The following is a 69019-nucleotide window of genomic DNA, read 5'->3' as shown; positions in this document are numbered from 1 at the left end:
GGTGTGGGTTCTCACCTTTGTGTGTACATTTTCTTGAATTTTCTATATATTTAATATTTTAGTTAAGCTTTTTTTTTGTTCCAACATATTGAAATATGCCAATGGATTATTTTATTCACATTCAAACACACGCACTCCATCCACCCTTTCACTTCCATATATGAGTCCACCCATTACGCCCTCAAGCTGAGTGCTGCTCATATAGAGAACAGAATAACAAGAAAGAGACTAAAAATTTGGTTTAATTAATGCTGATGGAATGTCAAACAAAGCAGACGAATTCAAAGAAAGGAGAAGAATTCGAGAATATAAATTCATAGATTCTACGGAATTGGAAGCCTAGAGAACAAAGAGACAGATGGCAGAGAGAGAGAAAAAAATCATGGGAAAAATGCATAGCACAGAATAGCAGTGAACAACAAATTTAAGAGAGGAAGGAATACTGGACATAGTAATTAGGAAATCAGTGAAGAAGTTATATGATAACGCCATAGCAAGGTCAAGGCCTAGCTTTGACTACTACACGGTCACGCTTGGAGAAAGATGTCGGTGAAGTAACAAGTGATCTGGCTACACACTAAAAAAAAACAGGAATTAGTGAGCAAACAAAGAATTAGTGAGCAAAGTACTCAAAAGCTTCCACAAAGTTTTAAAGCTTTAATTAGAGGTGCTTATAGAGCTATTATTTCTAAGGTAGAAAATCCTACCAGAAATATAAGTGGTTCCAAAAGAAGAAAGGAAACTGCAGAAGCTTGAGGCGACAAAATCCACAGCCCCCAGACAAGATGTCATTGTGGATACTAAAAGAGACAGCTGAAGCACTGTGTTGGAACCTTTCTGCCATATTTCAAATCGTTAGAAAGGAGGAACCGAAAGAGATTTAGAAAACGGATTTTATAGTTTTTTTTCCTAAAGGCTGAGATAGTGCATTAGCATAAAACCAGCTCTCCAGCGCCTTTCGTTAAAGCTCATTTCTCCTAATTATCATCCTCAAACCTTTTTTACATCTATACTAAGACACAGGTCACAGGTTATTTAGTGCTCATTAATGTATTGCCTTCGAATTTTCAGAATAACTTCAGCCACAAAATTAAAGATGACGTGGATACTAGGATAAATCTTTCCTAAGAATCTCCTATAGCAATAGAATCATAAACTGTCTTCCTGTTGACGACTTGTCATCTCTGGTTTACACGAAGCTTTACGTAATCGACTCAAGACGACTTCGAAGACGACCATGATCCAGTGACTACCATCACAGGGTCGAGGCGTCTCCCTCTGTAGTGAACAGTGTTATGGTCTGACTAGTGTTTTGTTCTATTAGTGTAATGTAATGATTCTACATATAACCCTGCTTAATAAAGATGCAATTAATACATACTATTCATTTTTTGGGTTAGTCTTCCTTAAGAATACACAAAATAGAATAATGAAAATAAATACACATACGATCAGGATACATTTTCTGTCAAGTAAACATGTCATGGGACCCACAAGAGCGAGAGGTGGAATGACACACCAGCAAAACTTGACCTGATGTTCACTCTGAACGCGTCGGACATAAGGCAAGTCAAACGAGGATGAGAAATCATTATTTATTGACTTTTAAGTATCTGGTGAAAGTAGCAGACCAAATCTATGCAGACCAAATTTCTAATAAGAATTCCATTGTAAATACAACTCGGAGGAGTTGCAAAAGGAGAACAATTAAACGCAACAGAGGAACCCATTTAATTAAAGGATATAAGGAAGCAAAGCAATTCAGTACAAGGACAAGGGGATAACTGAAGAAATTACACCACCAGATAGCAGAGGGAGATGCTAGAGGGTCAGGAATGAATATCTTAGAATGAAAAGTGGCGAGAGAGTTTAAAAACAACAAAGCAAATAACGCAAAACTTTGCTTTGCAAAGATTGTTTGCTATGTGAGTATAAAATTATTCACTGCATAGGCTACTGTACGATCAATAACCCTACTCTACGACCTACTCTACGACCTACCGAAATAGGTCAGTTAAAGTATGCATCTTAACGCAACAGGCAAGACTTTGCATAGGTCTTATGGTCGGAGCCGCAGACAGGTCCGTAGTGGTTGACGCAGAGAGCAGAGCACATGATGTCTCCACTGCTTTTGATGATGGGACGCAATGAGACTAACAAGAATATAGTATAGCAAACATGTAGTAAAAAATACAGCAATTAGATACATCAATGGGGAAAAAATTAGACACAAACTCTTACGTTTAGCAGACACTAGAGGGCCACAAGCCACCAGCAGCAGGAGGAGGGCGGAGGTGAAGGTCAGGGAACCCATCGTTGTCACAAGTCTTCACAAGGTGGCAGAACACAACCTTGGGAGAGAAAAGTAAGACATTGTGGTCATTGTTGACCCCCGCTGTTGCTGCCACGACCTGAGACCCTTACCCATGTTTGGTGGAGTCTACCACAACCACCATTACTGCTACCACGACCTGAGATCCTTACCCATGTTTGGTGGAGTGTCTACCACAACCACCATTACTGCTGCCACGACCTGAGACCCTTACCCATGTTTGGTGGAGTGTCTACCACAACCACCATTACTGCTACCATGACCTGAGACTCTTACCCATGTTTGGTGAAGTGTCTACCACAACCACCATTACTGCTACCACGACCTGAGACTCTTACCCATGTTTGGTGGAGTGTCTACCACAACCACCATTACTGTTACCATGACCTGAGACTCTTACCCATGTTTGGTGGAGTGTCTACCACAACCACCATTACTGCTACCACGACCTGAGACCCTTACCCATGTTTGGTGGAGTGTCTACCACAACCACCATTACTGCTACCACGACCTGAGACTCTTACCCATGTTTGGTGGAGTGTCTACCACAACCACCATTACTGCTACCACGACCTGAGACTCTTACCCATGTTTGGTGGAGTGTCTACCACAACCACCATTACTGCTGTTGCTACCACCACCACTGCATAAACATAGTGACAAATACGTCTTTCCTCACATGTGAACTTTGAACACCTAGTTCATCCGCACCTGTGCCTTTACACTCCCCCCCTCCCCCCCCTCTCCCCCCTCGAGGCAACGAGTCTGCCATTCAGTGGTCGACGCAATATTCAGTTGCCAAACATCACATAAATAACATTATTCTCACATGATCCTGAAATGTTTAGATAAATATTTCTAAATTCTTTCCCGCTCTGGTATTACTTATTCCTGTTACGTGCTTCGACTGAGTTACGTCGACCTGTTGCGAGGACTTGTTGCGAGTTACGTGCATTGACTGAGTTACGTGCTTCAACTGAGAACTGTGAAGGATATGCCTGTTCATGCTTTCGTTTTTAGGAGTTTTAAAGAAGTATAAGAAAATGACCACAGCGATTTACTGGGTTGTGGCGGCAAAGGGTTCATAGCGACGTCGCTTTCCCCATGCTTCTAAGTCGGCTCTTCCTCTCACTGAGAAGCAGAACTCACCAAGATTGTTTACCCACCAATAGGGAACTTGAGCTGGATATGGAACGTCTTGAGACAGCCCAACCACTTGGACTGGACGGTATAGAGCGACGGTCTCACTTCTTGCAGGTCGGCGTTCAATCCCCGACCGTCCAAAGGGTTGGGCACCATTTCTTTCCCCCTGTCCTATCCCAAATCCTTATCCTGATCCCTTACAAGTGCTATATAATCGTAATGGCTTGGCGCTTTCTCCCATGATAATTCCGTCCACGCTCAGCACACAATATATCCCTTCACGATCACAGATCACAATCACTCAACAAAATCTATACCACTTACGGGCTATTCATGCCCGTGCCTCCTCATGAGTGACTTAAATCGTCATCAAACAATCGATGATTTCCTGTTGTCGGGGACAGGAAGCCTGTTAGGCTTATCGAGGTATCTATTTACTGCTCTGTGAACCAAGGCATCGTCCTATGTGGGAAGCGAACCTGGGACAACCTTCGGTTGTGAGCTTAAGATGCTATAACCACTACGCCACCATCGTTATCATGATTTAATTAGTACTATATCAGATAAAATACTATTTGATTGCAAAAAATCTTGAGAGAATGCCTTAAGTAGGAGGCCAGACGCTACGGGTTAGCCTCACACAACTTTCGAGGATGACACACATGAGAAGGAGGGGGGGGGATGATATGTGTATTATAAGCCAGTCAGGGTCAGCCCCAGTGCCCACCTTTTAAATAAATACCGACATGTAGCGACCCCCCCCCCTCCCTACTATTTTAATGAAGTTTTAAATCGAGAATATGTTTTCAGTGAAGTTTTAGCAGTTTTTTTTAGTTTGTTGATAATAGATGTTTATAAAGATATTTAGAAGAGATGGGAATAGCTGATGGAGAAGGAAGGAGAGAACGAAGGAGAGAAGGAAGGAGAGAAGGAGAAAAGTGGAGAGGGTAGAGGGGGGTAAATAGGGAAGGAAGGAGAAGCTATGGGATGGAGAAGGTAGGAGAGAGAGGGAGGAGAGGAGGGAGATCGTGTGAGAGGGGAGGGGGGGGGGGGAATAGAGACCCGGGCACCGCCGAAAACTCCATCTAATGGAAAATAAGTGAAGCTCTTCGAGCCCCTGGAAGGCTGGGCAGGGACCCCGTGCTAAGCCTTCGGAGCCTCCATAATGTGGTTCTGGAACTAGCTCTATCTATAAATCCATCAACTTTTGTATCTTACCTTGTATGTTTGTACTTTACCTGAATACATATTTGTATTTGTTTGTATTTGTATTTTGTTGTTTGTTGGAACAGGCAGTTGGCAGCTCTTATTGTGTATTTGTGTGAATCATTGTCTCATATGTGTGTATGTTGTGTGTGTGTATGTGTGTTATGAGTGAGTATTTACACGTTTACAAGTGTATGTGAATACATCTACATAATTATATTTGTCGATATTGTTTGGGGGAAAATTGTATACACACAATAACACTTATATGTTATTTGCAACTTTATTATGAAGGGTTATGTGAAGAATTATTACATTTTATTATAGGAATAAAATACTACTCAGATGATAACACTGTTCACCACAAAGAGAGACGCCATGACCCCAGTCTTGAGTCTTGAGTCTTGAGTCTTGAGTCGACGGCGTGAAGCTTCGTGTAAGCCAGAGATGACAAATCATCAACAGGAAGACAACTGATTAATTTATTTCGAAACAGGAGATGCTTAGTGATGACTTCTTCTTATTCTTCTTCACTTCTTCTTTAATAGAAAGTCCGCGGCAAAGCTAGTGGATGAACCCAAGGTCGAGTCACAGGTGTCACTGAAAGTTCGAAAGGAATAGATTAATGATAATTGAATCCCTCTATGCCAACGTGATTCTGTGTTTTAGTATTAACAAATGTAAGGAGGGTGTCACAACTTATTAAACTTGCCTTAGACACGCTGGCTCAAAAGACCCCTGTAACCATCTGCTCTACATACAATATTCGGCACAGTAACCCTCTTCACTAAATATGAAGTTTATCGCGATTTCACCTTCACTACACTGTAACTACAAAACCTGGCAAGGAGGTGGGCTTTAAGGAGGACTGTAATTCTCTGCAACCATCGGCTCATGAAGAGATGTCAAAATTTCAAGGGGGTCAAGTCCCATGGCTCTTCATGGAGGGAGAGGACAAGCGAGGACATAGCCTCTAGTAAGGCTTGAAGAACAACAGTCTGTATCGGGTCCTGGTTGGTTGGTTGATACCTGGTTGATGGGGTTCTGGGAGTTCTTCTACTCCCCAAGCCCGGCCCAAGGCCAGGCTCGACTTGTGAGAGTTTGGTCCACCAGGTTGTTGCTTGGAGCGGCCCGCAGGCCCACATACCCACCAGAGCCCGGTTGGTCCGGCACTCCTTGGAGGAATAAATCTAGTTTCCTCTTGAAAATGTCCACGGTTGTTCCGGCAATATTTCTTATGCTTGCTTAGGTCCATTTGAGAGGACGGACGGCGCCGCGAACTCGCATACCTTGTACGTGTAGTGAATGTTGCTTGTTGTAGGTGCTTCATGGTATCTAAGCAGGCCAAGGTATTTTGCATGATGTCTCCTTGTCAGACGTTGACCATGGAAGACGACTCCGCGGCCACCGCTTGACTATAGGCCATTATACTTAACACCGACTGGGTGGAAATCCGGACCTGGTAAAGCATGGCGCAACTGTTCTGCGGGTTGACGAACTCCTCCCTTGTCACCCGGGGCGAGATGACGGCCACTGTCCCTTCGACGTTCATGTCACCAAGTATAATGCAATAACTGGAATACCAGGGCAGACGGGTATTTCTGTGAGGAGAATGTTGAATAACAGCGGGTTGAGGATTGCACCCTTCGGGATCCTGTATGTGATCGAGCCAGACTTGAAGACCTGGTATCGCGTAGCTACCGGAAAGAGCGGGGCACCAAATAGTTCTGAATATAACAGATTGTTGTCGCTTAAAGCCCAACTGGGGCTAGACCCCTGGAGGACATGTCCAGAGCTCTTTATAAATCCAACTTCGCGGCAAGGAGAACCCTCCTCTGGTGGTAGATATCCTTCACATGATGTTCGAAGAAGTTGATATTCCGTCGTGTTCCTCCCAAGACGAAACTGTCAGAAACCTTCTGACTGGAGGCCCAAGGTTTTTCCCTTGATAATTACCTTACCAGTCATAAGATGTGAGTTTGAGACACATTATAAATGACGCAAATTATCATACAAAAACTCACCCTAAAAACAAGGGCCATCGTACAGCACCGTCAGACCTGGGCTGTAAAAAGCTGCATTTAACAGGTAGCAGAAGTTGTAGTAGGTGAAGAAGTCAGAACCACAGACTGGCTGGTAGATCGGTGGGCACCAGTAAGGCCACCGGTCAACTTGGGCCATACTTGCTGTAATGTTAGGGTGGACATTGTTACTTTAAGACATTCATGAGGACATAATAGATAATATTGATACACAATTTCTAGTTCAATACGTTTCAAAATACATAATCCACTTTGCATCAATATAATTTAGCCGAACAACAGAAGCTTGTATTGTGATTTTGTTTAATTTTAATACCAAACAAACGTACCAGAATATAGGTCAATGTGTAGCAATAATACGATTATTAAAGACCACGATGATTACATTAGAATGACCATGACTGACAATAACAAGCACATTGATCAAACAACTACCACTCGAACACCATACACATCACTAATGAGACAAAAACATGCAATAATATCAGATTAATTTAACTAATAACCCACAAACTTCAGAGACAAAGCAAGCCAACGACACTAAGCCAGAATGGCTACAATCACTGACGATACAACCAACACTTAATAACTTACAAGCCACAACCACGAGCAGGACCGTGGTCCAGGTCAGTAAACGCACCATCACCACAAGTCTTCACAAGTTCGCAGAACACAACCTTGGGGGAAGAAACGGTACATTATAACGCATACTGCTGCTGACCTGTGACCCGCTGCTGACCTGTGACCCGCTGCTGACCTGTGACCCGCTGCTGACCTGTGACCCGCTACTGACCTGTGACCCGCTGCTGACCTGTGACCCGCTGCTGACCTGTGACCCGCTACTGACTCGCGATCACCAGCTGACCCGTGACTCTAGACCCGTTGCTAATCCTTCACCTGCTAATGACCCTTGAACCCACTGCTGACCAGCTGCTGACCTGTGACTCGCTGCTGATCTTTAATCTGAGACCCTCTAAGACCCAACACAGGGGACTCAAGCCCGTCTGTTGTACGGCATTCTTGGCCTTAATAAAGAATTTGTTTAATGACTTCTACTCATTAAATTTGAATATATATTGCAGTCCACCGTCGTGTCTCCCGTCGTTGGTGTCACGTCACGCCCCAGGACACCCCTGTTGTATGTCCAGGTCCCCCAACTCTGCCATCCCCCACGTGACTCCTCTAACCATTATAATTTGATTGACTGAAATCTGGTATTGTGACGGAACTTTCTCTCACAAAACCTTACCATTTGTTCTGTACAGTATAATACATTTATTATGTATCTTATCATCTTTGTCTCCCAAACCCGCACCTTTTTGGTCGAGGCCATATTGTGATGTGTCTCCATCTTGGTCTGAACTGTCTGACATATGTTTTCCTCTTTAAGTTCTATAATACATTGTTTAAGAAAGCGATTGTCTACCACTTTTAAAATCTGTGCTGAGTTTCCAATCCCCCATTTTATTGCATTATACATTTGTTATTCATCCATTGTCAGACCCTGATACCTCTTCTCATATAGACACACCTTCCCTTTATTGTGTTAAGGTTCGGCAGCCTATATATAGTTCACATTATCAGGAAATTATAAATATTCTGTTAAGTCGACCCTTCCTCAGATAAGAGTGTTTTCCTTACACACAGAAATCACACTACCGTGATGCATCACATGAACAAATCCACAAGGGCCGTGACGAGGGTTCAAACTTACGTCCGGGAGGATCCAAGATGTTACCTTAATCGGCTGAGCTACGACATGGTTAATAGAATTGCAACCGGGAAATCATCCTCACCTACCACGGGTCCTGCAGTCTCTCCGAGACACAAACCAGGTTTATATGTTGGAGTCGATTAAGGCAGCTTCTGGGATCCTCTCTGACGTAGTTTCGAACCCTCGTCATGGCCCTTGTGGATTTGTTCATTTGATGCATCACGCTATTGTGATTTCTGTGTGTAGGGAAGTATGTAGAACAGCCTATTGGCAGAGCTCGGGTGCATGGGGGAAATTGTGTGAAACCCTGGTTTGTGTCTCGGAGAGGCTGCAGGATCCGTGTGAGGGCAGTAGCACACCCGGTTGCAATTCTTTTAGTCATGTCGTAGCTCAGTCGATTAAGGCAACATCTGGGATCCCCCCGGACGTAGGTACGAACTCTCGTCACGGCCCTTGTAGACTTGTTCAGTGTTTTCCTTCCTCAGTGTGTCAGACACAGACACACAAGCCGGTCTCTATCATCAGCCCAGTCTTCCTCAGTGATACTGGCAGCTCCAACTGTTTAATTTGCACATATCACATACAGTGTGTATCATAGCAAACTGCAGCCAAAACTCTCGTTCATAGTTTTAATCCATACTGCGCTGGGACCTTCACGTAGTCCAGGATAGTGAGGGAAATGTCGTACTCACGGCTCTCCTCCTGCGACGGCGAGTTCTGTGCTCTGCTGAGGGTTGTAACACGACTGACAGCACACGATAGGCTCTCAAACCTTTTATAGCTCAAAAGCCTTTTATAACAGCTGCTGCTCAGTTGCAAAACTGATGAGTTTCAAACCCAAATACATTTGTGTTTTATCAACATTACATTTTACGTGACATTTATCACTCATTTTCCCCTCGGAGTAAGTTTTTTTTGTCTTTTTGACGAGAACGATCAGCGTCACTGCTTGCAGCACAGACGTCCTGAACACGTCTTAAACGTCACGGATCGTCGACTGGCTTCACGATAGATTGGATAGATAGACAGGAGAGAAGGAGGGGCTGGGGGGGGGGGGGGTGGAGGTAAGCGGTACCCGCCAAGTATGTGTCAGTAGAATTCTCCGGTGTGGCCTAGTTATTATTATGTAAGGGAGCCGACGGCTGAGCGGACAGAACACTGGACGCGTGATCCTGTGGTCCCGGGTTCGATCCCGGGCGCCGGAGAGAAACAATATGCAGAGTTTCTTTCACCCTATGTCCCCCTGTTACCTAGCAATAAATAGGTACCTGGGAGTTAGTCAGCTGTCACGGGCTGCTTCCTGGGGGGTGGAGGCCTGGTCGAGGACCGGGCCGCGGGGACACTAAAGCCCCGAAATCATCTCAAGATAACCTCAAGATGTTATTGAAGAGTTGAACCAAGGTAGTGATGAAGTTGCTGTTATGACAGTGGGTTCAGTTGTCGTCACGTAGAGTGTTGTCTAGTGAGAGCTGTTTGGGCTTCTTGCCCTAGGCGTGATTGTGATCACGTCTCACTCTGTCAATCTTAAGATTTTCAGTCTTGTGTTAAAGACAAAAATGATTTTAACGAGCAGACAAGAAGAGTTCCTCAAGGATAAAAATCACTTACTAGTAATTCCCTGGAAACACAAACCGAAACTGTCTCTATTTTCCGCTTGTTACAACTTGTAATAAAGTTGTTACATCTTTGGCTTAACGTATTTATGACGTATTAGAACGTTGTTACAACTTGCTATATTGGTTGTTATAACTGGTTAGGAGGTGTTTTAACTTGTTCGAACGTTGTACCAACGTCGTAGTTTCGTTGTGTGTTTTGGCGGGAAAACTCGAAAAGAAGAGAAAAGTTATCACCAAAAAAACGAAGATTACAAGAAAGAAAATTAATTGTTGATGGATAATAGTCGAACCAAAACCTATTTGCTGCTCTACAAAACGAATTCAACACGAATGAAATTACCAGAGGACCAGATCACGACGAAAGCCATTGGGTAATGATCCCAATATCCCGACTATATACCTTACATGGTATACAAGTCAAGGACACTGGCCTGTAGTTCAGTGCCTCATGCCTGTCGCCCTTTTTGTATATTGGGACCACATTCGCCGTCTTCCATATTTCTGGTAGGTCTCCCGTCTCTAGTGACTTACTATACACTATGGAGAGTGGCAAGCAAAGTGCCTCTGCACAATTTTTCAGTACCCATGGTGAGATCCCATCTGGACCAACAGCCTTTCTAAAATCCAGATCCAGCAGGTGTCTCTTGACCTCCTCTCTCGTAATTTCGAACCCTTCCAAGGCCGCCTGGTTTACTTCCCTTTCTCCTAGCACAGTGACCTCACCTTGTTCTATTGTGAAGACCTCCTGGAACCTCTTGTTGTGTATGTGTGTGTGTGTTTGTTTTGTCTTTGTTAATGTCTATAAGAATCTTATATGTCGTGATTATGTCTGCTCCTACCCTTCTCTCTTCCAACGGAATGAGGTCTAATTCCCTCAGACTTCTCTCGTAGCTCAACCATGTAGAAAATCTCAGGAAATTATCATTAATGATTGTTTTATGTGCGTAATATGTGCTCGTATGTGTCTGTTTGTTAGACTAAATAGACAGGAAAATAACTACAAAGAAAGCTGCATAATTTTAAACTTTAATTTGTTTTCAAGTTCTATTCAGTATATTTATATCGCGAATCCTTAGGTTACAAAATACAGTGACCAAAACCCCCACACTGCGCAGCACGACTGCCGTCAGAAATGGGGTTTGAACAATGGGTGAGTGAGACGTCATTGCCAAGTTGTGTTAGAGTCTTTGAGATAAGATGAATCCCTCCTGAGTCTGTCCAAGACGTTGCTTCGTGCCTCACGTGTCTGAGTTGCAAGCTGGAATCTACTCTGGAAAATTCAAGGGCAACAGCTGTAAGTCATCTTATTAACCTTTCACAATATTCACAACAATATCTATCCACAGATAAACATTGTTTACTAAACAACATGAATAAGAACTCTCGAAGCAACACACACAAAAATAGAATTAAACAATTACAATCACGTCCTCGACGTGTTCACACAAAACCAGCTATCACCATTTTGTTTTTATATAAAAAAAACAAATTAAAAAAAATCCCATTAGCGAAGAATCACCGATTGTTTTAAATCGGACAAAATACAGTGTAGGAAGTGTAGGAAATTGTAGGAAAAAATGACAATAAAAGAACTCACCACAGCGACCAGCTCTCAGCTTCGTTATAAGACGGTTGAAGCAGGCCGCCTGCTTCAGCCTGCACTCGTTGTCGTAGGTGAAGTGGTTGGAGCCACACACAGGGTAGTAGTGGAGGGGGCAGGCCAGGGGGCAATAGTACCCGCGGCTCATTGCTGTAAGGACAATATCAGGTGACAAAGTCGTGATAGCGGGGATTCGAACCTATGTGTTGGGTATTCCCAGATGCACACACACACACACACACACACACACACACACACACACACACACACACACACACACACACACACACACACACACAAGCGCTCCGGAGAACAACTAGGTCGTGTTGTTGTCTGGCTGTCTGTGTGTATCTTAGGGGGGGGAATACTCAGGTTCATGGGTTCGAATCCCCCCATCACGGTTCTTACGGATTTTCTCATTGATACATCTCGTTACTGTGATTTATGTGTGTGTGTGTGTGTGTGTGTGTGTGTGTGTGTGTGTGTGTGTGTGTGTGTGTGTGTGTGTGTGTGTGTGTGTGTGTGTGTGTTACGTGATTGGTGCCTTAGACTGTGGGTGGGGAGGGGCTATGTAGCGAGTAAGGTCGGTGTTGTTTGGATGAAAAGGTGGGGGGGTTGACCCCGTCCTCACAGCAAATCCATTACCATGAGAGACCTCACACTCCCCCTTCCCCTCCCCCCCCCTCCTTCAATCCACCTGGATACTTATCCAGATATTTGTGATGATCTGAGAGCATATTACGGTTCCAGTAATAATCTACATGTAAACTGGCAAATGAACCTTTGTTATTAAAATATATATATATATATATATATATATATATATATATATATATATATATATATATATATATATATATATATATATATATATATTTATTTATTTATTTACTTATTTATTTTGTTCAAACGTTATAACTTTATTGTATTAAAATATTAAAGTGTTTGCTGAAAAAGTTTTTTTTGAAGAATTTGGTTCTCTGTAAGTGAAATTCTCGGACACATTGAAATAGTTTTCGAATTCTATATTTCACATTATCGTCGATAATACACTGCATTAACGTAATCAAACGTAATAAAACCTAACCTAACTTAACCAAACCTTAACCTAACCGAACCATGGATAGAGAGTAGATAATATCACTAATTATGAGGTCGTTCACAATCCATTAATTTGAGGGGATCTCCTCCCTGAAGACAGGTTGAAGGGGCCACACCTGTGCAGACTGAGTGTGTGGGAGGAGGGGGGTAGAGGGGGTTACAGAGGTTCAGGCTGGGAGTGTAGTGAGCTGTACTTGTGCAGATTGGGAGGACGGTAGAAAAGTAGTCGGTCCGGTACAGACTGCAGGGGGGGTCTGTGTAATTGGGAGGATTGCTGCAGTTAACCAATTACAGAAACGCATTATACATTGATACGGGGCATTAATTGCGCAAACTCTTTGCATTACAAGCTACAAGCATTAATGACACAGGACAAACACACGTTATATAACCAGCCAAGCAAACTAAGAAACAACACCTTATAACTTACAAGCCACAAGCGCCAGCATCAAGAAGGTGCTCATCCAGAGAAATGAACGCATCTTGATCACAAGTCTTCACAGGACAAAGAACAGAACCCTGGGATGGAAAATTATATATTATTTACACGTAACAGTAGGCCAAAGCTGAGCCTTCCCGGCCTGCAAATACCCCCACAGTCTGCTGAAGTTAGGAACAGTTGACCTGAGATATGAGGAACTTAGTCAAGTTCTCAGCTGCTTGATGAAATTATGCACAAGTTTGTTGAAATAAACTTTGACAACTGATTTCTAAGATTTTATTTATAATATTTTTGACTGACATGAAAAAAATACATTATGAAGTCTTAAAAGACCTTTAAATGTCTAAGAGGACCCATATATCTGTCAAAGTACAAAGTACAGACAAAGTACAGACCACAACAAAGTACAGAGCTCGAGCACAGTACTCACCACGTCTTGCTTTCCCCGTAGTGAGGTCGACATTGAGGTGACAACATTGGATCCCAATGTTGAAGGTTTTGCTCCAACTTAGACAAAATATTGAGCACACAGAGATGCCAAGTTATAATTATTAAGAACTAAATGTTATCATTCTATTCCCAGATCTTATTGAATGAGTCAAGAATATCTCCTTGGCTTTAGTGACAATATTTGAAGAGTCTCCAATCATACATAAAGCTAACAATCTCGAAAAAAAAATTGTTGTTGATGTTTATATTTTTTGCAATAAAAAAATAAAATGAGAGACATACACATACGTAAACAAAAGTATATTGATGTTAGAAAGAACAAAACTTATGAAAATTTATTGTCAAACTCATTTATATCAAAATTTCGAAGACATTGTCTCCATTTGGACAATTTCTTGATGTAAAAGTAAATTTCGGGCATGAAACCATTAACTAAACAGATAATATGGTTCAGTTAAAATAACGTAGAATAAAGAATAGACCCAGTGGAGAAAAAAAAGAGGTGCCATAGGCACAATCAGACAATACTGTATAAATATTAGAAGTCCAAAACATTTAAAATTTCCTCCCAACGAGTGCAAGAAACATTGCCTAAAGAAATGTGGTTGTGTTCAAGAAGCTATTAGACTGTCCAGTACACCAGCAAGCCTGGTTGTGGTAATTGTGGTGGTGGTGGTGGTGGCTGTGGTGATTGTGGTGGTGGTGGTGGTGGTGGCTGTGGCGGTGGTGGTGGTGGCTGTGGTGATTGTGGTGTTTATAATCGTCTACACGGAGCTCAATACATTATAGCTGTGTTGATCTGTGTGGGGAGGTGCTTCAGCATTATTGGGCCCAGTCAGAGGGACGTAAATTTATGAGCTTCCACGTAGCGTTCCTTCCCCACTCTCACATCAGTATCTCTCTCCTCACTCTCACAGCAACAGGACTATGGCCTATATAGAGACGAGAATGTGTGCATGCTCATACCTGCCAGTATTCTCACATACCTGCCAGTATTCTCACATACCTGCCAGTATTCTCACATACCTGCCAGTATTCTCACATACCTGCCAGTATTCTCACATACCTGCCAGTACTCTCACATACCTGCCAGTACTCTCATATCTGTCATTGTAGCTGTGTATGAGGGCAGTTTGCACCACCTCTGGGAAAAGTTGATTCTTCCAGGTTTACCATTCTCACTGAAAATTAGTATTTCCTTACACATATCTGGTTCCCCTCGTTATGTTTTCCTTCACCTGGATGAGACTAACTCCAGCCTGTTTGACAAGTCCCCACAGTATCCATTTTGTCCTTGTTAAGGCCTCTAAGAATCTTGTATATGGTGATTATGTTTCCTTTTACCCTTCTCTCTTCCAGATTAGCGAGGTCTCGTTCCCTGTGCCTTTTCTCGTTGTTCAGATTTCAGAGACTCATGAGATCAGCCATGTAGCAAATTGTTAGACAAACTACAAAGAAAATTGCATAATTTTCAACTTTTATTTAGTATATTTATATGGAGAATCCTCAAGTTACAAATACAGTGACCAAAACCCCCACACTGCGCAGCACGACTGCCGTCAGAATTGGTGATGAAACAAAGGGTGAGACGCCATTGCCAAGTTGTGTGAGAGTCTTAGAGATAAGATGAATCCTTCCTGGGTTTGTTCAAGACGTTGCTTCGTTCCTCGCGTCTGAGTTGCAAGCTGGAATCTAATCTGAAAATTCAAAGGAAAGAGCACTACGTCAACTAATTTACGTTTTAGGTCACCTGAAGGAGGCTTCGAAGGTATTAACTTAAGTTAAATCACAAACAAATCTGATTTAAATTGCATAGTTTATAATTAGAACAAAAAATAGTGAATAGGATTATAGACACGAAGATACATTTATTAAATTAGAAAAAAAAATAACGAGGAAAAGCCTAAAATTTTGAAATAGAAAAAAACAAAATAGCCAAGAATTGGCCGGAAATGTTGGCAAGTACCTGGGAAGAAGCACATAAACACACACACATATATACAGTACCTAACGACATCGGCCCTTATAGGCGACCCTTAGATTGAGATTAGGGTTCATGCAGGCCTCGAAGCTCAGTACACAGGAGTTACTGTAGGTCTTCTTGTCCGACCCGCACACGTAGGTCCCATAGGATAAACAACCCTTGTCGCAGTTAGGCTTCTCCTCTGCCAAAGAGAACATGTCTTTTTTATGTAAACAATCTCAAGGTCTGACGGTTCAGATAAGGGTTTAAGTTCAAGTACGTTTATGGAGACAAAAAAATACATCTCGAAGTGATAGAGTAGCTTAGGCTATTTCTACCACTCCTTAACAGGAGGGTAACCTTTGGTCAATTTATTTGATTTATATATTTGCTAATTCTCTTAATTGTTGACATATGCTAGTTACAATAAAAGAAAAAAAAATTACGTTGCCGATTGTTTAGAGTTGGTAGGATGATGCGAAGTATCTCCCTTATCATCAATACCACTCAAAAAAAAAATATTATTTATTGTATAGATCTAATACGTGTTAATATTATATATATATATATATATATATATATATATATATATATATATATATATATATATATATATATATATATATATATATATATATATATATATATATATGCAATTGACGATCACAAAACACTGATCATTTTATGCGGAAAATCCACAGAGAAATATGAAATGAGGTGAACGTTTCGGCTTCGTTGACAAAGGCTTTAACGAAGCCGAAACGTTCACCTCATTTCATATTTCTCTGTGGATTTTCCGCATATATATATATATTAAGCTCTGATATTTATTTTATTTGTGCTCTTAACTTATTTTTACGATTCGCTATTGACTCTCTGACACGAATAAATACATCGAGAGGTGTATTTCTAAGTGTATATATATATATACATTAAGAGATTACGTTAGTCCTGAGGTATATCCAGGACAACAGTATACATACTGCCTGGTTAGTAGAGTAGTTAAGGGCTTAATAACCCTCCACAGGTTTAGAGACCAAATGCCCAACACCAAACCCAAGAATATTCCGTATAAAAGCTTTACATATTAAGATACTTTAATCAGAGGGGAAACTTTATCTAATCAACGCCGTGACTACAAACTCTTCAACAAGGGAAGGGAAGGGAACTATCAGGGGGAAAGCGCCAAGTCATTACAACTATATAGCACTGGGAAGGGGTCAGGATAAGGATTTGGGACGGGACGGGGGAGGGAAGGAATGGTGCCCAACCACTTGGACGGTCGGAAACTCTTCAACAAATACAAAAAAAAATAATTTATACAACTAATATCCTCGCTTTGCCTGCACAAAGTGGGTTCCTTGTGGCTGTGTGGCTAGCATGCTAGACACGTAATCCTGTGGCCCGGGTTCGATTCCCGGCACCGGCGAGAAACAATGTGCAGAGTCTCTTTCACTCTAATGCGCCTGTTACCTAGCAGTAAATGGGTACCTGGGAGTTAGACAGCTGTTACGGGCTGCTTCCTGGGAGTGTGTGCAAGTGTGAACCAAAAAAAAATAGTTAGAAACAGTTGATAGATTGATAGCTGAGAGGCGGGCCGAAAGAGCACAGCTCAGCCCCCGCAAGCACAACTAGGTGAATATAACTAGGTGAGTACAAAGTGAGCTATCACCCCTTTGCTTATTTTAAAACTAATAAAACAATTTCAAATCACAAAAACAATGAGTTACTGAATGTTTTAAACTAAGGACTATGGAACAACAATAATTAAAAAAATAACTCACTGCAATGGCCATTGTGCATCTTCCTCAAGAAATGGTCATGACAGGCTGCTTGATCCAGCTTGCAGTCATTGGCGTAGGTGATGTGGTTGGAGCCACACACAGGGGAGATGTGCTGGGGACACACCCTGGGGCACTGTGCACCCTCACTCACGCCTGTAATGACACAGTTCAGCAGTTAGGGGCTTGGTGCATCAGACTTTTGGGGGGGCAGGACAGATACAAACTTAGGGGGACAGACTTAAGGGGGGGCCGGTACAGACTTGGGGTGGGGGCAGGACCGGTACAGACTTGGGGGGGGGCAGAACCGGTACACAATTGAGGGCTGTGCAGGACACAGGAGAAAGCAAGAACACGATGACAAGCAAAACACAAACAACAGAAGCAACTTAGTCAAGATTACAAGTCACAAACAGTTCTGTACACCTAAACAAACTCCAAAGAAACAACACTACGACTGTACAACACTATCACACATTACAAGCTACAAGCAGTAACGACGCAGGACAAACACACGTTACATAACCAGCCAAGCCAACTAAGCAACAACACCTTATAACTTACAAGCCACAACCGCCAGCATCAAGAAGATGAACCTCCAAGGGAATGGACGCATCTTCACCACAAGTCTTCACAGGTTAAAGAACAGAATCCTAGGATGGAAAATTATATATTATTTACACGTAACAGTAAGAGGCTTATACCTGAGCCTTCCCGACCTGCAAATAACTCCCACACAGTCTCCTGAAGATAGGAAAAGGTGATCTGAGATATGAGGAACTTGCAGTCAGACCCACCCAGCTGCTTGAGGAATTTAGAGTTAATGCACAGATGGTTGTTCTTGCAATGTTGCTTCTTTCGTGCAACATGTGTTTGGTTGTGAGGCACTATGTATGGGGGTGTTATCCTGAAGGACTCGTAGAGGAGCTGTGTGGACTGTGTGGGTTATCATGGGGGGTTTCACAATTGTAATCGGCCTAATACTGCTCTGAGTATCATCACCTAAATATATTTGTAGCACTATTTACGTTCAGGAATTTTGATTGAGAACTTTCATCACAAACTCGCATGTTGTTGTTGTTTCAGATTAAGCTACTCAGAACGATGTGTCCATGTAGCACGGGCTATGGTGAGCCCGTAATTGAGTTCGGTTATTCGCGATAACCTTGTTACTGTGATATTTGGGTCTAAGTTTAAAATGAAGGAGGGGATTCCTTCTTTTCCCCTGTTTATTTATCGCTTCTGTTTTAGTGCACTGGTTTTAGTCTTGTTGAAACAACTCGCAGGTAAACTTGCGTATTTATATACTCTCCTACCTCCACCTGTCTGTGGACGAGAGGCAAGTAAACAATAAACATTGTCGCTGTAAAAATAATCCCCCGTTGTCGAGGACAAGAGGTCTGTACTTATCAAGATCTCCCGCGGGTGAAAACAACTGCCCTTCTCTGGGCTTCATTCTTGAATTCTCAAGTAACTAGCTACTGCTTGTTGAACACAGGCGTCAAGTGAACATGCCCAACTGTGTTGACCAAACCACACACTAGAAATTGACGAGAGGACGACGTTTCGCTCCGCCCTGGACCATTATCAAGTCGAGTCTCATGAGAGAGAGAGAGAGAGAGAGAGAGAGAGAGAGAGAGAGAGAGAGAGAGAGAGAGAGAGAGAGAAAGAAAAAGAAAAAGAGAGAGAGAGAGAGAGAGAGAGAGAGAGAGAGAGAGAGAGAGAGAGAGAGAGAGAGAGAGAGAGAGAGAGAGAGAGAGAGAGAGAGAGAGAGAGAGAGAGAGAGAGAGAGACATTTTTCAGCCACGTTATTGTGACTCTTCATCTGCATGCCCAACTATTTCTCTCCGGTCCGGCCTAGGGATCGAACCTTCGATCCTGGTATGTAAATCGAAAGCGTAGGTTACTGTATCAGGAAGGATCTTGCACACATCACAACACATCACAACACAGCACAACGCTCCCAAGCACAGCTCACCAGGTGCTGATGCTGCCTCCCTCGGGTTAGACTGACACTGAGAGAGTTATACTCCAGATATGTCCGATCTGCTTCAGCTTCTGAGCGAAATAATACGCAAACACCCTTACTAAACTACTAATATATGAAAAAACCACAAGTTAGCATTATTCTCAGATTTTTTAGTTGACAAGTTAAGAGTTTATTCTAAGTTTTAGTCACCCAATATGAAGTCACCAATCGTATATAAAACTAATAATTATAAAAATTTAAAAACAAATGTTAATATTTACATTATTTAGCAGTAAAGAATAAAAAGAGAAACAGGTATATTGTTTATAATAAAAAAAACTGGTATATTGGTGTTAGAGACAGCAAAAGTTCTTCAAAATATATTATATTGAACTCACTTATCCAGATCCGAAGCAATTTTTCTCCACTTCGACAATTTCTTGAACGTAAAATTTGCCTATAACACCCCCTTATTAAATTAATAAGGAACAACCTTCAAATTTGGAATACGGAATAGACCAGAAATAATACTTTATGAACACTAGAGGTCAATGACTAAAAATATTCGAGGTCATCCTGCAAGAAAATGAAAAATAACAAAAATAAGAAATAAATCTAAGAAATAGGCTGGAACAAAAGGTGAACGAGTTCAAGGAACAGTTTACAGAAGCTCCTGCGAGAGGTGACGGACCAACCAGGTTGTTGTGGTTGTGTATGTGTGTGTGTGTGTGTGTGTCTACGGGAGGTGATGGACCAACCAGGTTGTTGTGGTTGTGTGTGTGTGCGCGCGGGAACCTTCAGACAACAACACTCTTCTAGTGAGTATAGTCACGTGCCAAAACTCTGGCCCCTGGACTGGGCTTGAGGAGTAGAAAACTCTCAGAACCTACTACAGGTATATTCCAGGTATGCTTCAGGTGTGAGTACATGCACTGTGTTGGGAGGGAGAGGGAGGAAGGGAGGGAGTGAGAGAGGGATCGAGGGAAGGAGAGAGTGTGGCAGGGAGAGGGAAGTAGGAAGAGAGAGGGAGCAAGAAAGGGAGAGAGTGAGGGAGGGAGAGAAAGAGAGTGAGGGAGGAAGAGAGGAAGAGAGAGTGAAGGAGGAAGGGAGGATGAGAAGGGAAGAGAGAGGGAGAGAGTGAAGGAGGGAGAGAGGGAGAGAGAGGGAGAGAGAGGGAGAGAGAGTGAAGGAGGGAGAGAGGGAGAGAGAGGGAGAGAGGGAGGGAGGGAGAGAGGGAGGGAGGGAGAGAGAGGGAGGGAGGGAGAGAGAGGGAGGGAGGGAGAGATGGTCTTGCAATGGTTACATAACCACAATATTTACTCAGTGGTCGGCCCAGGGAATATTGTCTTCTCTGTTCTTCTCAGACATCATCCCCCCCCCTACCTCTACCCCTCTGTCTCTCTTCTCTCCCCTCCTTCCCTTCTTCCTCTCTGTCTTCCTCCTCCCCTTCCTCTCACAACCCCCGGGTCCCTTTTCTTTCCCTTCCCATCACTTCTTTTTATCTCACCTTCTTATTATTTCACTCATTTGTTATTATCTGTTCCTGCTTCCTTCTCTTGTTCCTTCTTAAACACATTTTCTATCTCATTTGTCTCCACCACCAACACAGACGCCACAACAGGGATGTCGATCAGTTCATAACACGACCCTACGATTGTCACGCGCGGTCACCTATACACCACTGTATTAATGTATACATTAATACAGTATACACCACTTTCGCGCTTAGGATTATCCATGAGTCGTCACCGTATTTTCTTACGTTTCCGCATAACAGACGACGCCTGTAGTCCATCGAAAAAATATTTGTATAAAATCCATTTATTATCCGATCAACTTGGGAATAGTATACAAATGTTTGCCATGAAATTTACGTTTTCTCTAATAGCCGAACAGCTTATAAAAGAAAACGGCATGGCAGTGAATCATCGTGGTAAAACAATTGTATTATTGACACGACGAGTGTAATCAACGTAGTTTTTATATATGTTGCTGGTCTAACGCATCCTTATGTGACCTTTAATACTTATGTTCTTATAGAACATTCTATTGCGAGCACATTGGTACAAAAATGAAATACATACATCGACAAATAATGTCAGGACAGTGAATTGAATATACACTTTTCAAAGCGAGTTTCGCCGATATGCTGCCGCGGGTAACACTTCGGCCACTTCCCACACTGTTTTGGGTGGGCTACGACATTGAATCTATATTTATATGCATATGTCCGTGTAGAGAATTTTATTGCGATTCCAATGATACCACAATTAGCGATGTAGGACAACTGTAGGCTTCGCAACCATTAAGAGAGTGGAAACATTATGTTGCTGTTTGGCGCTCTTGGCGAGTGATCTGAATAGTTTTTTATTTGGTGTTGATAGTCCTTATGGTTTGGCGGCATTTTATAGATATGTTCTTATAGACAATTTTATTGCGAACACAGTGATACCAAATTTAAATACGTGCGCCTTCAATTATTATCAGGACAGTAAAAAGAGTGTACACTTTTTCGGTCTTACCGCGTAGGCGCGCGGAGCGCCGAAAGCATCTAGGGTATTATTTTTTTTTGAGCGCCAAGAGTGTGAAAGTGTTATTAATGTGTCCCCCTATCCTGTCCCTCTACCCTCCCACAGGTCTCATTCTCCTCCCTCTCTCGTGCCATCAGGGGCCCCTCGCTCTCAGCACCAACCCTCAGGGGCCCTCGCTCTCAGCACCAACCCTCAGGGGCCCTCGCTCTCAGCACCTGCCCTCAAATCAGGGGCCCTCGCTCTCAGCACCTGCCCTCAGATCAGGGGCCGTCGCTCTCAGCACCTGCCCTCAGATCAGGGGCCCTCGCTCTCAGCATCTGCCCTCAGATCAGGGGCCCTCGCTCTCAGCATCTGCCCTCAGATCAGGGGCCCTTTACGTTATCTTGCGGGTGCAAAATGGGGAAATCTTTTAAGAACAGTATCAATATTTGACAAATAGTGTTTTCCTAATTCAAACAACGTGGGGTTTATTATTGTACATATACTTCTAATGTCTCTCAGGTGTTCACATTCACGAAGATAGTGGTCTAGGAGTGTCTGTCACTCTCATCACAGGTTCTGCAACTTCGCTGATCAGTTTTTAGTTTAGTTCATTTATTATGCACCCCATACCCATCTTGTAGGCGGTAGTGGAAAGGGTTACAGAGGCACATAATGGGCTCAGGGATTGAACCCCACAATTCATTTAGCTAAGTAAGTTACAATCTTGATGAGCTAGTTCGCTGATCTACAGTTGTTTCCATTCCGTATCTCCATGGATATTTGTATCCGAAACGGATTCTCACTATTTCTGATTCTCCCTCTGTAAGAACCGTTATTAAATATATTGTATTAATATTGTACTATTAATATTCTTTTGATTCTAAAAAGTATGTAATATTTAGGAATGTTCACAGCTTAAACACTTGCGTTTATCATAGAAATCTGTCATTTTCTATGAAAGACTGTTTTCTATGGAGCCATAATATTTTTAGGATATTCTCCTATAAGTAATTAATTGTGTCCTTTTTTCAGCGATCTTACGATTTAATAGAAGATTGATACAAAATATTACTAAAGCCTATTTTTTTCTTGCTAACACAACTAAATTTGTATCCAGAATCATCCCAGGTGGCGGGTCGGAGCCTCAAGAACAGCAAATGTAGATGTGATAGAGCCCAATAGGCTCAGGAACCTGTACACCTGTTGATTGACGGTTGAGAGTCGGGACCAAAGAACCAAAGCTCAACCCCTGCAAGCACAAATTAGGTGAGTACAACTAGGTGAATACAGCTGAGGGGCGGGACCAAACAGCTGAAGCTCAATTCCCTACGCATAACTAGGCGAGTCCATAGGAATTACCGTTTGTCCTGGCGCCATCTATGTTTTGACAGCAGTACTACTAATGTTCCCACGTTATGTGATGATCGCTATACGGTTGTTACGGTCAGTTGCTCTTCTATATATGTTTACGGACAACGTAGGTGATTTGAGGCAATTTGCGGCCAGAGTGAAATAGTATCCACGCGGTGAGTGATGGAGGAGGATATATACTGCTGTGTACTCGACCAGCGGGTGAGAGGTAAGTTATATCGAACAATTATGGGGAATAGATGGGTTATTTTAAGCGTAGAATTTCTCTAACTATTAGAATTAATAGTTAGAGGTAGAATTAACTCTAACTAACTAAAAAAGAATTTCTCTAACACCACGGAAACTAACAGTTTCCGTGGTGTAGTGGTAAGACACTCGCCTGGCGTTCCGCGAGCGCTATGTCATGGGTTCGTATCCTGGCCGGGGAGGATTTACTGGGCGCAATTCCTTAACTGTAGCCTCTGTTTAACGCAACAGTAAAATGTGTACTTGGATGAAAAAACGATTCTTCGCGGCAGGGGATCGTATTCCAGGGACCATAGGATTAAGGACTTGCCCGAAACGCTGCGCGTACTAGTGGCTGTACAAGAATGTAAAAACTCTTGTATATATCTTAAAAAAAAAAAAAAAAGTCAGGTAACCGGTAACTACACAGATGGGGTAGTGTTTTTTTAAGTCTTTATTTACTAAAGTGGAACATTACATTATGCCTTTAGCTGAACAAGTCTACTGGTGGGGGAAGTAGACGGGTTTTATGAAAGTATTTTACCTAAATATTTGTATTTGGTTAACTAGTTCAGCCGTTACCAGGGAGGGTGTTCCTTTAATCTAATCTAAAAATTCTAGCCGGACAAAGTGGTTAAATAAAGAAATTGAATAGAACGAAGTGGTTTGCCAGGGTGCTTAACATTTAGTTTAGTTCACTTACTCTGCAGCCCATGCTTAAAGAATGCAAGTTTATCATATTTACCGTAGTTTTACTGCATTTAATATACCGTTTTTACCCTATTTAATTATGTCGGGTAAAGGCCGGTCGTGGAAAGTTCCTAATATAGCAAGTTTTAAAGGAAAAGTTTGAACTAACTTTAACGCTTAAGTTAGTGACCAATTAGCTTAGTCTATTGTGAGGAAAGTTACTAGAATGTAACATTGCAAGTGCCATTTCTCTACTCTTTTTGAGAAACATGACTAGATACATGAATCGCATAGTTTTATTACTAAATGTTCATGGATTAGGTTGCATAGTTGAGGAAATGGTGATAAGGTTTGTGATTTTTTTGTACCTTGACTTCAGCAGAGATTTAGATAGTGGCGCAAAATTGATAGGGGCTCGGATCATTGGGAAATGCTGACTGAAGTTGATTAGGTCGTAGCTATACCAAAGGAAATTAGTATAAATGGGGTTAAGTTGGGAGAAGTGTTGTAAGTAGTGCCTAAAAGCTCTCCTTGGACCTCGGTTATTCGCAAGATTATGGTTTAGACTGCAATAGTTGCAGAATTGGCAAATAAAAAATACTGATGCCCTATATAGTTTTGAAATGGTTAAGACTACCAGATGCAGTTTAATGCTGACAAATGTAAGGTTTGGGGGCTAGGTAAAGATGAGATAGATGGTGTAGATTGTTAAGAGTATTAAATTTTTTGCAGGTGGTAAATTCTCCCCGAGCTGGCACTGCTCTCCAGCCTGGGATGTTGATTGGTTAGTCTTCAACTGCCTCCCAACATGGTAGTGAGGTCCTGAGCTGACATGCAGTGAGGAACGTGGAAAGCTTCCTGAATTGGCACATGGTATGCATCCCTTTCAAACCAGCAGCTGGCACAAATGTTCCAGCTATCAGAATAGTGGATGAAGCCCACACTAAAATGTAAGTGGTACAGTACTTAGTGTGCCATTTAAAAGGCAACTGTTAAACTGGTGGTACAGGTATGAACAAAATAACATCGCTATGCAAATAACTTTTTAGTAATATTTACTGTTCACATGACAGGTTGTGGAAGGTCCTGGCAACAAAGAGCTGCAGGAAAATACTTGCAGATCTACAGTAAGTAGTGTTGTGTACATTGGAATTAGAGGGTAGAAGTTAATTGCTAAAAACCTTTTTAAATATTAGGGTATGGAAGTCTAGGCTTAAGCTAGTGGGTACATATCTGCAAGTTTAGTCCTTTCAGGAATGTATTGAAATTTTGAAAATTGTAATGTGGGGCATTAGATCTTAAACAGCATAGTTGAGGGTGTTTTAGTAATAATTTTAATGAAATGTAAATCTTGTTTAGTTAACATTAAATGTTTGTTAAATAAGCTTTAATCTATAAATGTATAACACTTAAGGGTAATCACGAGTCAAATAAAGTTAATGGCAGGAAAAGTTTTGTTCTAAGTGATGGTATTTTTTCCCTTGAAAGTAAAAAAAAAATATTAAATGTTTACTTTTTAGCTTGGGTTTTAAATTTATATAGTTTTCCAGAATGTGGTTTGGAAAGTCCAGAAGTCCCTCTGTCAGTTGGAGAAACAGAATCAGGCGAGTTGTAGTAAAGGTTAATCTGAATACATTTGCATAAAAGTAAAAAAATAGTAATAACTTAAACAATATAGCATTGGCTAAAGATAAATGTAAATTGCCATTGAAGTGCAGTTGTGGATAGTTTCTCAAATGACATTTACTGAAACTTGGCAAATTGATGCCATATATATTTATATTGCTAAATTAGATCTTTACTACTGCTACTGTACTAGAATATGTAGGAAAGGTAAATTCCTGAAAGAAATTTTTTCAATCTGAATTTGTAAACTACTGAATGCTAATTTGAAAAGTAAAGCAAGATTGGCTTTAAATTTGAAATTAATTTGAAATATTTTTCAGGTGAAAGTGATTATGATGCATGGACTGGCTTGGAGTGAGGCTCCTTTACTTTGCAAAATGAAATCTACAAAAGTTGGTGAGTTTGAATTTGATGTTTTAGCTATATCAATGACCTAATCTTAATTCTCTTATCTAGTCCATTTATAGGTGTGTAACCATGTCCTACTGTTACAACCCACAGGGATGATGCAGTTTGTACTGATCCTACCCCATTTCATAAAAGGTGACCAGGCAGTCTTGCAGATTTCCCTGGCTTGGCTTTTTCAGAGCTTTGCTCTACTACCCATCTAATAGATGGACTAGATTTGCATAGGTTTAGGGACCCTTAACAATGGTTACATTGTTAATTCTCACAGGGCTTGTTTGCTGAATGGGTGGATGCATCTAAAACTTTAGTGCCTGGCATGCATTGTACAGTGCTTTCAGTAAAGCATATGTACAATGTGTTGATGGCACTAAAGTGGTGGATGTACTGCACCCATTCAGGGAACAAGCTCTGCAATAAAACCAGAGTAAGGGATAGGCCTTGCTGAGCCTATCTTAAAAGATAGGCTGTTAGGATTTTTGGGCTTATTATTAGGCATTGGTGATAATAAAAGTAGTGTCCCTGTTTAATGTTTATTTTTATTTTACAGGTGATTGTCTCTGGAGTTGTCTTGGCCTTTTGGATCTTCTGTTCATCTAGGAGCATCTGTCTCACAACCTGAAACAGTAATAAAAATATGTATTATAAATACTATATGTAAAACTTATTTAATAAAACAATTTTAATGAAACTACTTTATATACCTTATCCTGAAATTATGCTGGAAATTATTGTTTACTACTATTGATGCAATGTTTACACATCTGAAATTTTTTTGCTTTGAAAATAAACTTGGTAAAATTTACACCTATTTGTAACTTGTTACATAGGTGCATGCAAAATGCATTGAAAAGATGTAAAAGTGGACTACCTATTTAATTTACATAAACTAACAAATATTGCAAATTAGTCTGAAATATTAAAGTGGAAGAAACTTTAGTCAATATTTTAGTTTTCATATTTGAAAGTAAATTTCAAGCTATGCAACACTTAAGCTTTGTACAAATTATAATTAAATTGACTAAAGATCATTGTTAAATTTACAAAGCATTAGAAAAGTGACACTGAAGCATCTATACAACATGGTTTTCACAAAGTCTTTGGTAACTTAAATTTAATCAAAGCTTTAAATGATTTGTCTGCCAAACTTCAGATATTCTGAAATATTTTACCTAGATTAAAACCATCATTGTTTGAAAAGGCAAAACAGATTACTGTCAATTAGTTTGACCTAACATCTGCAAGGTCCTGAAGGAATGGAATTTTTTTTTTTTTGTAAAACTGTTTGCTAAAAACAAACCCTGCCTAATGAACCTGCTCATTTTTTTTAGAAATGGTAATTGCAACATTACCAAAGGCCATTGTTTTAATAGCCAAAGTACCAAATGAAAGACCAAGAAGCAACAAACAGGTACATGGTAGAAAGGACAAAAGAATGGTTACGAGGACCCTTTCATTTGTTAAAGAAATGACTGGGAAAAATGCTGTCGTACCACAAGGGGTCTTAACCCTTGTCATATACATCACTGACATTAATCTAAATATTACCAACCACAAAAATTGCTGATAATGTTATAAAAAAAATAAAGAATATAATATTGAGGCCCTAATGCAGATCTCTAACTCTACAAATAGTAACAAGACTGGCAATTTCTTAATATAAAACACAAAAAAATCCAAGACCTTGCACGTGAGCCAGAACAATCCATATCACAACTACCACATTAAAATGAAACAACAATGAAGGTAAGGTAATTACCAAAAGAAGGCACCAAACCGGGAAGGCCATGTAGCACCATCAAAGTGCGAAATAATCAGAGGGCGCTAAATATCACCAAGAATGCCAATACGAGAACAAAAACGCATAAGGCGAACGATATCAAAAGTATCCGATTCACCTAGAATTCTATCGAGGGACGAGGGACGGTCGGAAAGCAAGACACACGCTCGTCCTGGAAGTCAGGACATTCAACAAGGATATGCACAACTGTAAAAGGGACAATAAGGAGCAGGGCGGCGCTCCATTAAGTGACCGTGGGTTAAGCGGGTATGACCAACCCTCAGCCGTGCCAAAGCAGTGTCCCACCGCCGGTTACGGTGGTAGGAGGAAGGCCACGGGGACACACTAAGTTTGAGAGTACGCAGCTTGTTACCAACCACAGAGGGCCAACGGGGAAGAATGAATAACAGGATAAAAGTCGGAATAAGGAATACCTTTATGGGAGATGGGACAAAAACGGATAGCTTCCTTAGCGGCAGCATCCGCACGCTCATTGAAACACCAATATGGCTGGGAACCCAGCAAAACTCCACTGATTTAAATTTACTAGAAATAAGAAACAGCCAATGTTGAATCTCAATGACCACCGGATGGACAGGATTAAAGGACCCTAGAGCCATGAGGGCACTACGAGAATCAACTACAACCACAAAGGAGGAATGAGAAAGCAAGAGACATAGAGAATAGCATAAAGTTCTGCCGTAAAGACGCTAGCCTCCGAAGGGAGGCGACACATGTAAGTACGGTCAGGAAAAACAACAGAGTAGCCCACACCATCCGCAGACTTAGACCCATCAGGGAAGATGGAAATAGAGTGGGAGTGCGAAGAAAAGTGCTCATGGAAGAGGCTTTTCAGAATTGTAGGAGGGGTAAAGGCTTTAGTAATACAAGTCAAGGATGTACAAAACTTGGGAATGGGGACTCTCCACGGAGGTAATGAAGGAACAATACGAGGACAAACATTAGAAATATGAACAGAAAGAGAATCCTGTAAGCGAGATAACTGGACAGAAAGTGGGAGACAATGAAGAGGAACAGGAACCACAGGAGGAGGAAAAGTCAATGCACGACAGAGGCGAGAGGAAGGATGTTGGAAGGACCGCGCAAGATAGCGAAGACTGTAGCGATCACGGCAGTCCTGAAGAGAGAGAAAGCCAGTGTCAACATACAAACTAAGGGCGGGAGTCGAACGAAAGCCACCAGAGCCGAGACGCAACCCAGTATGGTGCAAAGCATCAAGACGGCGAAGAGTAGCAGGAGAAGCAGAAGAGTATGCAGGGCAACCATAATCGAGTTTAGACAGGGCGAGAGAGGAGTGCAAATAGAGGAGCGTGCGCCTATCCACTCCCCAAGAAGTATGGGACAAAACCTTAAGGAGGTTAAGGGCCTTAGAGCATTCAACTCGGAGGCAAGAGATATGGGCTGACCAAGACAAACGAGTGTCAAAGACTAACCCCAAAAGCTTCGCGGAATCCCTGTACACAATGAGATGACCATAAAGCAACAACAATGAAGTAAAGGTCCTTTCAGTAAGAATCTATCATTCACTGAAAGTTGCTGCAGTTAAAAATAAAAGAAAATACAAGTCCCTAGAAATAAACAAGCAACCTTTTTGACTAAGGAAAAGAAGGTAGTTATTCTACTGTATAAATCGAAGTATTCACTTAGATAACTGTATCCAAGCATAGAGGTTCCCCCCCCCCTCCCTTTCAGAAAAACATCTACTTTCGAAAAAGTTTAACATTGGCCAACAAAAATAATTCCAGAACTAAATTGCCTAATACCAGGAACAACTGAGAGCCATGACAAACACTGCAACCCTCTCCTACCCCCAAGTCTTATGCTATTTATGATCCAAGGTAATTTGAGATACTATACTGTACTTCCTACAGATGAGTCTAGTGAGAGGGTGATCTCCTGGCGATTAAATTGAAGCACGATACAGGTGTCAACGAACATCAGTCAGCCCACTTGTCAGCACAGTGGATAACTAATGACATCATAATCTGCAGTGTTGTATGCCTCCCTGTGGCCATTTAAATCAATAAAACACAGGGTTGTGGCAATGTTTACAGCATAAGGCAAGGTATAGAGGAATCCTGGAATGCCATGTAATGTGTAGTCCTTGAATGTGCTTTAGGCAACCAAATTGAATAACAACATTTCTGGTGTTCGGCTATATAATTCGAGTTTCTCATTCGGTATAATGTTTTAAACCTAAATAGGAATTCACTTTAAAGGTCAATTTATTTGGAAAGTGCTAACCAGATTCCAAATTACTCAGCTCTGAAAGTACTACAAGGCAAGTTTAACCGAATGAGTGTTTGCCTATCCATACCCCCATGAGGTATGTGACAACACTGAATAAAGAAAGGGTCTTTGAGCATTCACCGTGCAGGTATTTGACATGACCAATATAGCCAAGTGTTAAAGATCATTCTAAGCAGTTCTGCACAATCCATATACTATCAATTAATATAATTGTACAATGGTGCTTGGTGGATGATATTTCCTATTAAAACTCATTGGACAACTGTTTGTATTAGACATTTTAAACCTACAAATGGTAGCCCTAGATATCGCACTGCAGTATTAATTACAAGATGAACAATGTAAAATCAATACCACAACAGCAAAGGATGACGGCTTTTCAACAACCGACAAACACGCAGGTCTAACACCAGCCATCCCGAGAGAGGACGTCCCAAGCATGTACACCCCACAACTTTACATCACCTTTGCTACCTCACGCGAGCACGCAACAGCATGAGGATGCCATACTCCCAAACCAACTCCATGCACTTTGAGGCTTTAACAACTCAACATTTAAAAAGTTGATTTAAAAAATCAAACACCTGAATTTTTCCCTAATTAAATTTACTAGCAAAATGCACACCAAGCCATGAAACTTACAATGAAGATGAACAAACTACACACAACTGTCACCAAACTTCCACATACCACCCCCCTCTCACTCCTGCCCTCCCTCCTTAGGTGCTCTGATTGGCTGAGCACCTGAGCCACCACCACTCACCTCTTGTTGTGAAAGCCTAAAGCATGTTTGGTTGCACTTTAAAAGCTCCCGAGTGTACTCGCCTAATTGTGAGTACCGCCTGCCCAGTTCACCATTTTGTTTTTCAATCTACCTCAATTTACCCCTTTACAGTCAAATATTATGCAAAATTCTGTTTAAGACTTGTCCCTTCTTAACTTAACTGCTTTGGCCATCTGCAATCTTTCTAGGTGGGTAACAATGACTCTTGAGGCCAGAAAGGACTTATCAGACGGCGATCATAACAATACGGTACACACACAAAATCACAACCTGATATACACCAAGCAGAAAATCCACTGGAGCTGTGAGGCGACGTAAACCCTTGCCCAAGGCACTGGCAGCTGCATACTCTACCACAGTACTGTATATTACTGAGTACTGACTTTGTAAAAGTCTTACAACCGGATTTCCCCATAAATCACAGCAAGTTTTGAGGCCACTCCTTGAGTCAACGTCTTACGTAAGACCTACAAGCACTCAGGTGAAGGCTGAAGCAGTTCAACACCATACGCCCCAACTTCAAATACACAGTTGAGAGGCGGGACCAAAACGTGATTTTCTGTGTGTGCCTGAAGTTGGGGCATACGGTCTTGCTTCACCCTTCACTTTACCCTTCACCGGCGTACTTCAGGGGTTTTATTTAATACTTGGACTGGCTTCAGTAGGGCCTCCAGACTTTCTGTGGCTTCACAAGTGTCACGTGAATCCCCTGCATAGCAGTGGAACTGCCTTTTCCCTTCACCTTCAATGCCTCTGCACTGGAAGTATACATCTACACCAGCCCAGAAGAGTCATCAGTCCTGCCACCTCTCCATACCCCCCAGGGCCTGGCACGGCCTGGTACGACTCGGAGGCAAGCCGGGCGCCACTGCTAACTGGCAGTTTGTCCCCACAAACAAGCAGTTAGCCGCCTTCAACTGACAGTGGTACAACTCAACACAAAGGCACCGCCAGCCACAACAAGCAGTTTGCTAGTTGACCAGATGTCCACCTCGTGTTGACACTGGATGAGTCATCACCACCGGACTATATAAAGAGCGCTGCCTCCCTGGAGAGGCAATCTCTCCCTTAGTGCTCTAGGATCACCTTCGTGTCTCTAACCCGTCGTCCGCTTCCAGCCAACGTCGTGTGACTGATGCCATGGTGATATGGTAGCTGCCTTCAGAACACCAGTATATCTTCATACTTTTATTCATTGCTTATACTGTAGTTTATTTTTTGCATTTAAGGTCATACTAACTTGTTCACCTTTGCATTACATGATAGTCAAGTATTGTCATGTGTTATTTTTGTTCATTACTATTTCAGTAAATTGTTTAATTATTTATTTGATAATTTTCATTTGTTTCCACCTGCAACTTACACACTGCAAGGCCAATAGCAGCATTTCTTTTATTTATGTGAGGGAGAGCCATACCATCTTGGTTCAGTATAGCTGTGATACCATAACCCGTCACACAAGATATCCAGTTGTAAGACTTTTACCATCAGTGGTGGTAGAGTATGCAACTGGCAATGCCTTTGTTACAGGTTCGCTTCATCTCACAACCCCAGTGGATTTTCTCACACATTTGAATACATGAAACAACTTTATTTGATACATTCCAAACCAAAGTACTGTACAGTACAGTAATTATCAAACCATCAAATGTGTGGGATAATCATAGTGCGCTAAATATCACTAACGTCACCAATACAAGAACAAAAACGCATACGGCGAACAATATCAAAGGTATTGAATTTACCAAGAATTTTATCGAGGGACAATTGACAGTGAGGGATGGTCGGGAAGCAAGACACGTAAGTCCTGGAAGTCAGGACATGTAGAGACAACGGTTTGGACAATAAGAAGCAGGGCAGCGCTCCATTAAGTGCCCGTGAGTTAAACGTGTATGACCAATATACAACCTCGCCAGAGCCGTTTCCCACCACCGGTTACGGTGGTAGGAGGAAGGCCACGGGAACACACTACTCTTAAGAGCGCGCAATTTGTTACCAGTAACAGAAGACCAACAACCCTGACAACGGGCAAGAATGGGGAAATGAATAACTGGGTAAAAGTCATAATAAGGAATACCTTTACGGGAGATGGGACAGGTGCGGATAGCTTCCTTAGCGGCAGTGTCCGCATGCTCATTTAAGAACACACCAATATGGGTGGGAATCCAGCGAAATTCCACTGTCTTAAATCTACTGGAGATAAGAAACAGCCAATGTTGAATTTCAACTATCAAAGGATGGACTGGATTAAAGGATTCTAGAGCCATGAGGGCACTGCAAGTGTCAACTACAAACACAGAGGAGGATTGACAGCGAGAAAAGAGTTGATGAAGAGCATAGAGAATAGCATAAAGTTCTGCCATGAAGATGCTAGTCTCCGGAGGCAGGAGACACAAAGGTGCAGTCAGGAAAAACAACAGAGTAGCCTACACCGTCTGCAGACTTAAGACCCATTGGTGAAGACGGAAATAGAGTGGAAGTGTGAAGAAAAGTGTTCAAGGAAAAGGTGATTTAGAACTGTAGGAGGGGTAAAAGTTTTAGTCATGTGGGTCAAGGCTTACAGAATTTAGGAACGGGGACCCCTCCATAGGGGCAAAGACGGAATGACACGAGGGGAAATATTGGTAACACAAACTGAAAGAGCATTTTGTAAGAGACAACTGTACAGAAAGAGATAGGTGGTGAAGGGGAAAAGGAACCACAGGATGGGTAAAGGTCAAGGCATGACATAAGCAAGAGTGAGGGTGCTGTAAGGACCGTGCAAGGTGGAGAAGACAGTAGCGATCATGGCGATCCTGTAGAAACAGGACGCCAGTTTCAACATACAGGCTTAGGGTAGGTGTCGAAGGAAAGGTACCAGAGCTGAGCCGTAACCCAGTATGATGCAGTGTGTCCAGATGGTGGAGGGTAGAAGGAGAAGCAGACGAGTAAACAGGGCCATAATCGAGTTTAGACAGAACGAGAGAGGAATGTAAAGAGAGGAGCAGTGTCGATTAGCTCCCCAAGAAGTATGGGACATGACCTAAAGTTAGTTAAGGGCCTTAGAGCATTCAACTCGGACGTAAAAAATATGGGGCGACAAAGACAAACGAGTGTCAAAGATTAGCCCTAAAAGCTTTAGCAGATTCTTTGTACAAAAGGGGATGACCCCTGTTACCTAACAGTAAATAGGTATCTGGGAGTTAGCTGTTACAGGCTGCTTCCTAGGGGGGTGCGTGTGTGGGAGAAAAAAAAATTTAGTAGTTAACCACTGAACTGCTCTGTCTCCAAATAACACCCTGGTGCACAAGAAATAAATTCTTTCCAAATTTTTTTTTTCTCTTCTTATATTGTTAAAATGCAGAGTCTGATCACGGGGAAACTAAACAAAAAATATTGTATGTGACTTACTTTAGCTGCGATGGAGCTGGGAAGTTGAGCAAATTATGGGCGCTGAGCGTTGGAGCGATGGGGGTCTGTCGGCCCCGCCACCCCGTGCGACGGCAGTTGCTGCGAATAAAATGTTGCGCAATTATTTTGAAGTTTCTCATTCATTTCTTCCTTTTTTTTGCTGTAATATTATTTAAAAGTGTGTAATTTGTGGAATTTATATAATTCAAAGTATAGAACATCGCTATGCTCAAAATTATGGGCCTCATATATGCGACATATTCTACAATCAAACAGTGTTTTTGCTGTTATTACACTATATACACACATTGTATATACCCATATACGTATGTATTCACCATAACGATCCACTATGTTGGTATGGTGAGCCCAAAAAACATGAGTGAGCTGCCACACCCTGCCAGTCCTCCCTCCCTCCTCCAACACATTACTCGCCAACATTCCTCCTCCCAAAATACTGTTATTGTGTTTATTACACTATTTACACACGTTATGTATAAGTATGTACATGTTTTATTCATGTACATACGTACATACTTGCCATCTCCTCACCTCTCTCTCTTGCCTACTTAATGCTCTTGCTTCCCTCATCTCATCACAATCGACTTTATAATGGTCCAGGACGGATCGAAATGTCGTCGTCTATTCAATTTCCAGTGTGTGGTTTGGTCAACAATGAAATCTTCATGCAAGATCTTATAAAGAAAACCCCTAGAACGAGTTTTGCAGATACGAAAGAGTTTAAGGTGAGTAGGGGATGGTTTGAGAAATTTTGAAAAAAGACGTGGTATTCATAGTGTTGTGAGGCATGGTGAGGGTGCCAGCTCAGACAAAGTAGGGGCTGAAAGATTTGTTCGTGATTTTAAAGATTTTGTAGATACTGTATTGATGGATATATTCCACAACAAGTGTTTAATTGTGAGGAGACATGGCTATTCTGGAAAAAATTGCCGAAGAGGACATACATTACCCAAGAGGAGACGTCACTGCCCGGACACAAGCTAACTTGGGCTAACTTGTGTCAGGATAGGCTAACTCTTGTGCTGTGTGGCGATTTGAAAATTAAACCCTTGCTCGTGTATCATTCCAAAAATCCAAGAGTTTTAAAAAATATATAACGTGCAGATAAACTGTGATGTAGAGTGGTTTGCCCTGCCATCAAAAAATATCTGCAAGAGAAAAGTTTGACACTAAAGGGCCTGCTTCTCGACAATGCTCCTGCTCATCCTCCAGACTTGGAGGATGCATTGTTGGGGCCACTTTTTTTTTTTAGGGATATTCCTGCATGGGCCCTAAGTTTCTGGCTAATGAACCAATGACATGAAGGAGGAGTTTTCAACCTACCTTGTGTTAGGTGTGCAGGGGTCAATAGGCTGAACATAATGTCAGGAGCAAAGGGGGGCGTTTGCCTCTTCAAACACAATTGTGACCATCTTCATCTCTTCGAACTATCCTAAATGCTCTCTTCACCTGTCTGACCAAATTGGGTGTCCAGACCACCTTTGAATCTGAAATTGTAAAATTAATAGTGATTTCAGAATATTCAGTCCATTTATACTAACAAAATTATATACAGTATACTGTAATTGAAATTTTACAGAATGATAAAGGCAATTTAGTAACTTTGTTAAAATGCACATGGGGGAAATACATGAAAATAGGTTAATATGGTTTGTAAGGTTGATGGGAAATGTTTATTACTTTTATGATTTAAAAGATGTATAGCCCTGATACTCCATCCTGGGTGCATTCCACCAGGTAATGACCACAGCAAAAGTTTTCCACGAGGCTCTATTGTCACACAAACTTTTCACATTTTCAAACTTGATTCATCTTTTTCCCCCTCGTTCCAGGGGGTTTCTTTAAAAGGTCTTCATGCAAATGCCTTGATTTCTCACAAATGATGGCCTCTGAAATGCTATCACCTGCTAACTCTTTGTTGTGTATCCAAATTAATAAAAACTTTTCAACATCCTCAAGTGTTTGTGTTCTTTGTTTCGGGATTGTTGATATGCCTTTTGCCACTTTAACGCTCATAATGTCCTTTTTCTTAGCGAGTATAGTGCATATTGTTGACATAGATTTGTTGTACTGCCTAGCTAGCTCAACAACCTGTGCACCGTTTTGACGTTTATGAATGCTCTCTTGTTTTTCCTCTATGGTCATTCTCACATGTGTTTTCTTGGCTTGAACCTTACCACTGGCTTTCTTGGGACTCATGGCAAGATATATAATAACAAATTTTATGTTCAAATAGCCAAAAATCCCAAAACAAATGTAATGCTTTATAAAGAATTCAGGCGCGATAGTTACTAGGCAGGAGACACTGGTAAACTGAGGTGCGATCACCATGCCACCACGCGCTAGGTCAGCCCATACGCATATCAACAAACTCATTTCCCGAGGCAAAGTTTGTAACCGGATTCAAATTTTTGAAGAAATTAGGCTCGTAACCCGAAAAGTTCATAAATATTCATTCGTAAGCCGAGGTGACACTATATATAAGTAAAAAATTAAAATTTTGTAGATACACTGTGCTGTATATATGTATACATTCCACAACAAGTGTTTAATTGTGAGGAGACATAGCTATTCTGGAAAAAATTGCCGAAGAGGACATACATTACCCAAGAGGAGACGTCACTGCCCGGACACAAGCTAACTTGGGCTAACTTGTGTCAGGATAGGCTAACTCTTGTGCTGTGTGGCGATTTGAAAATTAAACCCTTGCTCGTGTATCATTCCGAAAATCCAAGAGTTTTAAAAAATATATAACGTGCAGAAAAACTGTGATGTGGAGTGGTTTGCCCTGCCATCAAAAAATATCTGCAAGAGAAAAGTTTGACACTCAAGGTCCTGCTTCTCGACAATGCTCCTGCTCATCCTCCAGACTTGGAGGATGCATTGTTGGGGCCACTTTTTTTTTTTTTAGGGATATTCCTACATGAGCCCTGAGTTTCTGGCTAATGTACCAATGACATGAAGGAGGAGTTTTCAACCTACCTTGTGTTAGGTGTGCAGAGGTCAATGGTTGAACATAATGTCAGGAGCAAAGGGGGACATTTGCCTCTTCGAACACAATTGCGACCATCTTCATCTCTTCGAACTATCCTAAATGCTCTCTTCACCTGTCTGACCAAATTGGGTGTCCAGACCACCTTTGAATCTGAAATTGTAAAATTAATAGCAATTTCAGAATATTCAGTTCATTTATACTAACAAAATTATACATACAGTACTGTAATTGAAATTTTACAGAATGATAAAGGCAATTTAGCAACTTTGTTAAAATGCACATGGGGGAAATACATGAAAATAGGTTAATATTGTTTGTAAGGTTGATGGGAAATGTTTATTACTTTTATGATTTAAAAGATGTATAGCCCTAATACTCCATCCTGGGTGCATTCCACCAGGTAATGACCACAGCAAAAGTTTTCCAGGAGGCTCTATTTCACACAAACTTTTCACATTTTCAAACTTGCTTCATCTTTCCCCCCCCCCCTCGTTCCAGGGGTTTTCTTTAAAAGGTCTTCATGCAAATGCCTTGGTTTCTCACAAATGATGGCCTCTGAAATGCTATCACCTGCTAACTCCTTGTTGTGTATCCAAATTAATAAAAACTTTTTAACATCCTCAAGTGTTTGTGTTCTTTGTTTCGGGATTGTTGATATGCCTTTTGCCACTTTAATGCTCATAATGTCCTTTTTCTTAGCAAGTACAGTGCATATTGTTGACATAGATTTGTTGTACTGTCTAGCTAGCTCAACAACCTGTGCACCATTTTGATGTTTATGAATGCTCTCTTGTTTTTCCTCTATGGTCATTCTCACATGTGTTTTCTTGGCTTGAACCTTACCACTGGCTTTCTTGGGACTCATGGCAAGATATATCATAACAAATTTTATGTTCAAATAGCCAAAAATCCCAAAACAAATGTAATGCTTTACAAAAAATTCAGGCGCGATACTTACTAGGCAGGAGACACTGGTAAACTGAGGCGCGATCACCATGCCACCACGCGCTAGGTCAGCCCATACGTATATCAACAAACTCCTTTCCCGAGGCAAAGTTTGTAACCCGATTCAAATTTTTCGAAGAAATTAGGCTCGTAACCCGAAAAGTTCATAAATATTCATTCGTAAGCCGAGGTGTCACTATATATAACTAAAAAATTAAACTCAGGATTACTTTCAACCCCCACCCCTTTTGCTCTACTCCATCGCCACCTACCTTCACCCCCCTCTATGATGTACTCTTCCATAGACACCTACCTTTGCCCCCCTCCTCCCCTCTACTCCTCCATCATCACCTACCTTCACACCCCCTCCCTTCTCCTCCTCCATCGTCACCTTCCTTTCACCCTCCTCTATGATGTACTCTTCCATAGACACCAACGTTCACTGCATATAATGCTCCCCTCTACTCCTCCATCGTCACCTACTTTCACCCCCCCTCCGCTCTACTTCTCCAGGGTCGCAGACAATTTCACGAGCGTGAGAACTACGAGTTCTCTAACTACTCTCACACTCCTACTCTCTCACCAGTGAGGGGGAGGGAAGGAGGGAGGAAATGAAGGAAGAAAGGTGGGGGAGAGAGAATAGGCAGGGGGGAGGAGGGCCTAGATACATTTCTTCCATATAGATAGGTAGACTGAGGGAGAGCTGCTTGCCAAGAGCCCTATCAGACAGGCTTCCTATTCCTCAACCCTCCCTAATATGCCACATCCTGGTCAGGACAACTTGCTCGATTGTTATTCTTGGTGTGACTCGAGAACTGACCTCGAGGCGGGGCATGGGCATGGATTATCTCCCTGGGGCACGCACCTCCCTGCCCCAGCTCTCTCTCTCTCTCTCTCACATAATCTATCAAGGGTCTAACATGAGGTCATTGTGCCTACCAGAAGTGTATATGTCCAAGGCTGGCCACCTGTCTGGACCATTCAAATGTATAAACACGTAATTAGTCTATTAAAATTATATATAATGCTACAATTATAAATTAATTTGTTCATGGTCATTCGTTTATCAGTATTTTAATATGAGGTATATATACGCATGTATGTATACGTTGACGTACACATATATGATTATGTGTATGGAATGATTATGATTATGTGTAATCATATATGATTATATCTAATGGAATGCATTAGTAAGTGATGTGGTGGAGGCTGACTCCATACACAGGTTCAAGTGTAGATATGATAGAGCCCAATAGGCTCAGAAACCTGTACACCTGTTGATTGACGGTTGAGAGGTGGAACTAAAGAGCCAGAGCTCAACCCCAGCAAGCACAATTAGGCGAGTATATGAACGAATGCACATGTACACTTTCAAATGAATTAAGATACCTTGAGATACACAATGACTTAGTTTAAATAGTTTAAACACACTATGGTACTGATTTTGACATGCTGATGTCTGGAAGGGAGAGGGGGTGTGGGGGGGTTATTGTCTGAGGTGGAGGACCAGAGGAGGGGGTCAGTGGAAGGATGGTGGCTGGAGGGATGCCATTGTTCTAATGGTTATGAAAACAATTATTGATGGCAGGAATTCAGTGGGTGTGTACTTCACCCGCACCATCACCATACTGTGCCCTGCTACAACCCCCCCCCCCCACTCCACCCATGCTGTGCGGGGCGTATTACACATTATGGGATAACCGACTGTCTGTCCATTCCTGTCTGCTCGTTATGCTGCCCTTCCTTTTGAAAATTGTCTGCTTTATCGACTTCCTTCAAGACCACACGTTAGCCTCTTATCACGCCCTCTTACCACTCTCAGGGAGCCGGCTCTTCTATACAATAGTTACCACTCAGTCCCCAAGGTGAAAGAGTGTCCGGGCATATGACTTGTTATGTGTACTTATTTGCGATTCGTTTGGGCTGTCACGTGTGGTGATTAGTGTTGGGTAAGGCTAGGCCAGGTCAGGTCAGACTAGGCCAGGTCAGACTAGGCTAGGTAATAATAATAATAATAATAATAATAATAATTTTTATTTAGGCAAAGGTACATACATAAAGAAGTAAGGTAAGGTAAGGTAAGGCCAGGTCAGGTCTGATCAGGTCTGGTCAGGTCTGGTCAGGTCTGGTCAGGTCTGGCTAGGCTAGGCCAGGCCAGGCCAGGCTAGGCAGGGTGAGAGAAGTAAAGCGGCAGGTACTTACGTTTCCGAGAAAGTAGCGGCGGTAGTATATTGTTGATTTAGATTCGACGACATCCTGAAGCTAATAGGTGGCGGCCTCATCGCTCTCGAACTTCTTGTTGTTGTAGGGGATACGAGGCACACCCAATATCCCCCTTACATTGATCACATCGCACACTAATATTTTTACTATTTCGGATACCAGATTTGTCTGTTTCGTATATGTATAATTGTTCAATATTAAAACCACAATAGAATGCTCTTAACAGTTACAATTTTCCACTTAACAGCCATATTGTTGGCAAGAACGCCGCCCGCCAGTGTAAATGTCTCAGACCCTGTTGGAATATAACCAGTCTGTCAATCGGGTCAACCCAAGTGTTGCATTTCTATGCGTTTCCAAAAGGGTCGCCCATGTTAATCTTGCTACAATGTACCTCTTAATAAATGTTATGTACTCTCGCAACCCAATGTACCTTCTTGTATATAAATAAATAGATTTCAACTGTAAGGGGATATGGTTTGCACCTTGTTATTCTAATAATGGATAAATAATTCAAAATAATGGAAGCGCTAATTATATGAACAAGTGCCATGTATTTATTCAGACGAGAACAACAGCGAACACAAACCAGCGCATATACGAACGGAATGGTTTGTATGTACAAACTTCTCAGTGAACGAAGTTATTTCTAGCCCGGTATCCGAAATTGCAGTATACGACTTGACCAGTCCCCGAACAGGATGACAGAGGCTAGCTGAGCGTTCCTGTGCACGATCCGGATTACTGCCATCGTTTCTGTAGCTTTGTTTACACAGTCGGCTGTGAGATTTCGTGGTGCTGTTGTGAGACGAATTGCAGGCATTGAGTGGTAACTTGAGCTGGTGATTCGCGGTGTCATTAGCGACGTTGTTTTCCAAGCACCAAAGGTTCTGTTGCTGATATACATAAGGTAAGGTTTATATAGTGAACAATATTTTGCAATTGCCTTTAATTTTGCTATCTCAGATATGAAGTTGTTTGAAGTGATAGTTTTGCATCTAAAGATCACCTGGAAACAAAATTACTTCCTAATTTTACCGTTAGGTATTGAGATTAACTCGTACATTAATGATTTTTCTAAGGACTAATTTAATCTTTTTTAATTAATTATTTTATTTTTATTAATTAATTATTTTTATTAATTAACTAATTTAATTAATTTTTTAAGGACTAGTCTCCGTGGTGTAGTGGTAAGACACTCGCCTGGCGTTCCGCGAGCGCTATGTCATGGGTTCGTATCCTGGCCGGGGAGGATTTACTGGGCGCATTTCCTTAACTGTAGCCTCTGTTTAACGCAACAGTAAAATGTGTACTTGGATGAAAAAACGATTCTTCGCGGCAGGGGATCGTATTCCAGGGACCTGCCCGAAACGCTACGCGTACTAGTGGCTGTACAAGAATGTAACAACTCTTGTATATATCTCAAAATCACATATGTAATACATAATACTGTACATTATAATCAATATACTATATATGTGTAATTATGCATTTTCAGGGCAGAAATGGTAAGGGGAAGAGCAGTTCAGAATTTCACTCATCTGCAGCGTGTACGAGTCTTGTATAAAACTGTCCTTAAGCTACATCGTGGTCTGCCTTTGGAATTGAGGGCTCTAGGTATGAGAAGATTTCCATGTATTTTTATAGAAATTTAATATTTTATATTAAAGGGTATCATAATATATGGATTGTTTAAAAAAATCAAAATCAAAAGTGAAAATGATCTTGGGTTAGCCTCCTCAGTTTCAATGTAATTTTGTTCTCTATAATATTTACTATGCTACAGAAACTTAAGCTCAACATCATTAACTCCAGATCACTTATTTGTAGAATTTTGTGCCACAGTGAGAATGTTTGTTTCCTGAACAATATATTCCATGAGTGGCTCATCACAAGTATATATGTCATAAGATACACCATTTCCCTCACTAGTATATGGGGTAATGTTTGTAACCCCCTGCATCTGTATCATCAAATGTAAGGATTTGTGTGTACAATCTCTCACGTGAGAATACACCTGCTGTTCAGGTGTAGCAATTGACTTAGCAGAGCTATGCCTGGTAACACCAAATACACTGCTGCTACCACTAGCCATAGCACTCCTAAAACTACTATCAGATTCCGTCACTAATCTGGAAAATGAATAATCCAATGCATATTCACGGCGTAAAGCAACAGCATGTTGCACAGATCCACATGGCCTGTCTCGTGGTGGGAATGTTGGTGTGGAGTGTGGGTCATGCTGGGAGTAGTGATGGTGTAGGCCTGGGCCTTGGGATGGACACATGTGTTAACGTTACTGTCTGTATCACTTCGTTCTGAGCCATATGTATAATTTTTACCTGTATCCGAATCATCAAGGTCACTTACTCATCAGTTTCCATCAATTTCGTCTGAATTTCTTCTTCCGTAAACAGTTCTGTGAAGTGAGCCACAGGATGGCATTGGGGAGTGGAGAGTCATATGTCTGCCATGGTCACTTGATACAAGGGCTTTCCACCAATTCAGCTTACCTGGATTTTTTCAATATGGCGGTTGATTACAATCGCCCCTGGGTAGCATATGGTTGCTCCGTTTATGCAATGGACTTTTAAATCTTACGCGGTACTTTAAAGCATCCCTGATTGTGTCGCGCAGTTTGCAGATACTTGCCAAGAATATCCCTGGTTCTGTCATGCAGTTGAAGTGTTAATGACAAATATACTTGATGAGGAAGAGTGAAGAGTAAGAATTTTTAAATTAAGTTCATGAAATATGAAGTTGAAATGATTATAAATTCTGCTCAGTTTGAAAACTATGAGTATGTAAATGATAGAAAGCACAGTAATTAAATTGATTTTATGATGCTCTGTAGGTGACCAGTATGCTCGTGATGAATTTCGACGACACAAAGAAGCAACTCCAGAACAAGCTCAGATATTCATGTCAGAGTGGACAAACTATGCAGTCACTATAGCTAAGCAATTAGGAATACGCGGCACTCACACTGCAAAAGTTATTGGCGCACCATTAAATGAAGGAGATTTAGCTAAATTTAGTGATGTTCAGATTTATCAGTTGTTTGAGTTACATGAGGCAGCAAGAGACCCAGAGACTCTTGATACTGAAAATAAAATAGATAAATGATTGCAGTTTTATTTAGGAAGTTAGAAATAATGTTAATTTGTTTAGCTCTTATGTGTATACAAAAAGTGTGGATTGATAAATTAATAACTGTCTTCACTTGCTAATAAAACAAAAGCCAAATTCTGCTATTTATATTTTTATTTGTCGATTAAATTTATAAATATACTGTACATATGCAAATACATACAGTCAACCCTTATATAACACTGTAGTTGTGTTCCTTGAAGTCATTGTGTTATATAGAAATACAGTATTCTATATAACATTTGGAAATCTAGGGTTATGTTCCCAGATGTCACAGCTCAGTGATCAGTGCAGGGAAGCCCTGGGTTAGATTCTTGAGCACAACAACATTTTTGGGCATGTTTCCTTACTGCAAATACCAGGGAAGTAAGTACAGGTACCAGGGAATTTGGGAACTGTTGTGGGTTGCATCTTGGGAAAGTTTAGTCATTGGCTTAGGGAGAACGTCGCTTACCCTGATAATTGGACGATGTGATACCTATTTCGGTAATGAGGTTATATGTTGAATTATTATTTTTATTTTATTAATCTGCATATAGGTAAATGCATTTGGTGGGATTTTGTGTGAAATAATTGCAAGAAAAAATTGCTATTAAAAGTACATGAACCTTACAGTTGTTTATATTTCTTTCAACATTTATCTAGATGTAGTTTTAACATGCTAATTTAATGATAATGGGTTAAAAAGCTGTTCATTCTAACAATTCAATATATTACTTCATTACTGCATATAAAGCCAGGTCCTATTATAACCATAATCTCTGGATGTAACCCCTAGCCTCGTATGGCCTAATAATATGTGTGTGTATGTATTCACCTAGTTGTGCTTGCGGGGGTTGAGCTCTGCTCTTTCGGCCTGCCTCTCAACCATCAATCAATCGACTGTTACTAACTACTAACTAATTTTTTTTTCACACACACACACACAAAGCAGCCTGTAACAGTTGTGTGACTTCCAGGTACCTATTTACTGCTAGGTAACAGGGGCATCAGGCTGAAAGAAACTCTGCCCATTTTTGTTTCTCGCCGGTGCCAGGAATCGAACCCGGGCCACAGGATTACGTGGCACCGGCGCTGGTGGCTGTGTTATGTGTGTTATCTATGTGGAAGGGTGTGTGTTATGGCTGTGTTATGTGTGTGTAAACGTAAACAACTGTAGTCATTTAGGCACCACAGTGCCTCCTGGGATTATCGAACTCCTGGCCTCTGGTGTACTAGACCAGTGCTCTTGCCTTTGGATGGTATGTGTTTCATTGGGTGGAAGGGAGTGTGTTTCAGTGGGTGGAAGGGTGTGTGTGAGCTGGGAAAGAGGCCGAATCCTTGGTTATCTTTACTAGAGTGAGGAGGTGAGTTTTCAGTGATTGTTATGTTGAAATAGTTTATTCAGTTTAAATATTTGTAAAAATACTTTGTCAAAAATGTGTTATATAAAGGTCTATGTACTGAACTGTATACAGTACTTATTTATTTTTCCATATTTATTTATATTTTCTGTAGTGTGACTAGAGTATAATGAGTGTCTTAAAAAAATTATATATTAGCATTCATCTACTGTAGATGTTTTTTTTAATTTAGCCAATTAAATGTCCATTTTTGTCAGTTACTTTTTTCTATTTTGATTTTTTTACTGTATTTCCAATATGAGCCTTTAGTAATCTTCATTATTAAATAGTGAGTACATTATTATTAAAGTGATTTAATACTTCTTTATTGAATAGTGATAGTGAATACAATAATTTAAATTTCCTTTGTATACTTTCTTTTCACCTTGAATAAATAATATAAATACAGTATATTAAATAAACTTAACTGATATCAATATTGTAGCCAATGGCTCTATCTGTTATTTTTCATCCTGCTATTTTTTTTTTCCAATTCCCTAAAGGAGATTAAACATATACACACATATAAAATAACTTGGTCAATTATTTCATGTTGTGTATGTTGTAAAATATTTATTTGCACTTCAAAATAATGACATCAAGTACCTTGGTCATTACTAGTTCTGTATTGCTTGGGTATAAATATAGAGTATTTAATAATATATTGGTTTAAATGAACATGTATCAACTTAGAACTAAAACTATCTGTTTGGTAGCTTATTATGTGCAATACTGTATTAACCTTGTTTTTCTTGACAACATAATTACATAAAGAGACTTGGTGGAGTTTGATGTGATGCAGCATGATGGTTACCATTTCTTTTCCTAACCTCGGTTGCATTTTCTGAAAGGGTTACAGCATGTTTGTTAAGGAGGCTTTCAGTGTATAGCATTCACTTTTATTTTATTGCCTGTATTCCTGGCCAAATTTCCTCTTCTTCCTTAACCCTCTTCTCATACCCTCTTCCCTTTATCATCATTTGTATAGTGCACAGGTGGCTGCATTGTTTGTATGTGTCCCACCTGTTTCTTTTTGTCATAGTGACAGTAGGAAGTTTTTAGGCATTTTTTTCCCCCCATGTTTTTTTCATCATGTTTCTACTATGTTTCTTTGATTTTGTGCAGTGCAGAAATACTAGAGCAAATTTTCTTGCAAGGTAAGTGTTTATACAAAACAAAATTGTTGGGATTCTGTATTTTAATTAAATGCATGAAATTAATTAATAAAAATATACCTTTTATAGGGAATCTTGATCTTCACAGGATCTGATTGATGGGTGATGTTTAGTGGGTACAGTACAAATATTATATGGGTTTTATCATGCTCATTGTATGCTAATGTACTCCATCACCCACAGCATGTCAGAATGGGGGTAGATATATGCAGTGTTAGACAACTAGGTCATAGTGGTGTTAGTAATTGGTAATTATAGCAAAGCAAGTTCAGTACTTAGTAATAGTGATATATATTATTAAGTGGTGAAAGTAATCATTGTAATAATCTTTTACTTTTATAGTAGAATATGAAAAGTCAGAGTTTCTAATTCAGTACAGTACAGTACTGTACTTCATACTGAAGTATATCTCCGTGGCATATCGGTAAGTCTGGCGTTTGTCGAGCGTTTTGGCCAGGGTTCGTATCCTGGCCGGGTAAGATTTACTGGGTGTCAATCATTAACTGTAGCCTCTGTTTATCCAATGGTAAAATGGGTACCTGGTTGTTAAATGATTTGGCGGGGTTGTATTGCAGGGAATATTAGGATTAAGGACTTGCCCAAAATGTTGCGCGTGCTAGTGGCTATACAGGAATGTAAGAACTCTATATATATATAAATTAATAAATAAAAAATACTCTTAGAAAAAGAAATACAGTGTATGTAATTGAGTTCACAATCAAGATGTTGAAAGTGACATCAGCTGTAGAAGTGTTCTTAAATTCAGCATTTCTCCTATCAAATTTTGTCCAGCCACTTGGGATGGACAGTAGAGCGAGGGTCTCGCTTCATGCAGGTTGGCATTCAATCCCTGACCGTACAAGTGGTTGGGTGCCATTCCTCCCCCCCCCCCCCGTCCCATCCCAAATGCTTATCCGGACCCCTTCCAAGTGCTATATAGTCGTAATGGCTTGGCGCTTTACCCTGATAATTCATTTATTCATTCCTATCAAGTTTCCATGTATATTTTTTTAGTACAGTATATGATGAAGTTTTCAATCATTTGTATTTCTTCCGGGATGAACTAGATATGTAGAGAGTGCAAAAGAAATCTTCTTTCAACCCAGATGTTCTTGGCCCAGAATGGATCAATAGTTTCTAGGGACTGTTTTAAGTTTCCCCGGCAGATAGCCTTTCTATAGACTAAACATTGTCATGATCGTATTTTTCTCGCATATACATACCTTCCTCCCCTCTTGTCTCCTCTCTTTCTTTTTCACTTTCCCCTTTTAACTTCCCTTCCCTCTATCTCCCTCTTCAATATATTTTAAAATTGAATTGCAACCAAGAACCACAAAAAGAGAAAATTACTGTACAGTATATATATTCTCACACACACACACACACACACACACACACACACACACACACACACACACACACACACACACACACACACTAACCACCAGGCCAGACTGCTTATAATAATTAAGGGTCCTTGACGTGCATGACTGGTTCTCACTGGTGATCTTGTACCTTCATTGGAGCACCAGTATGGTTTCTGGTAACAATCCACTCTTTCATCCATAGCATATAAGATAAGTGTGATATGCTTTGCCTGTGTCTAATTATCTATTGTCATTGTATTTGTTGATTTTTCGTTGTTGTCAACCAACAGCACTGAATAATTGAGATATCAGATTCACTCATTACACCTTCAAGAGCCAGTTTACTCTTAAGTACATCATACCATCCTCAAGACCAAGCCAGAATACCTAGCTGACATCTCACCCACTATCCCAGCCAACTTTAGCTGGGTAAAGACTAACTTCACTTCATCCTACTTGGTTATATACTGTATATTATTGCTTCTGCTAACTCATATCCACTTCCTTGCTGCCTCGAGAGATGTTGAGAACTTTACGCATCTTTTATTATCACGACAAATTGTAAAATGACCTTAAGAGAGTTAATTTTTCAACTTCCTGCCCAAATGAAGAACAGTATAACAACTATAGGAAGATTTGTGCTAGAATCAATTTCTCTCTCTCTCTTTCTCTTTGCCTGTGTGTGTGTGATGCAGTGGTGATGGTACTAGTGCTGTTGGTGGGGAGACCTGTGATGGCCTGGATTCAAATCATCTTAGGGGTCATAGTGAGTATATATATAAGTAGAACCTCCCAGTGAATTCAGTAGAGTTCCATGCTGGTTGACTTTTGTACTATACTGGCCGAGTCAGTTGGCAAGTGTCTGGGAATCACCAGAAGGCTGATTCCAAATACTCCATTGCTTCAAAATTATTTTCATTGATATATCAGGACATTGTGAAACATATATAAGACAAAGCTCTATCACAGTCTCACGCATGGAGTCCACAGTTTGAGACTCCTACAGCCCAGGTAAATAGAAGGGAAAGCCATTGTGGTTCATTGTGATCTGATGTGTGGGGGCGTAAGAATGTGAACACCATACTGTAGGCCAGAGTGTGGTCGGGTCGACTGCAAACCCCTGGTCGAAAAATCTTACCCTTGATTGATCAGTTAAAGTGCGATTTGAGTAGCATCATTGCTATTTATCTCACTAATACCTTATTAATATCCCATTATCTCATTAAAGACATTGTATCTCACCTCACCTCTTTCCTGCCTATATATTCACACCCACTGAACTGGAAATACATCCTTCTGAAGATATATGTTTAAATACGAAAGTACTTAAGAAAGTTCCTGTCTTAATCCTTCGTGGTCTGACACATTATATATATATATATATATATATATATATATATATATGTCGTACCTAATAGCCAGAACGCACTTCTCAGCCTACTATTCAACGCCCGATTTGCCTAATAAGCCAAGTTTTCATGAATTAATGTTTTTTCGTCTACCTAACCTACCTAACCTAACCTAACCTAGCTTTTTTTGGCTACCTAACCTAACCTTACCTATAAATATAGGTTAGGTTAGGTTAGGTAGGGTTGGTTAGGTTTGGTCATATATCTACGTTAATTTTAACTCCAATAAAAAAAAATTTACCTCATACATAATGAAATGGGTAACTTTATCATTTCATAAGAAAAAAATTAGAAAAAATATATTAATTCAGGAAAACTTGGCTTATTAGGCAAATCGGGCCTTGAATAGTAGGCATAGAAGTGCGTTCTGGCTACTAGGTACGACATATATATATATATATATATATATATATATATATATATATATATAAATGACAATCACATAGACTATATATTTCCCATTTTCCTACTCGGCAAGTTCAGGTTGATTCGTGGACTATAAAGACATGGTATGTGCAATGATCCTTATTCTCTTTTCCCCTTCCCCCCCCCACCCTTTGTTCTCTCTATTTTGTTTCATCACCTGTTATCACATTCTCCCTGGAGCACACTGGCCGGTTGAGCTCTGGGTGCATCTGCAATCTCTGTTCCTGCCTGCATTTCATTTCCATTCCCAGAGGAGACCCCAGGGGGATGGGGCGGGGGAATAAATGGAGATGACTGCTGCTTCAAGTGTTCGGAGGATGGGTGGAGATGTGTTTTTTCCGTGTGTGTGTGTGTGTGTGTGAAAAATCTGCGTGATGGGGGGGGGATGGTATTGTTTGGGGTGTCGAATGAGGAGGAAGAAAGGGAAGGGACGTAGATGTAATAACCAGGAAGGGTGGGGAGGAAAGGAAGCAATATATACAGCACGGGTGAATTAATGAATCTCTGATAAGATGCGCCAGAGAAGAAACGTAGTGGAAAGTAGCATTAATTAGCCTGAAGAAGAAGAAGAAGGGTTCGAGGAAGAAGGGATGGGGGGGAGGAGAGACTTTGAGTCGCCATGTGTGAGAGAGAGAACGAGAGACAGTCGGGGTAACTTTTAAAGAATAATAATAGCCTTGTTTACTGGGAGCGGAATGAGAGGAGCTTAACTTATCTTAACAACAGTCGACGAGTGCTAACTTGGCTTTTTTAGCAAGTTTTGATGAGCAGTAAGAGAAAAAGAATAAAGTTTCCTTTGAGTGTAAAGAAAAAAAGAAGCTTGCAATCTCCAAGGAAGTATAAAGATCGACAACGAACACTTGCCAGCTGAGAAAGGTGCGCGCGCATCAACAACACACCTTAATAAAATAAAAAAGACTTTAGAAACAATATCCTTCCCGGCTTGGTGCTTTCTTGTGATAATTACTTACTTGAGAAACAATATCTGAGACACCAATGAAGGTGGTTAAAGGACAGTGTGTTTATGACTATAAACAACAACACTCGCCTGAAAACAATATAAATTACAGTATTTAGATCCTCTGAGACATATACCCTGAGAGCTGCCTTCCGTGTCTCGGTGTATCAATACTGCGGGTTCATATTGTCCCTGAACTGTGATCAGTATTGCTGGATGGTCAGTAATCGGGTATCTTGTTGGCCTTAATAACCAATGTAGAGGTTGATGACCAAACCACATGCCCCATGTAGTTTTACCATCAACTTATTACTGAACCAGGACGGACCGAAACAACGTCGTTTTTTCATCAACCCACACACAAAAAGACGAAGAAAAGACGACGTTTCAGTCCGTCCTGGATCATGATTTGGTCGAATGTATGGCCCATCTACCAGGTATCAACCAACCAGGTATCAACCAACCAGGTATCAACCAGGACGGACCGAAACGTCGTCGTGTGTTCATCTTCTAGTGTGTGGTCTGGTCATCATATCCTCAGCCACACTATTGTCACTTATCATTTGCTTGCGGAGGTTGAGAGGCGTTAATTAAGACTGTTCCTGTGGCGTAGTGGTAGCCCACCTGTCCCGCGCCTCGCGACCAATTTCGTCTGGGTTAGAGCCCTGAGCACGGAAGATAAACTGACCACCAGTTCCTATCTCTTCACTCTTGATTCATCTAACAGGAATTGGGGACCTGGTTCTAAACAGGTTTGCTGATCGTCTTGCAATATAAAACGACAAAATATAGTAAGGCTTAATTAAGATGAGCTACGGGAAAGGGGAAAGTTGTGAGCCTGCTAACAGGAGTCAGGTGTCGTGTTCTGTATCCCCACCTGTATAAAATGAATGAAAATGTATGCATAAAACTTAAGTAGCCGCGTATACATACGCCAGGCAGATGGAGCCGTGTGTCTGACAGCAAGGATCTGGTGGAGAGAGAGAAGCCTGCCTGGAGGGAAGAGGTGAGGTGGGGAGTGTGGGGGAATAAGAGAAAAAGAATAAAGTTTCCTTTGAGTGTAAAGAAAAAAAGAAGCTTGCAATCTCCAAGGAAGTATAAAGATCGACAACGAACACTTGCCAGCTGAGAAAGGTGCGCGCGCATCAACAACACACCTTAATAAAATAAAAAAGACTTTAGAAACAATATCCTTCCCGGCTTGGTGCTTTCTTGTGATAATTACTTACTTGAGAAACAATATCTGAGACACCAATGAAGGTGGTTAAAGGACAGTGTGTTTATGACTATAAACAACAACACTCGCCTGAAAACAATATAAATTACAGTATTTAGATCCTCTGAGACATATACCCTGAGAGCTGCCTTCCGTGTCTCGGTGTATCAATACTGCGGGTTCATATTGTCCCTGAACTGTGATCAGTATTGCTGGATGGTCAGTAATCGGGTATCTTGTTGGCCTTAATAACCAATGTAGAGGTTGATGACCAAACCACATGCCCCATGTAGTTTTACCATCAACTTATTACTGAACCAGGACGGACCGAAACAACGTCGTTTTTTCATCAACCCACACACAAAAAGACGAAGAAAAGACGACGTTTCAGTCCGTCCTGGATCATGATTTGGTCGAATGTATGGCCCATCTACCAGGTATCAACCAACCAGGTATCAACCAACCAGGTATCAACCAACCAGGTATCAACCAGGACGGACCGAAACGTCGTCGTGTGTTCATCTTCTAGTGTGTGGTCTGGTCATCATATCCTCAGCCACACTATTGTCACTTATCATTTGCTTGCGGAGGTTGAGAGGCGTTAATTAAGACTGTTCCTGTGGCGTAGTGGTAGCCCACCTGTCCCGCGCCTCGCGACCAATTTCGTCTGGGTTAGAGCCCTGAGCACGGAAGATAAACTGACCACCAGTTCCTATCTCTTCACTCTTGATTCATCTAACAGGAATTGGGGACCTGGTTCTAAACAGGTTTGCTGATCGTCTTGCAATATAAAACGACAAAATATAGTAAGGCTTAATTAAGATGAGCTACGGGAAAGGGGAAAGTTGTGAGCCTGCTAACAGGAGTCAGGTGTCGTGTTCTGTATCCCCACCTGTATAAAATGAATGAAAATGTATGCATAAAACTTAAGTAGCCGCGTATACATACGCCAGGCAGATGGAGCCGTGTGTCTGACAGCAAGGATCTGGTGGAGAGAGAGAAGCCTGCCTGGAGGGAAGAGGTGAGGTGGGGAGTGTGGGGGAATATGGGAGGGTAGAGAGAGAGAGAGGAGAGGGAGGGAGAGAGGGAAGGAGAGGGAGGGAGTGGAGGTTCAGGCCAGCTGGAGCGAACGGTAAAATCTTTTTAATTTCATGCAGATCCTTCGGTTATTGCCTGAAGGGGGCGTGGTGTACCTGCCACGAATATTTAATGAAATTATAGAAGCGGTGGGGCTTACCACATTTTAGAATTTAATAACCATTTGGGGGTGTTTATTTTCCTTAGTCCCGTGTTGTGTAATTCAACATGTCTTGGGTAACTAGGAAGATGGGTGATGAGACACGTCTGAGACATTCTTTAAGGTGGTGTTCTCAGAAGGGAAGGGAACTGTCAGGAGAAAGCACCAAGCCATTACTTTATATCACTTGGAAGGGGTCAGGATAAGGAATTGGGATGGGACGGGGGGGGGGGGGGGGTGGAGGGGAAGTAATAATGCCCAACCACTTTAACTGTCGGGGATTGAACACGGACCTGCATGAACCGAGATTGTCGCTCTACCGTCCAGCCCAAGCGGTTGGTGGTATTCTAAGAGGTGGCCTTTCCATGCATCCAGGGGCAACCATCTTTAGTGGTGGCTGGGGCTCGAACCTCGAGCTGTGTTAGGCATGGGGATTTTATTCCACAGGACCATTACACTGAGTGTCGTGAAAAACAATAATTGATGATCATGAAAATAATAATAATAATAGTGACTAGGATGGTGGCGGTGATACAAAACGTCGATAATGTTGTGGTTTGACGGCAGGTTTGTGAGCTAAAGCAACTAGGTGTTGGTGGACATGTTCTGTACTACCGTGAAACTGCATCAACCTCTCACCTTCAGTGTCATTAGTGCATCCCAGAGTGACGTGGACAGTGTCTCCCTAGAGTATGGGCGAGGGTGTACCCCCAGGGGTAGGGGGGGGTTACAATGTACCCCCAGGGGTAGGGGGGATTTACAATGTACCCCCAGGGTAGTGTGGCAATGTACCCCCAGTGTCAATGTGCACACTGTACACAATGTATGTCAGTGATAGTGGGACAGGGGTTCACTAGGGTAGTGTGGTCAGCCAATGCAACATTTACAATGACCACATCATATAGGCTTGCAGATGATAGATGATTTGCACACTAGATTTAACAAAATAAATATTGAAGAGATCTCAAACTGTGTTATCCAGAAAATGACGCCGGCAAGATACTGACAGGCTAGAAACAAAAAAATAAATTGCAGCCTATTTTATTGACGCCTTGACGGCAACCACACCATCACCAGGCCAGATAAGATAAACAATTTGACAGTTTTACATTTATCGCAAGAAATAATTGGTTGTGTTACTACGGGTTAATGGCGATGAATTGGTGTAATCTTAGAAAGGAATCAACACGCATCGTTTTCTTAGCATGTCTTGAAGCTAACACAAGGCGAGGGTATTTACGTTAGCAGCAGCTGTTGCCAACGGCTAGCTACAAATTTGTTGTTTTTCATATATTTTGTCCTTCTTGTGTATGGTCCTCGTCTTGGTCTTGTGTCCGTCTGTGTTTTTGACTGTCTGCTGATCCGTTAGGAGTCGGTGTGTGTGTGTGTACTCGGGTGTGAGAGAGAACGAGGACTGCGGGCACGAAAGGGGAGACCACAGGAAATTGGAGTTGGCGGCCGGAGGTGGTTCACAGCCACGGAATTGTGGGGTGTCATAGTTTGATATCTCTCTCTCTCTCTCTCTCTCTCTCTCTCTCTCTCTCTCTCTCTCTCTCTCTCTCTCTCTCTCTCTCTCTCTCTCTCTCTCTCTCTCTCTCTTTGTCTTTCTCTGTCCTTGGCTACATCCTTTTCTCCTTCAAATCCTCCTCCTTTCTATTCCTTTCTCCCTCCCCTCCAAATCTCCCCTTGACTTCCTGCATCCCTTCCTCTCTCCCTCCTTCCCTCCCTTTCTTCTTCCTTACATTACTTCCCCCCCCCTCCCTCCCACCCTTTGCCCCCTCCGTCGCCTACTCCCCCCCTCCCTCCGAGCTTTTCAGCTATCATAACGGCCATGATTGGCTAAGCACCTTGTCCTTTTCCACATGATCTATTAAAGCTAATTGGGTCAGCGTTGGGTGCTGGCAGCTGGGGTAATGACCAATTAACATTGGTGCGTGGGGAACCAGGTTGGCTTATGACCTTGCTTATCGAGAGAGCAGGAGAGACAGGGGAAAAAAAAGGTACTTCTGGTATATTGATACAGCTTCTTGTTGGAGGAAAAGACAGTGCAGAGCGAGAGAGAGAGAGTGAGAGAGAGAGAGAGAGAGAGAGAGAGAGAGAGAGAGAGAGAGAGAGAGAGAGAGAGAGAGAGAGAGAGAGAGAGAGAGAGAGGAGGGAAGTGTGTATCAAAGACCTGGCTGCATCAGGGTAATTAGAAAGGTGGAATGAGGTAGGCTGGCGACTTTGAATGAGTGTATTTCCCCGCGCTCGGTTGCACTAATGAGCGTCAGATCTGGGTGGTGGAGGTCCTCTTGACACCCCCCACCACCCCCACCTTCCCCAGGATTCGTCTCAAGCATTTACGGTGCCCACCCCCTACGAAACCTGTGCATCTTTTCCACGGTCATGGCGGCTTTGTGAGTATTTATTTAAGCGTTTTTGAGAGTTGAAGCTACGAGGTTTTGGCATTCAACTCCACAAGCCACACAAACCCCTCCACGTGTCAAACACCACACACACACAAACATACACACACACACACACACACACACACACACACACTCACACCCACACACACACACACACACACACACACACACACACACACACACACACACACACACACACACCACACACCACACACCACACAAACTCCGCAACAAACAATAACAGCCAGACCTTAAACATTCATCATTGGACTCGCGTCAAACGACTAAATTAGTAAACACCGAAGTTGCTCGCCTCTGTATTCATAGATTCTTGGGCGGTTATGAATATGTATCTCCTAGACGGGTCGTCGGGGTCTGTCTGGCGCTTTCTGTCCTCTGTCTGTCTGTCTGTCCTCTGTTTCTGTCTTTCTTGGCTCTCTGTCAGTGTCTCTCTCACTGTCTCTGTCCCTCTCTCTGTCCCTTATTCTCTCTCTCTGTTCCTCATTCTCTCTGTCTCTCTCTCTGTCTCTCTCTCTGTCTCTCTCTCTGTCTCTGTCTCTGTCTCTCTCTCTCTCTCTCTCTCTCTCTCTCTCTCTCTCTCTCTCTCTCTCTCTCTCTCTCTCTCTCTCTCTCTCTCTCTCTCTCTCTTTCTCTCTCCCTCCCTCTTTCCCTCTCTCCCTCACACCATGCATACCTCAGAAGGCAATACCTTGGAGGGCAGAATTCCTATCAAACCAGGAGCAGAGTTTCGGCGCTGACAAATCTGGTCTGACAAAGCTATTACAGCTCTACGACAGAATGACAGAGATGAGGCAGGAAAGGGAGGGAGGGTTGACTGCGTTTTCTTTGACTTCCATAAAGCCTTTGGCACGAGAGGCTGATCAACAAATTAAAAAGAAAGAAAGTTGGAGAAGCTAGCATTCTTAAGGTAGATCAGTACGTAAATATCAGAAGAATACGAATATAAATATCAGATTACATCATGTGAAATCCCACATGGATCGGTCCTTGACCATTTTTACTGTTAATAATACACTTATCTAAATGAAGGAACAGATTTATTCAGACTATTGGGAGAAATATATATATATATATATATATATATATATATATATATATATATATATATATATATATATATATATATATATATATATTAGTATATTTTGGTAGCAGTCTTTCCTGTAGACATATATTATTAAATATGACCGAAAAAGACTAGAAATAAAAATGAATTTTGGAGAATTGATTTTTTATTTACCTCCAACAGTGAAACGAAATGTACGAAAGATTGAGAAAATTCGTGTTAGAATTATTAATCTTACTTTTTCGGTCATATTTAATAATATATATATATATATATATATATATATATATATATATATATATATATATATATATATATATATATATATATATATATATATATCTGATAGAGTAAATAAACACCCCACCCCTCACGACTACACAAGCTCCACAACACACACACACACACACACACACACACACACACACACACACACACACACACACACACACACACACACACACACACACACACAGTCATAATATATCCACCTCAAAGCGTTGCTAATCCATCTGGGGTGTGAGTTGAAACCAATGAGCATGAAAGAGAGCAACAGTTAAAGAGAGAGAGAGAGGAAGAATGAGATTCTTCCAAAAGGAAATTCTTCCTGAATGTTTAGAAAGAGCAGAGGCATTCACAGACCCAAACAGATCCAAACACAAGTACAAACCAGTCCAAACGCAGGCATAAACGGACCATATAGCGAGCTGAGTTTGTGTGGGTGTGTGTGTGTACTCACCTATATGTACTCACCTATATGTGCTTGCAGGATCGAGCATTGACTCTTGGATCCCGCCTTTCTAGCTATCGGTTGTTTACAGCAATGACTCCTGTCCCATTTCCCTATCATACCTAGTTTTAAAAGTATGAATAGTATTTGCTTCCAGAACCTGTTCCCCAAGTGCATTCCATTTTTCTACTACTCTCACGCTAAAAGAAAACTTCCTAACATCTCTGTGACTCATCTGAGTTTCCAGTTTCCACCCATGTCCCCTCGTTCTGTTATTATTACGTGTGAACATTTCATCTATTTCCACTTTGTCAATTCCCCTGAGTATTTTATATGTCCCTATCATATCTCCTCTCTCCCTTCTTTTCTCTAGTGTCGTAAGGTTCAGTTCCTTCAGCCGCTCTTCATATCCCATCCCTCGTAGCTCTGGGACAAGCCTCGTCGCAAACCTCTGAACTTTCTCCAGTTTCTTTATGTGTTTCTTCAGGTGGGGGCTCCATGATGGCGCGGCATACTCTAAGACGGGTCTCACGTAGGCAGTGTAAAGCGCCCTAAAAGCTTCCTCATTTAGGTTTCTGAATGAAGTTCTAAGTGTGTGTGTGTGTGTGTGTGTGTGTGTGTGTGTGTGTGTGTGTGTGTGTGTGTGTGTGTGTGTGTGTGTGTGTGTGTGTGTGTGTGTGTTGGTCTGAGAGTGAGTTGTATGTTCTCGTGTGTCAAATGAGCAAGCTGTATGTGCATGCCGCCTACTCTGCTGCTCATTTACCTGAGCAGACAATGACCTGAGCAGACAATGTCTGAGCAGACAATGTCTGAACAGACAATGTCTGAGCAGACAATGTCTGAGCAGACAATGCCTGAGCAGACAATGCCTGAGCAATGTCTGAGCAGACAATACCTGAGCAGACAATACCTGAGCAGACAATGCCTGAGCGTTGTAGCGGTGCTCAGGGGTAAGGTGAGTACACACGTGGAGTGATGCAACTCATTATCATGAGTGACCTGAGGAGTGAGTTTAGAAAATGATGAATTGAATAAAAGCGATGAAAGAATGGGTTGAGGAAGTATAAGTAGTAGTAAAATGTTGAAAGGTGCGGAACTGTCTTAAACCGTCTTAAACTGTCTTAAACTGCCTTAAACTGCCTTAATCTGTCTTAAACTGTCTTAATTAATCTGTCTTAAACTGTCTTAAACTGCCTTAAACTGTCTTAAACCGCCTTAAACTGCCTTAATCTGTCTTAAACTGTCTTAATTAATCTGTCTTAAACTGTCTTAAACTGCCTTAAACTGTCTTAAACCGTCTTAAACTGTCTTAAACTGCCTTAAACTGCCTTAATCTGTCTTAAACTGTCTTAATTAATCTGTCTTAAACTGTCTTAAACTGCCTTAAACCGCCTTAAACTGCCTTAAACTGTCTTAGAGTGCGCCAAAACTCTTTTTTTTTTTTTTTTACCGGAGATGAGGAGCGTGACGTCACTCTAACGACTGACAAACAGAGAGGACCTGCCAGGCTGACTCAAGTGATGCTGGGGATAAGGCATAGAAGGAGAACTGATAAAGGAGACATAAGCTGGAGATAAGGAAGATAAGACTGATTAACGGGGGCGCAAGACGCCTTCGTTGAACCCCGTTTAAAAGAAGCGAAGCTGAGCACTGAGCACAACTCACCGAGACAAGAGTTATTCAAATCAAATGAATGTATTATAAATGTTTCGAATTCAGTGAATAAGCCTATTGCAAGCGGTTTATGCAAAGTGAACGAATTGCAATATTTTCTAAGAGTTCAGAGTCCCGGCTTGACTCGTAATGGGATAAAAATGAGCTTCGTAATTGGAAGTTTTTTTTTTTTAGAGTTCTGAATAGTCCATTAAACAAATTTCCAATTAACATGTGGACAGAAAGGATGAACAAATGAATAGAGATGAATAGTGACTTGTTCATGGATGAACAAATGAATAAGAAGTAATTTGTTGTTTCCCAAGCCTTCAACTCTCTTGGGCAGCCCCTTAGCTGTGGTGGTGCTCAAGACGGAGCTGCGGTGGTGCTCAAGACGGAGCTGTGGTGGTGCTCAAGATGAAGCTGCGGTGGTGCTCAAGATGGTGCTACGGTGGTGCTCAAGACGGTGCTGCGGTGGTGCTCAAGACGGAGCTGCGGTGGTGCTCAAGACGGTGCTGCGGTGGTGCTCAAGACGGAGCTGCGGTGGTGCTCAGGACGGTGCTGCGGATGTGCTCAAGATGGAGCTGTGGTGGTGCTCAAGATGGAGCTACAGTGGTGCTCAATACGGAGCTACAGTGGTGCTCAAGACGGAGCTACAGTGGTGCTCAAGACAGAGCTACAGTGGGGCTCAGGCCGGAGCTACAGTGGTGCTCAAGACGGAGCTGTGGTGGTGCTCAGGATGGAGCTACAGTGGTGCTCAGCACTGCTGTAGAGACCGGCGATGCTTTATCAACACTATTAAAGTCATCCCTTATTCTTAAGGCAATAGCATCGTTTACCGTTTTCTTTTGGTGGGAGACTCTGGTATATGAGAGTTGGTAGGCGGTGGTGGCAGGGAGGAGGTCATGGTGGCAGGGGAAGACGTCATGGTGGCAGGGAGGAAGGTCATGGTGGCAGGGGAGGATGTCATGGTGGCAGGGGAAAGGCCATGGTGGCAGGGGAGGATGTCATGGTGGCAGGGGGGAAGGCCATGGTGGCAGGGAGGATGTAATGGTGGCAGGGGGGAAGGCCATGGTGGCAGGGGACCCATACACACACTAAAGCCAACATCAGACCAGGCAGTATTGAACGCCAAGCGAAGTATAAGGAGTAAATTAACCCAAAAAATTATGCGGGTTCCAATTTATGGAAGCAATATATCCGGAAACTCTTTACCCCCTTAAGGGCAGAGTAAGACCCACAAGACACTTCCCAGAGTTTTGACTTATGGTATGAAGCCATCATAGAAGTTTCTGAGAGAGAGAGAGAGAGAGAGAGAGAGAGAGAGAGAGAGAGAGAGAGAGAGAGAGAGAGAGAGAGAGAGAGAGAGAGAGAGACAGACAGTCCAGCATCTAAGTCTCTCAACTATAAAACAAAAGCATAAAAAAACCATCAAGACCATAGATAAAGACCAAATAATCGAGCCGAGAGCCGGACTGGACTCTGACGACGTCCTCCAGCACCCAGGAGTCCGGTACTTGGACCAAGACTGCGTCCAAGAAACACAGAAACAAAACAAAAATGACCTCCTCCAACTGGATCCTCTACCATTAGGGGATCTACCATTATCCACTCAGAGCATGTTTCCGTCGTGGACTTAACTGTCTTAGAGAGCTCGTTCTCCTGCTCCCCAGATGGTCTTGCCTCCAGCGTGTGTGTGTGTGTTCTTCGCTGCCTTCTGCCACTTGTGTAACAGAGAGAGTCTTAGATACGAGGAAGGTGTCCTCAAGTCCAGCTTCACAGTGGGAAATTTGCCCGCTGCATGGAGCAATCTATATGCTAATATGGCGCAGGTGGTGGTGGTGGTGCTCGTGGTGGGGTTTAGTAGTGGTGGTAGTGGTGGTAGTAGTGGTGGTGTTGACCTAACTATATGCTTCTCTAAGAGCGCTTACCGGGTAGTTAGGTGAGTGTTTGTGGTTAGAGGGGTAGTGGGCAACACACACACACACACACACACACACACACACACACACACACACACACACACACACACACACACACACACACACACACACACACACTCACACACACACACACACACACACACACACACACACACACACACACACACACACACACACACACACACACTCACACACACACTCACACACACACACACACACACACACACACTCACACACACACACACACACACACACACACACACACACACACACACACAGAGGAACCCCACTTGTAATGTGAAAGAGAAAAAGAGTTTGAGGGTTGGTCTAATCCACATCAAACGGACCTATCAGCAGCAGAATAGCAAGGGAGTGTTCCCAACACGACCACCTATATGAATGTGAATAAACAGTCAGTCGGAACCATTGGGCTACCATGCATGTTACACCAGTGTGTGGAATACTTGCATAAAACTTAACGCACAGGAAAACTTGAGAAAGTCCTTTAGAGCTTTGAGAATAAACGAAGGGGAGACTTGATCGCGACATACGAGGTTCTTAGAGGTAGTGACGTAGTGAACACAGGTGGAAAGTATAGACACTCATATGAGCCACAAGGATGTTAGGAAGCACTGAATTGTATGAGCAACGTGCCAGCAGGTGTGGGAGTTGAGGCTAATTTTATACATTGTTTTATAAGTATTTATGGTAAGGTCAGGAGCCATTGCAGTAGACCAGATACGGCTGAAAAAATACGGACCAAGAACTGAAGCTCGCTCTCCAAGCATTCATAGGGGAGTTATACACACACACACACACACACACACACACACACACACACACACACACACACACACACACACACACACACACACACACACACACACACACACTTGGAACTTGAATAAAGAGGCTTTTAGATCACTGTATACCGTTTATGTGAGGCCAGTTTTAGAATACTCAGCCCCATTGTGGAGTTCCTTCTGGGAAAAAAAAACGCATAAGGAAGCTTGAAAAGGTGCAGAAGTTTGCAACGAGACTCGACCCAGAGCTGCGAGGGATGACAAAGACGTTTAAAATACTTAAAGGGATTAACAGACTGGAAACAGAGGAAATATTTAGAATAAATATGAACAGAACAAGGGGGCACGGATGGAAGCTTGAGACTCATGTGTGTCATAGAGATGTTAGAAAGTTTTCCTGTAGCGTGAGGGTAGTGAGTAAATGGAATGACCTAAAGAAGCAGGTTGTGGAGGCTAACTCTATTCACAACTTTAAAAGCAGGTATGACAGGGAAATCGGCCTGGAGTCATTGCATTAGATAACCAACGGCTAGAAAAGCGGGGTCCAAGAGCCAGAGCTCGATCCTGTCGCCACAAATAGATGAGTACATACACACGGTTGTAATCACACTCGCACATGCAAGAGTCCTGCGCTTGAATATGCATCCACGGCCTGGAACCCACACTTGAAAAATTTAAGTCAAACTAGACAGGTCCAAATATATGCAACGGGACTCGTTCTTAACGTGAAGGGTTTGAACTACGAGGAAAAACTGGCGGAACTGGACCTTCCCACACCAGAAGAGGGCAGAAATAGGGAAACGGGGGGGGGGGGGTTATCTTTGTTATCTTGAGATGATTTCGGGGCTTTTTTTTTTAGTGTCCCCGCGGCCCGGTCCTCGACCAGGCCTCCACCCCCAGGAAGCAGTTTGTGACAGCTGACTAACACCCAGGTACCTATTTTACTGCTAGGTAACAGGGGCATAGGGTGAAAGAAACTCTGCCTATTGTTTCTCGCCGGCGCCTGGGATCGAACCCAGGACCACAGGATCACAAGTCCAGCGTGCTGTCCGCTCGACCGACCGGCTCCCGCGGGGGGATATGATAACGACATATAAGATTCCAAGGGATATGTACAAAATAGGTAAAGCACCATTATTGAGAGTTGAGTCACAGAGATGCCAGGAAGAACTTTTTCAATATTAAAGCCGCCAATAAACAGAAGCTAACCCAATACAAAAACATTATTTGTATATATGATCAAGTGGGGAACCTATAGTCAGCGCATTAAGATGAAGACCCTATTGGCGCAGCGGTAACACACTCGCCCTTCCGCTTCCCCATCGATTTGGTCTCGGTTCGTATCCTTGCCGGGGAGGATTGACTAAAGGCGCCAATCCTTTAGGGGGGGGGGAGAGGGAGGGAGTTATCAGGGGGAAAGGCCAAGCCATTACGACTATGTAGCACTGGGAAGGGGTCAGGATAACGGATAGATAACAGCAGCGCTCCTGTGCCAGGTAAATCTACTATGGGCTCACCATAGCCCGTGCTACTTGCCCCGCTCCTGTGCCAGGTCGACTACGGGCTCACCATAGCCCGTGCTACTTGGAACTTGTTCTGAGTAACTGAATCTATAACAACAACGTCAGGATATGGATTTGGGGATGGGACGGGGGAAGGAAGGAAGGAACGGTACTAGAGGATGAGGCTGAGCTATGGGAAGGGAAAGTTCTCAGCCTACCAACAGGAGTCAGCCGCCTAAGGACAGGAAAGAGAAAGGAATAACACATAAGTGGGCCAGCCAGAAGCTTAGGGCCCGCGCGGGCAAAAATCCATGGACAAAAACACCAATCGTGTGTTCCCACTTGTATAAAAGAAAAAATCATTAACTAGCTTAGAAGGCGGGGGCCAGGAGCTTATATTGCCCGTCCCTGCAGGCACATGGAGATGAGGCCCCTCACACACACACACACACACACACACACACACACACACACACACACACACACACACACACACACACACACACACACACACACACACACACATAATACAATATTGATATCACGCCAGACCTGTCTCCTGCAGCACATATCAAGCGGATAACATCAGCGGCATATGCCAGGCTGGCCAACATACGAACGGCATTCAGAAACTTGTGTAAAGAATCATTCAGAACTTTGTATACCACATATGTCAGGCCAATCCTGGAGTATGCAGCCCCAGCATGGAGTCCATATCTAGTCAAGGATAAGACTAAACTGGAAAAGGTTCAAAGGTTTGCCACCAGACTAGTACCCGAGCTGAGAGGTATGAGCTACGAGGAGAGACTACGGGAATTAAACCTCACCTCGCTGGAAGACAGAAGAGTTAGGGGGGACATGATCACCACATTCAAGATTCTGAAGGGGATTGATAGGGTAGATAAAGACAGTCTATTTAACACAAGGGGAACACGCACAAGGGGACACAGGTGGAAACTGAGTGCCCAAATGAGCCACAGAGATATTAGAAAGAACTTTTTTAGTGTCAGAGTGGTTGACAAATGGAATGCATTAGGGGGTGATGTGGTGGAAGCTCACTCCATACACAGTTTCAAGTGTAGATATGACAGAGCCCGATAGGCTCAGGAATCTGTACACCTGTTGATTGACGGTTGAGAGGCGGGACCAAAGAGCCAGAGCTCAACCCCCGCAAACACAACTAGGTGAGTACAACTAGGTGAGTACACACACACGCACACACACACACACACACACACACACACACACACACACACACACACACACACACACACACACACACACACACACACACACACACGTACACACACACACACACACACACACACACACACACACACACACACGCATACACACACGCACACACACACACACACACACACACACACACACACACACACACACACACACACACACACACACACACACACACACACACACACACACACACAAGGCTCCCTGCCCCACATGTGATCCTGTGGTCCGGACACAGGATTACCGACCATGGTATATTCACCGCCAGGGATCACTGTTAATACAATGCCAGGGACTAGCTAAATCCCTCCCTCTCTTTTCCTCTACCTCTCGTCCTAAAATCACCCCCCCCCCACCCTCTCTCTCTTTCTCTCCCCTCACCTCTTTCTCCCCCTCCCTTCGAGTTCTCCCTCTTCCCCATCCCTCTGGCGTTGGAAAGGGGGAGGGGGGAAGGGTGAATAACAATGGGAATTGGATTACATCTCATGCGAAGTCTGGAGGAATTGTAGTGTGGTTTGTTGACGAGGGAGAAGTTAGGGGCTGAGAGGCTTCGTGTTCCCTGAGGGAAGCGACCACAAGCTGATGTATCCCCCGGTGCCAGGTCCTACAGCTGCCCTGCTATATATATATATATATATATATATATATATATATATATATATATATATATATATATATATATATATATATATATAATATATATATATATAATATAATAGTAAAATATGTTTCTAGAGATCTAGAGTCTAGATATGTATCCCAGTATCCTAGTGGCCTTATTCTCTACGATGATACATATATTTTTTTGGCCTGTGTTTGCTATTAATTACGACTTAGATGTTGTGGATTTTTCATACAAATGTTGCAATTGCAACAGATATGTTGGGCACATTATATCTTCTCTTCATCTGTTAGCATACTTGTTATAATCATTGTGTCTTGTCTCTTATCAAGTATACCTATTGATAAGTGTACCTATTGATAAGTGTACCTATTGTACACTGTACCTATAGGTACATTGTACCTACTGCTTAAGTAAACATACTGCTTCATTGTACCTACTGCTTAAGTAAACATACTGCTTCATTGTACCTACTGCTCCAGCATACCTCCTTCCACAATGTGTCTACTGCTTCAGTGTACCTTTTGGTTCCGTGTAGTTATTGCTTCCGAACATCCTCGGGTTCTCTACTATCTCAACTTATCTACTGCTCGAGCTTGTCTACTGGTTGAGCTTATCTACTTCTTTAGATGTTCATGTTCCTGGGGGATATCTACCACTCGAGTTTAACAAACGGTTCGAGCTTACCTATACAGCTCTCCCTCCGCGTAGACTCAATCATCAACACTCCATTGTTTACGTTCTCGTAAGACAGTCCTCAAATGCGGATTACTGAAGCATTTCTTCGCGCGGGGCCAAAGACGAACGCTCCCACCTCAGTTTAATGACCTTGTTACTTCCAAACGCACACCGGCAGGAGCATTTTTCACTCGTTTATGACTGCCGGGAGAGATGAGGTGGACCAGCTGATTGCCTGGTGCCTTTATGACATGTAAAATGCAGGAGAAGTGGTGGAGTAGGCGTGTGGTGGGTGGGGGGTGTAAGGGTGGGGGGGAGATGAGCATCAGGATGCTGGAGGAGCGGGGAGGAATGGTGGTAGTGATGCTGGGTGTGTGACAGTGGTGATCACCACTGTCACCACTAGTGTGGTGACAGTGGTGATCTGGACAGGGACATGGTACTGTTGATGGTAGTAGTTATGGTGGTGGTATGGTAGTGGTAATATTGCAACCCGTTCTCGCACTTGCGTATAGTCAATATCTTGATTATGAATAAGTGCGTATGTGACATACTAATTTGTTGTGAATATTTGAGTTTACCTTGAAAAGCTGAATAGAAAACCACAACCTAACCTAACCTTCTTAGTATGTTTAGTACAATTAGTACTGAACTTATACCTATATTGATATTACAGTTTTATAAAAATAATAAAATAAAACTAAAATATTTAAATAAATTGTAAAGTAACTCAGGATATTGTCAAATTTTTTTATAAAATCTCTATTGTTTAATAAAACTGAGAGAAAAAGTCAGTGCCTTGAAAAATTATTCGGCTTGGGAAATGTCACATATGTACTTATTTATAAGCGAAATAGTGACTATAAGCAATAAGTCATATATGTGTTGTCTTGTGCGAGAGCAGGTTGCAACAGATGATTTTGGTGGAAGAGGGGACATTTGTGGTGGGGGAGGAGGGGGGTGTTCGTTGTGGTGGGGAGTGGCTGGAGGTTGTTGTTGTTTAAGATTCGCTACCTGGAACAAAAGTAGCACGGGCTATGGTGAGCCCGTAGGAGTGGCTGGAGGATGATATCAGTGATGATATTCACATGCAGGGTTACCGTGTAGAATAAAAATAGCACCCGTATCTCTCTCTCTCTCCCTCACCCCATCCCTTCCTCCCTCACTCTCCCACCTCCCCCCTTCTCCCCGGTCCATTCTCTCTCCGCAGCTTGCATGTCAACAACTTGCACTGGAGTGCAGATGGAACAATATCACCTTCAAGTGGTGAGCAAATAGAAGTGCGCTCAGCGTACGAGATTGTACGCTCCACACCCGCTCTGGCGTATACACTCACGAAACACATTTATATTCATGAAAGCGAACGTAAACATTTGCAAATTAAATACAAAGTATAATCAACATATTCTTACTACTTGCAAAGTGTAAATGAAAGTTCGGCAGGAATAAGTAATTACTAGAAAATAATTGAGAGCGAAATAGACTCATTTATGTTAGGCAAACAATAACTTTCTTTTACCTTATTTATTAAAAATCTGGCTAAATATACAGATTTGTTATAGACCATTGACATTGTTAATTTTTTCAGCTGTTAAATCTTTAATATTAAACAATAAAAAATGGCAAATATTAATTATAAATAGCATAAAAGACTAAAAAAGTACCTAAAATCGTAATATCCTAAATAAAATCATGCACCATAATTCTAAACTCCCCTGTAAAAAAAAAAATCTGAAATACGCTTAAGAACGCACTAAAAAACTCGGGGTAAGCAGCTTCAAATCTACATATATAAACACAAAACCCCAGGATAAAATACAACTCAATACTGAGCTAAATTCTTAAGGCGAAGTGCCTCTAGAAAAAAGAGTGCATTAGAGGCTCTACCAGCCTTCCTCCTTTAGTCAGAAAGAGTATTTTTTGTCGTGCAAGTCCAGCATTTTACCCTCCTTCAACAATGAGTGGTTCGACCCCCTCTCCTTCCCCGAGCAGCGCCGGGGAACCTACCTAACCCCCCACCTGCTACACAGGCACTAGCAGGGGTCTGGGGACTATGTTAGAATTCCAGAAAATAATCATGTAAATGCAGGTTGGCCTTACAATGGGACAAGAGTAATGTGCGAAAAAGGGTTTTGCCCGCTTCGAGTCCCCAAAGATCTCTTTCTGTCTTTCCGCAACCCCCCACTTCTTTCTCTCCCCCCCCCCTTTACCCTGCCTCTTCCCCCCCTTATTTCTTCAACCCCTTTATCCACCCCCCTTACACCCCACTTTCTCCTTAACCCCCCCCCACTCTGTCTAGAGCGGTGTTTTTCATGCCTGGTGTTCGTATGCTTCAGTGTGTCTCAAACTGGATTGAGCATTCGAACACTGTCTCGAAGATTTCCGTACATGTACCAGATATAAATCTTGCTGTAGGTGGACTCGTATCTTTCATGCTTTTTGTATGAATCTTGTATGAAGCGTGATTCATTCACTCGCAACCCTGATTTTAAATCAATATTAATATACGTTCACGAAAACACTGTTCTTGGTCAGTTCTTTAAAACTGCTGAATGTATCTTTGAGGGGTCGATCTCCGCTTGGACGAGCCTAGCCCGAGGACAAGTTGTAAAGTTAAATTGACTTGGTTTCAGTGATTCGGAGTTTCATGGAAGTTCACCGGTTCGAAGCTTCAGATAACGGTATCCAGTGCTGTTGAGTGTTTCTATGTCTGTTATGTTCCGGAGGTTTCATGTTCAGCTTGTATGGGTTTTAGGTGTTGTTTCCCACCTTTAAAAGTATACCTTTCCACCTTTAAAAGTATACGTTACCCAATCTCTGAAAAGCCTCATATTGCCTAGCTGTACTTCACTCTGTGTCAAATTCAAATACTTTTATTGAGGTATACATTCACACAAAGGGATGAGGCCGCTCAAGCTATTCTCACCCCGTTCAGTACAACGTGTTCATATATATATATATATATATATATATATATATATATATATATATATATATATATATATATATATATATATATATATATATATACATATATATATATATATATATATATATACATATATATATATATATATATACGTCGGTCCAGGACAGACCGAAACGTCGACGTTTCTTCATCTCCTGGTGAGTCGTTTGGTCATCACTCTCTGTCACATTTGAAGCTAACTTCAAATCAGTTCCGAAGTTACCCCCTTATTCGTCTCGAGTAACCTTGTAACGCCCTTATCCGACCCAATTTACCCCCCTTATCCATCCTAAGTTAACCACTTGGGCTGGACGGTAGAGCGACGGTCACGCGCCATGCAGGTCGGCGTTCAGTCCCCGACCCCGTCCACAAGTGGTTGGGCACCATTCCTTCCCTCCCCTCTCCTCGCTCCGTCCTATCCCAACTTCTTATCCAGACCCCTTCCCAGTG

At 42.0% G+C, this 69019-nt stretch overlaps 1 protein-coding gene, 1 long non-coding RNA gene and 1 other non-coding gene across 3 annotated transcripts; 1 reads left to right on the top strand and 2 right to left on the bottom strand.

The window, feature by feature from the left end:
- Positions 1-15102: 15102 nt before the first annotated feature.
- Positions 15103-19439, bottom strand: LOC123747590 (vasotab-TY3-like). The gene is made up of 5 exons (XM_069311704.1): positions 19369-19439; positions 17955-18043; positions 17394-17546; positions 15654-15811; positions 15103-15343 (listed from the first exon to the last, which is right to left on the bottom strand). Exons 2-4 carry the CDS (start codon positions 18004-18006, stop codon positions 15654-15656), a joined length of 363 nt encoding a protein of 120 aa, XP_069167805.1. The 5' UTR covers positions 18007-18043; positions 19369-19439; the 3' UTR covers positions 15103-15343.
- A 7269-nt stretch (positions 19440-26708) lies between these two features.
- On the bottom strand, positions 26709-40877 carry LOC138356076 (uncharacterized). Its single transcript, XR_011224179.1, has 5 exons — positions 40581-40877; positions 37418-37580; positions 35759-35922; positions 34415-34513; positions 26709-26807 (listed from the first exon to the last, which is right to left on the bottom strand). It is a non-coding gene; the product is annotated as an uncharacterized lncRNA (long non-coding RNA).
- Positions 40878-41024: 147 nt separating this feature from the next.
- On the top strand, positions 41025-43595 carry LOC123747584 (Succinate dehydrogenase assembly factor 3). The gene is made up of 4 exons (XR_011224180.1): positions 41025-41511; positions 42100-42218; positions 43239-43325; positions 43456-43595. It is a non-coding gene; the product is annotated as a Succinate dehydrogenase assembly factor 3 (transcript).
- The last annotated feature ends 25424 nt before the right edge of the window (positions 43596-69019 follow it).

This window comes from Procambarus clarkii, chromosome 70 (assembly GCF_040958095.1).
Source record: "Procambarus clarkii isolate CNS0578487 chromosome 70, FALCON_Pclarkii_2.0, whole genome shotgun sequence".
Taxonomy (NCBI): domain Eukaryota; kingdom Metazoa; phylum Arthropoda; class Malacostraca; order Decapoda; family Cambaridae; genus Procambarus; species Procambarus clarkii.
This window is presented reverse-complemented; position numbering and strand designations above follow the sequence as displayed.

Coding starts and splice junctions, on each gene's coding strand:
- LOC123747590 (XM_069311704.1), bottom strand. CDS start 18,006: ATGCGTCCATTCCCTTGGAGGTTCATCTTCTTGATGCTGGCGGTTGTG. Junction 17,547..17,954: donor GATGCTGGCGGTTGTGGCTT/GTAAGTTATAAG, acceptor GTGTCATTACAG/GCGTGAGTGAGGGTGCACAG. Junction 15,812..17,393: donor GATGCACAATGGCCATTGCA/GTGAGTTATTTT, acceptor TCTCTTTGGCAG/AGGAGAAGCCTAACTGCGAC.